At 43.8% G+C, this 69,516-nt stretch overlaps 1 protein-coding gene across 6 annotated transcripts; it reads left to right on the forward strand.

The window, feature by feature from the left end:
- Window positions 1–28,423: 28,423 nt before the first annotated feature.
- Window positions 28,424–59,853, forward strand: smim15 (small integral membrane protein 15). 6 transcript variants are annotated; one of them, XM_078218640.1, is made up of 4 exons: window positions 28,462–28,499; window positions 40,884–41,150; window positions 42,636–42,798; window positions 52,854–59,853. In XM_078218640.1, exons 2-4 carry the CDS (start codon window positions 41,037–41,039, stop codon window positions 52,907–52,909), a joined length of 333 nt encoding a protein of 110 aa, XP_078074766.1. In that variant the 5' UTR covers window positions 28,462–28,499; window positions 40,884–41,036; the 3' UTR covers window positions 52,910–59,853. The 6 variants fall into 6 exon arrangements, 5 of the variants coding, with proteins under 5 accessions (XP_078074785.1, XP_078074766.1, XP_078074775.1 ...); XM_078218649.1 differs by lacking the exon at window positions 28,462–28,499 and adding an exon at window positions 34,764–35,037; XR_013498546.1 differs by lacking the exon at window positions 42,636–42,798.
- The last annotated feature ends 9,663 nt before the right edge of the window (window positions 59,854–69,516 follow it).

Raw genomic sequence — 69,516 nt, forward strand, 5'->3', positions numbered from 1 at the left:
GGAACGGGTTAATGAACTTTGTAATACTTAAAGATTTGTGCAAAGCATTGCAAGACTTGTTTGTGCAACCTTAACCTTGTATGCCCGCAACTGTTGAGACAGGAGGAACAATATTGAGACAACAGAGGAACAACATGGCGGCCTTGAGACTCCCGCGATTACATGAGCTACGCAAGGAAGAAACCGCTGAGGCAGCAATAATCACATGATGAATGGCGAACAATGACAGACAGCTTGAAGAACTGCGGACGTGACTAAGGGCGGGAACAATCAATGTATAAATATCTGCTTTTACTTGTACTCGAGGAGAAAGTCTGGTGAACCGCTTTTAGGTGCGAGATCTCTCCCAAAAGCTTTTGTAATAAAGCCACTGTACTTTGACTCACTAACTTGTACCGAGGTATCATTTTACGTACAACACTTAAATCTTAGCTTAATGTTATGAGAAGTGGGCTGTTTGGGCTGGATTTTCATCATGGAAGCAGGAAGTGGAACTGGGAAGATCTCGGTTCATCACGATCCTGTCTCTAACCTTGCTACATTCATGATGTGGGTACAGGCTAGAGTCAGTTCTGGTAGCAGCCCAAGGTGGAGATGGAGGCAGCTCGATGCTGAGGTGGTCAGGTTAAAAGGCATGTCACCATTTGCTGAGACATTGGTCCAGTTCTGGAGATGAATTTGAGGCTCACTGACCCTCGTCCCGTATGGCCCGCACTGCCCCATATCACCCCACTATTAAGAAACTCAAGACTGGGCAACCAAGATGCACCGGGCAATCAGCAGCGGAATTGTACTCAACCACGATCTTTAATCTCGTGGCTTGGCATATCCCCCATTCTACCATTACCGGAGGATCAACCCTAGTTCAATGAAGAATGCAGGAGGGCAATGCCAGGGGCAGCACTAGGCATGCCTAAAAGTGAAGTGTCAACCTGGTGAAGCTACAACACAGGACTACTTGCGTGCCAAACAGTATATGCAGCGAGTGGAAAACATAGCTAAGCAACCAATGGATCAGATCTAAGCTCGGCAGTCCTGCCACATCCAGTCGTGAACGGCGGTAGACAGTTGGACAACTCACTGGAGGAGGAGGCTCCACAAATATTCCCATCCTCAATGATGGAGGAGTTCAGCACATCAGTGCAAAAGGTAAGGCTGAAGCAATCGCAACTACCTTCAGCCAGAAGTGCCGAGTGGATGATCCAACTCGGCCTCCTCTGGAGGTCCCCAGCACCACAGATGCCAGTCTTCAACCAATTCAATTCACTCTACATGATATGAAAAAACAGTTGAAGCCAATGAATACTGCAAAGGCTATGGACCCTGACAATATCTTGGCAATAGTACTGAAAGATTTGTGCTCCAGAACTAGTTGCATTCCTGGCCAAGCTGTTCCAGTACAGTTACAACACTGGCATCTACCTGACAATGTGGAAAATTGCCCAGGAATGTACTGTACACAAAAAATAAGACAAATTCAACACAATTACTGCCCCACCAATTTACTCTCCATCATTAGTAAAGTGATGGAAGGGGTCTTCGACACTGCGATTAAGTGTCACTTCCTTAGCAACAACCTGCTAAGTGACATTTAATTTAAATTTCATCAGGGCCACTAGGCTCCTGACCTTATTGCAGCCTTGATTCATACTTGGACTAAAAAGCTGAACTCCAGAAGTGAGGTGAGAGTGGCTGCCCTTGATATCAAGGTGACATTTGAATGAGTATGACATCAAGGAACCTGAGTAAAGCTGGAGTCAATGAGAGTCAGGGGGGGGAACTCTTCACTGGTAGGAGTCATATCTAGCATAAAGGAAGATGGTTGTTAGAGGTCGATCATCTCTGTTCCAGGACATCACTGTAAGAGTTCATCAGGGTAGTGTCCTATTTCCAATCACTTCTCATTTATCTTTCAACTACCAGTGGGGATTATTAGCCAAACAGGATGCTTAAGATGAGCAGAGATCACAAAGTTTGGACTTCTTAGAGAATACTGATCATGTATCTTCAATACTAATTGCAGTGTTATTATGTAGCACTAATATCTATATTTCAATATCTAATTGTTAAACATTTGTTAATGTAATTCTGTTTGATCCTTAATGGAGTAGAATCGTGCATCATCCATTTGCCAAATTGCGCTGAGTAAGTGAATTCAGAAGTTAATAGTGAATTTTTAATGAAGCTGATATGTAAATGAAATTAAATGAATCACCTAACACAAGTGCATGAAAATCTGATGGTGTTGTAGAATACAACAAACTGTGATCTCACATAACTACTCTTCAATGCTGATGGTGTAATAGAGATATTAAAAAAAAGGTCTCACATAACTGCTCTTCATTGCTGCAGAGTCAATGTCAAACTCAGGAACAGGTGTTACAAGAAGTCCCTCCTAAGCAATTATTGGCAATGAACTCGTAAAATGATAGACCACTTTCAATCTGTTCATTCGGGCTTATTATTGCAGCAAACTGTGTGTAATTAATGCTCCGTAACATCTTGGTTGTAGGAGTACAGAATTGAACCTCCTTGTAATATCATCATAATGGGTCCTTGTTCAGGGTGACAATTAGCCCGAATTGTTAGAACATTCTTCAGAATTCCTACTAAACTACAGCATAACATTGACTATAATGAGAAAAATAAATAACAATAAAAAGGTGAAAAAATTGTCAGTCGAGAATTATAAATTAGATTGAAATAAAATCATACAAAATCCATTTAATGACACAGTCTTGCTGAAAAAATAAACTATTTTTATGCCAGAAGAAATGTTACTTGCTGATTGGCAAGTCTAGACTAGTGGGGTATGGAAGAATTGCAACAAAGTGTCTAATTCATGAACAAAGTTAAGAAACAATGAAGGACTGAGGGTAGAGAAATCAATGTTCTTGTCATAATTATTTTGTTTGTAATAATGTTACGACTTACTGGTATGTGTCCATTGAAGGTAATGCTTTCTTTGTAATAATTTGACCAAGTCTGTATTTTCCACACAGAATATAACCAAGGTGCCCAAAGCCTTCATGCTGCCAATTATCAAGGGGCGAATCTATCAAAAATAAACCAAGCTGTCAGTTTATGCATTTTTTATTGTCTAAACATTTGTGCAATAATTTGAGTCTGAATTAAGATGTAATAACTCCTACACGGCTTAATTAATATTGTGTCTGTGATTTAAACAACAGTAAGGGTTCATTTCATTGGTCATTGCAAAAGACTCTAGGCAAGCATTGGCTCCAGTTATTTTGGCTCAGAAATCTGTACCATTCTTATGGTGCAAAACTGACCCTAATTTGATACTAAATTAGCAATTTGATATAGAGGTCATGCGATAGCTAGTATGGGAATTGTGAAATATCAAATTGGGCAACATAGTGCGATTGAAACGTGATTGAGACATAGCCACATTGTTGAGAAGAGTGGAACTGATTAATTTCTTTCCATCTAACCATGCCATACATGATCTTGTTACTTGGTCAAAATGTGATTTATCTGCACTAACATTTCTCTTTCCTACCTCAGTGAGTACAAAAATCACTAATGCTGTTTTCAAAATATATGCAGAGGTTAGTAAAGATAATCAAAGAAATACATATCTAGAAAGCAACTGGACTAGATGGGATAAGTCCTTGAAACATCAAAAAAATGAGCAGATAAATTGTCTGGACTCTGTTGAATAGTTTTTGGGCACATTTATTGACACAGGAGCTTGGCCTCTGGGATCCAGGATGATGATCGATTTTCCAGTCTTCATAAAATGGAGTGAGACCATTAGCATTCTTATGATTCAGCAGCAATTTTGTGATTATCACCAAAGTGTCATTAATGTTTAGTAACTGAGGTTACCTGCAAACTGTTTCATTGCTTTGTGTTTATTTTTGCAGGTCACCAAAGCTGGAAAGTAACAAGGCTTAGGAATAAGACTGAATGAAACTTTTCTAAGCTTGTAAGAACATATGAAATAGGCACTGCTCATCTGAACAAATAGTGACAAAGGCAAAATATTGAGATGTGTGAAATCTGAAAGAAAAACAGAAAACACTGGGAATACTCAGCAGGTCAGGCAGCATCGATGGAGAGAGAAACTAAGTTAATGTTTTAGGTCAATGACCTGTTGCCCTTGAACTCATGTCAACTGACACCATGGACAAAAACACCCAAACTCTTGAAATGTTGCACAATAAATCTCCTTTATTGTACTGTACCAAGTTACCACAAAAGTACCAAACTCTACTACAAAACTTTAGCACATCTGGCAACAACTTCGTTATACACGAAGTATTCAACCTCTGTCTTTACTTTGTTATACACAAAGTAACTAACCTCTGACCTACTTCAATGTGCACAAAGTATTCAAAAGGTATCAAAACTACACAAAATATCCAAACTCACAACTCGGACTTATGAGATACTATCCATGGCGAGGCAAACTGATCAAATTCACTCCTTATGGGCTTTGTTCCGATGTCCCTGAGTCCCAGACTCAGGGTCTTGCTGTTGATCCTACAGTGGTTGATCCCGGGTTACTGCTGCCAATGTCTCTGAACATCTCCTTCTTATAGAGATGTTGCTGGCACTGATCATGCCTCCAGTCACACAGTCACAGGACAGGCACTAATCAATCACTGTCTTTTTGGTCAGGAATGCTGAGGAATGGTGCCTCTGTTGGAGGTTGCAATTCTTTCAGGAACATGACACACAGGGATCTGTGTTCAATCACTGTCTATTCAAGGCATAGCAACAGCCACTGTCCAATCAATTCCTGTGCTTGTGCTATAGCTGAACATTTTGTTCTTTGCTGCTCCCAGAGTCCCTAGTCTGAGACAGAGTTAGCTCTTTTAACCATCAGGATTTGCTGGTGTCTTCATTTTGCTGGTGCCTTTATGAATACCCATTAGGCCACAGACCTTTTGACAGAATTAGTTCTGCTAATTGTTTCTCTCGACATAGATGCTGCCTGACCTGGTGAGTATTTCTAGCATTTTCTAGCACTGCTTATCAATTTATTTTTGTAAATGAAGCAGTATAGGATTGCAACAGTTCACAAGTAATAAAAACTGCTGCTGGCAATTCAAATTGTATCTAAATGGTTTTCTCTCTTTACAGCATTCCTTTGATACAACAGACAATTCAAGTGCTGGGCCAAGTTGAAATGTTACTGGCTGATTGTCAAATTTGCCCATCACTTGCAGTGCAACACTCTCCCAACCTTGACTTTCTGTCCCTGTGTTTACTGACGTATTGACTTTGCTGGCAAACGTTTTGTTCCTCTGATTTTTGAGGTCTCCCATGACTGATCTTTCTCTGTCACCCTCCTCCAGTTTGTTATTGAACATATTTTACACTGAACTGGCTGCACTGTTTTCTTTCTCAGGCTGCTATACAGCACTGGAGGTTTGTCTCCCATTTTACTATCTCATCAGATCTTTGAATCAGTAGTGTGCCTCCTAGCTGGTTAACAATTTCATCTCATTTATAATTTAGTTTTAATTCTTGTGCCTATCCCCTCAAGAAATGTCTCAATGTGATTTAAACTACATTTCTTGAACCAATTCAGAATCTCTACCCAGTTGTGAAAAGCTTTTTTCCTGCCCAAACTGTTACAACTCAGATGGCCAGATGGTGAAGGATAGAACTGTGGCCAAGTCTTTTATTCACAGAGATACATTTCATACACCTCAAGATGCTTTCACCAGGGTTTCAGCCTGCCCCTATATTCATGGGCACCAGTGAATCTCCAGTTAATGTCCACTGAACATAAGAAAACAACCAATTAATATACAATTAACACACAACACAGCCTCTTATTAGTGGGTGCGCAGGAAGCAAAGTTCTTGATATTAATCAGCTACAAATGCAGTTACAATGTAATGAAACATGGAAAGAAATTTTATATATTAATCAAATGTGTAATATACACCTCTGTCTCTACATAGAGCCTGAGCTACCCCATGACTTTCCATTGCCAATAGAGTAGAGAGACAATAGAACTTTACAGTGGAGAGGAAGGCCATTTAGCCCATCATTACAGTGCCAGCTCTTTCAAACATCGATCCAATTAGTTTCACTCCATAATGTAAGCCAATTCCAGGACATCTGTCTGAATCACATGGTAGGGATATACATGATAATATGTGTTGATACATTTCGCAATTATTTTTCCTCCATCTACTTCTTGTAGGGTTCTAAAAGAGATGATTGCAAAGATAGTGGATGCACTAACTATTCTAAAATTCCTTAGATTTAGGATCAGTCCCATCAGATTGAAAATTGGCAAATGTTACACACCACTTTTCAAGAAGGGTGGGAGAGAGAAAACAGTGAACTACAGGCTAGTTAGCCTTACATCAGTTATTCAGAAAATGGTAGAATTTATTATTAAACAAGGTTTAACAATGCACTTGGAAAAACAAAGTATGATTGGAACAAGTCAACATGGTTTTACCAATGGGAAATCCTGTTTGACAAATTTATTAGAGTTTTTTGAGGAACTAACTCATAGGGGAGTTAAAAGGGAACCAGTAGATGTGGTATACCTGGATTTACAAAAGACATTCAATAACGTGCCACACAAAAAGTTAATAGACAATGTACAGACTCCTAGAGTTGGGGGTAATATATTAACTTGCATAGAGGATTAGTTTACAGATAGGAAGCAGAGAGTGGACATAAACAGGGCTTTTTCCAGTTGCCAGGCAGTGAATAGTGGAATACCACAAGGATCAGTGCTGGGGCCTCAACTATTTACAATCTATATCCATGACTTAGATGAATAGTCAGTGAATAATGTATCTATTTTTACTGGTGATACCAAGATAGGTGGAGAGGTAAATTTTGTGAAGGACATAGAGGGCAGAATTTTACCGATTCACCTCGCCCATCGATGGGCAGAGCGATGGTAAAATCGTGTGAGAGCCGAGGAATCAGGATCAAGATCAGATATGGGCGAGAGGCTGAATAAATTGTTTAAATATATTTTGCTTTACACCTGATTAGCGAGCCGGGCACTGAAGCATCTGGGCTAGCTTGCCTTTATGGCCTCGCCGGGAGAGGTTCTCTCCAGCGAGGCCAACACCTGCCCCCCATGAACGGGGCTCATGGGGGTGGGGCTTATGGGATGACCTGAACGGGGAGGGACGGAGGGTGAGGGGGTGGGGGCCTCCAGAGGTCTGCCCATGCGCAATAACTCCCTCTGCAGGCTGGCTGGTGAACTAAGCCCCGTCCACTGTCTGTGGCAGCTAGAAGTGGTCTAGCCCAGATTTTCAATGTCTAAGTCCATAAGACCCGCCCAAAAAACAGATCTGCAACTCTCCCATTTTCGCACTAGCTGGACACTTAGAATCATTCTCCTAAAATTCCACCCAGAAAGACTGCAAACATATGTAGACAGGTTAAGTGAATGGGCAAGAAGATAGCAGGTGGAGTATACTATAGGGAAATGTGACATTATTCATTTTGATCATAAAAATAAAAAAGCAGAATTTTAAAAAAATGTTGATATTTATTGAGCCTTGGGAGTACTTGTAAAAGGAACATCAAAAATTAGCATGCAGCAAGCAATTAGCATGTTGGCCTTTCTTTAATTCTTCCATGGGACATAGGCGTCACTGGCTGGGCCAGCATTTATTGCCCATCCCTAATTGCCCTTGAGGGGGGCAGTTAAGAGCCAACTATATTGCTGATCTGGAGTCACATGTAGGCTAGATCAGGCAGATTTCCTTCCCTAAAGGACATTAGTGAACCATATGGGTTTTTACACCAATCAACAATGGTTTAAGGTTGCCATTAGACTTTTAATTCCAAATTTTTTTATTTAATTCAAAATTCACCACCTGCCACGGTGGGATTTGAACCCAGGTCCCTAGAGCATTATCCTTAGTTTCTGGATTACTAGTGACACGACACCATTGTCTCCCCTCCATTGCAAGGAGATTGGAGTACAAGGATGAAGAATCCTGCCACAATTCTACAGGGTTTTGGTGAGACAACATCTGGAATGCTGTCTCAGTTTTGGTCTCTCAGTTTATGAAAGGACATACTTGCATTGGAGGCGGCACAGTGAAGATTCACTAAAGTGGTGCCTGGGATGAGGGGGTTGTCCAGTGATAAGAGGCTGAGTAAATTGGGTTTAAACTCTCTGGGGTTTAGAAGAATGAGAGGCGATCTCATTGAAAAGTACAAAATTCTAAAGAGAATTGATAGAATAGAAGCTGTGAGATTATTTCCATTGTTTGGGCAATCTAAAACATGGGGGCACTGTTTCAGGATAAGGGGCCGATCATTTAGAACTGAGATGAGGAATGACCTCACTCAAAGAGCTGTGAATCTTTCAAATTCTCTACACTTGAGGGTTGTAGGTGCTCTTTTGTTGAATACGTTTAAGGCTGGGATAGTCAGATATTTGGTCGTTCAGGGAATCAAGGGGAGTGTACAAGAAAGTGGAGACCAAGCCCAAGATCAGCTGTAATTGTATTGAATGGCAGGGCAGGCTTGATGGACCATATGGTCTATTCCTGCTCCTATTTCTTCCATTCTCCAAATACCCAGACAAAATGAATCAACAAGTGAGAGATTAAATGGGTATTTCCCACAGCCTCCTCATCTGTGCTACTTTGCATCAGAGTATTTATGTATTCAGCCACTTGTACGTTGCTTTCAAAAGCAAAATATGCTGAATAAATTCACAGGAATATTTATATCCTGAAAAACGTGAAGAATTCAATCATATTTTTTGCAGGCGTCCGATGTCACTGAACAATGCTGTATTCATGCATGCGTTCAGTGACACTGTAGTAAGCCATCCCAGAAGAACCCTTTGAAGATAGTGAATCAGAAGTTGGCTCTGCAAGTGGAAGCCTGTTGTCTTACTGAAATCAGACACTTCTCCATTCCAGAAAGAATGTTTACTAGTTTGCCAGATTTGTTTAACTTTGACAGAAGGCATGCACATCTTTCTTTACCTAAATTTTAAACAGTGTAAATCGAAACATAAAAGGCTTGATTTTCAGGCCCCACTGGGACCAGTAACAGATATGGCAGGGAGCCAGTTCCCCTAGCTCCATCCCTCCCCTAAGTTATTTTCCTAGAGGCTTGAGGGAAGTGGCAGGGCTCCCCACCCACGTGTGGCAGCATGGTAGCACAGTGGTTAGCACTGCTGCTTCACAGTGCCAGGGATCCAGGTTCGATTCCCGGCTTGGGTCACTGTCTGTGTGGAATTTGCACGTTCTCCCCGTGTCGGCGTGGGTTTCCTCCGGGTGCTCCGGTTTCCTCCCATATTCTGAAAGATGTGCTGGTTAGGTGCATTGACCTGAACAGGTGCCAGACTGTTGCGACTAGGGAAATTTCACAGTAACTTCATTGCAGTGTTAATGTAAGCCTTGCTTGTGACTAATAAATAAGAAAACTTAAAAAAAACTAGCTGATCCAAGTAATTAAGGCCAATTTAAGGAGACTGAGTGGGATTTCCCCTTCAGTCTCTAGGTTCTTGCAGGCCACAGGGCCATAATAACAGCCTGGAGGCTGCCTCCCAACAGCAGACCCAGGAGTCCAATACTCCAGGCAGGCTGAGAGGCTCTTCACATCACCTGTGTACAGCTGCAGGTCGGCCAGCCAGCAGAGGGGCACCCTACAACAGTGGTTGTAAAAACCATTTTAAAATAAAAAGCTGGAGAGATGGTACCTCCATTTTAAAGTTCCCTTCCCCTCACTTACCTTTCCATTGTGTAGTAATTCAGCAACACATCAGTTTCCAATCACCAACACCCTTTATTGTGCACCAAAGGAAAAGGCCGCTTCTTTTTTAAAAAAATCATTCATAAGTTTATAAGAACAAAAGAAATAGGAGTAGGAGTAGGCCATCTAGCCCCTCGAGCCTGCCCCGCCATTCATGCGACATAGTTGTCGCTGGCTGGCCAGCATTCATTGTTTTGAAGACATCCTCCTTCAGTTTCCACATTCTCCAGGATGGCGCATGGGACTGTCCTGGCTCTGAAGTACCTAGGTGTAGCATTGGGGTCAACGTAGATCTCGGCCTTGGCTCCTTCTATTTTCCCTTAGCCCTCCTGAAAACCTCCAGGGCATAGGAACATAGGAATTTGGAGTAGAACTAGGATATACAGCCCTTGGAGCAAGCTCCGCTATTCAATCAGATCTCTCCCTGGTCTCAAATCCACCTCTCCACCTGTTCCCCATATCCCTCTTTCCCTTTTTTATTAGAAATACGTCTATCTCCTTCTTGAAACCATTCAACGATATAGATTCCACTGCTCTATGGGGCAGGGAGTTCCACAAAGTCACCACGTTCTGCGAGAAGTAGTTTCTCTTCACCTCAGTTTTAAATCTACTGCCTCTCAAACTTTACCTGTGACCTCTTGTTCGAGATTGCCCCATAAGAGGAAACATTTGGTCCACATTTATTTTATCAACCCCTTTTAAAATTTTATATACCTCAATCAGATCCCCTCTCAACCTTCTAAACTCCAGCAAATATAAACCCAAACTGCTTAATCTCTCCTCATACGTCAAACCTTTCATCCCCGGAATCAATCTGGTGAACCTCCTCTGAACTACCTCCAATGCCACCATATCCTTCCTCAAATAAGGAGACCAAAACTGGGCACAATATTCCAGATGTGGCCTCACCAACACCCGATACAATTACAACAACACTTCTCTACTTTTATACTCCAGTCACTTTGCAATAAATGCCAACGTCCCATTTGCCTTTTTTATTACGTGCTGCACTTGCATACCGACTTTTTGCGATTCATGAACATAGACACCCAGATCCCTCTGCCCGGACATTTAGATAATAATTTGCCATTCTATTTTTTCTGCCAAAGTGGATAGCACATTTATCTACATTTAACGCCATCTGCCAAATTTTGGCCCATTCTCCTAGGCTATCTATATTCATCTGCAGAATCTTTATATCCTCTTCACTGCCTGCTTTCCCACCTATTTTAGTATCATCTGCTAATTTTGCTAGGTTACATTCTGTCCCTACTTGCAGATCATTTATATAAATTGGAAGCAGTTGAGATCCTGCAGCACCCCGCTAGTTACATTTTGCTAGCCAGGGAAGTACCCATTTATCCTGACCCTCTGCTTTCTGTCAATCAGCCAATCCTCAATCCAATCTAGTACTCTACCCCCAATCCCCTGTGATCTCACCTTCTGGATCAGTCTTTTATGTGGCACCTTGTCAAATGCTTTCTGGAAGTCCAGATATACCACACCCACAGATTCCCCACCATCCACCTTGCTGGTTATGTCCTTAAAAAACTCAAGCAAGTTTGTCAAGCATGGCTTACCCTTGATAAAACCATGCTGACAATGGTGGATTGAGCTTTGTCTTTCCAAATATTCATTCATCTCCTTAATGATTGATTCCAGCAACTTCCCTACCACAGAGGTCAAGCTAAACTATAGTTTCCTATGTTTTGCCTCTTTCCATTTTTGAATAGGGGCATCACATTAGCATGTTTCCAATCCACCGGGACCTTACCAGAATCCAAGAAATTTTGAATTTTATCCACCCGACACACCCAGTCTGAAGATCTCCAACCAATTGAGCCAAATCTGCTGGAGCCAGTCTCTCCCCATATAACAATAAGTTGGAGACGAACTGATTGCTATTTATAAGCTACTTGGGCCACTGTAGTGTCTTTTATTTGTAAAGGCTCCCCTGTGTAGGTGGCCTTTTTATCTTCTAACCTCAGGAGTTGGATGCCCAATTGGATGTGCTTGTACGTCTGTTCTCTGGTAACAGAAAATGCGGCTCCCATGTTCACCTCCATCTTCGAGGGATGGCCATTCACGAGTAATTCCACCATTTTCGGGCTACTTTCATTGTTACAACACAATTCAGTTGTAGTGTCCCTACTTCTGGAAGAGAGGATACCAGCATGCTACGCTCAGGTACCAGCCTTGGCTTTCCCCCTAGGCAGCACATGTTTTGCCTATTCCTGAAACATTGCCATGGCTGTGTTTTTTGACAGTGCTTGCAGTAATTCATCAACTGGCAACTGTGCCCTCCTGGAGTATGTGCTTTAGTACTTTTGGAGTCAGCCCTGCCATTCTTTGACTGTCTAGAGGTGACATGAGGTTCCTATATCGAATGCGGCCCTTTGATACCTGATTGACACAAGCACTTTGCATTAAAGACTGGTTGCATGAGGGCCCTCCCCCTAGTTGGAAGACATTGCTACCTGATGCCTCTGTAGCTCCTGAGCCCCTTTCTCTGCATTCTTAAGCAGCAAGGCTGTCTCAACAGTTTTTCTTAAATCTAAATTGAGTTTTGCCAACAGCTTCTTTTGGATGGTTAGGTCATTTATGCCACATACCAATCTGTCCTGCAACATTTCATTAAGAGGAAGTCCAAATTCACAGTGTTCAGCTAGTTTCCTCAACCTAGCCAAGAATTCAGGGACAGGTTCCCCAGGAGCTTTCCTAGCCATGTTGAAGTGATATCACTTTGGATCAGAGTGGCTTTTTTTTAACCAGGTCTACCAGTTCATTCAAAAATTTTGAGTCAGGAGCATTCGTTCTGGTTGTATCACAGCTTGGTGTGGCTCCTGCTCTGTTGAAGACCGCAAGAAACTACAAAGGGTTGTGAACAAAGCCCAGTCCATCACTCAAACCAGCCTCCCATCCATTGACTCTATCTACAGTTCCTGCAGCTCTGGAAAAGCAGCCAGCATAATCAAGGACCCCACGCACCCCGGACATACTCTCTTCCACTTTCTTCCATCAGGAAAAAGATACAAAAGCCTGAGGTCACGTACCAACTGACTCAAGAACAATTTCTTCCCTGCTGTCATCAGACTTTTGAATGGACCTACCTCGTGTAAAGTTGATCTTTCTCTACACTCGAGCTATGACTGTAACACTACATTTTGTACCCTCTCCTTTCCTTCTCTATGAACAGTATGCTTTGGCTGTATTGCGCGTAAGAAACAATACTTTTCACTGTATACTAATGTATACGCATGTGACAATAATAAACAAAATCAAATCAAATCAAAATCAGCTCCAGTCCAGGTAAAGTTACAGGCCTCCACTCACTCAATAAGGCATCTCGTACTCCACGAAGCCCATAAGTAGATCTATTAATGATTTTCTGTGGCCTTTCTGGTTGTCGTAACACATTGCATCCTGCTGCTGCTTTCAAGCTGGAGGGCATCCAGTTGGCTTTCCAGCTTCAAGGGCCTGCCACCAATGCTCAATTGGAAGGCGAACTTGTCCTCTGGCCAGTAGCTCCTGCATGAAAAATCATGAGTGGCTGTTTCCCACAAAGTGCATGCTTCTGATTCACATTTGAGCCTGACGGCAAGGTTCAGAAGCCTGCAGGAAAATTCCTGCCCCCAGCAAGATTTCAGAAGGTTTTTTTTTAATAACAGCTGAAAGTTTTAGATAGCTGATCTTGGAATTCAAGGAAGAGGAAAGGTGGTTTCCTTATGTATTCGTTCCAGAAGTCATGTTGAGGGAGTTTGTATAAAAGAGGTTTGCCACATTTGGCTGCGTGACACACTCTGTATAAGATATCTGTCAGGCTGAGTAGAAAGTGCTGGTGGAGTAGGTTAATGTTGTGTCTATTGTTAGAAGATCTTGCTCCCAGATGTAGAAAAGAAGCAATATGTTGAAGACGTTTGGCAATAATTAAATGCTGCTGTTATCTCTTTATAGTGTGCTGTTATTTTCCTGTCATCCAGCTGCATACTTATAACATTGAATCATAGAATAATGCAGCATAGAAGAAGGCCTTTTATCCCATTGTGCCAGTACTGAGTCTTGAAAGAACTATCCAATTGGTCCCATTCTTACTCCAAATCCTTGCAATTTTTTCTCTATATTTTTCTCAGTATTTTTCTGATTCACTTTTGAAAGTTATGCTTCCTTTCAGGGAATTCATTCCAGATCATAATAATTCACTGCATGAACAATGTCTTCCTCATGTTGCCTTTGGTTCTTTTGCCAATTATATTAAATCTGAGTTCTCTGGTTACCAATCATTTGGCCATTGAAAAGTTTCTCCTATTTACCAAAGCTCTTCATGATTTTGAACACCTCTCTTTAATTTTCCCTTAACCCCCTCTGCTGTATAGAAAACAACTGCAATTTCTCTATTCTTGCCACGTAACTGAAGTCCCTCAACGCTGGCACCAAAACGGTAAATATCCCCTATACCCTCTCCAAGGCTGTGACATCCTTCTTAAGGTGTGGTACCCTGAATTAACCACAATGCTCCAGCTGGCGCTTAACCAATGTTTTATAAAGGTTCAGCACAATTTCTTTGCTTTTCTTCTCAATGCTTCTACTTGTAAAGCCAAGGATTCATTTGTCTTTTTAACAGCTTTCTCAACTTAACACCTTCCAAGACTTGTGCATGTACACCCCTACGGCCTCTCCATTCCTGCACCTACTGAAATGAATCATTTTATATTTCCGTGCATTAAATTTAATCTGCCACCATTTCACCAGTCCTCCAGATGTCTGTTACTTTCCACCTCACTGTTCACAACATTTTTGAGTTTCGTGTTCTGAAAACATTGAAATTATGCTTCAATACCCAAGTCCAGGATATTATTATATTTCAAAAAGAGCAGTGGTCCCAACACCTATACCTGGGAGAATCTACTGCAAGCTTGTCTCCTGTGGGAAAAGCAACTGTTCACCACTGTTCTCAGCTTTTTGTCCTTTAGTCAATTTTGTATCATGCTGTCACATTCCCTTTAACTGTTCTGCGAGTTGACTAGGTCCATTAGGCAGGAACGTAGTACCATTCTCAATGTTCTTATCTATGTCAGATACCACGGGCTCTGTTGCAGATACAGAGAAACTACTCTGTTGGGCTCAAGAGATACAGACATTCTGGTCTCTTGCTGGTTTTTCTCTGATCCCTTCTATTGAGTACCATCGTGCCCTGCAGGAGAGGGTGAAGAATATTAATGATTGTCATGCCCTGTGTTTGGGTGATGTACATGCCACATAGATGGGGATATGTGGAGGCAACAAGAGCTGGATTTGAGGCTGGCAGCACTGAGAAGTGTGTGAAGGTGAAATGGAATACCTGGATGTTAGGGGTGGGTTTTGAGTGTCACTGTGTGCTGCTGGGTGAGTGGTGGGTCTGTGGTGTATTGAATAGTGTGAGAGGAACAGTGGATAGGAAATATCTGGGACTTGGTTCCAGACTCTTGAAGGTGACCTCCCTGGCTACCACGCCTTGAGGTCTTCCTGGCCCCTTTCAAAATCATTGCATCTTTCTTTCTTCCCACAATGAACAGTAATGCCCTCACCCTCGTATCTTTCCCCTTGAAACTCCCTTTGCCCTGGTATTCACTTAAATAATTTGAATTGCAGTAATATTATTCAGCAAAGCTTCCCTTTAAGAGGCGGAGCCTGTCTTTATGCAGAGCAGACTGGTTGCACCAAGTGGCTTGTGAATAATGATGTTGGGCTGGCTCCCTGCTGAGCGCAAAGGCAGCTGGCAGCATTTAGAAGACAGCAAAATGGGTCCCACTTGGACATAAGCTACAATCCATTCAGATGAGGTGCAAGTACCAAATTTGGACGCTGCCCTTCTGAACCTTTGTGGGCGTGAGTACATCATGAATTGCAAACACCACTCCAAAAATTGGGATAACTCAATTTCTAGCCCTAAATCTTCAGTTATCTAGAAAATTCAAGCTTCCTTTTGGGAACATGTACATGGGAATCTGTCTCATCTATGCCCACACTAGCTCCTCTGAAAATCCTCTGTTGCTCATTTATGGTTTTACCTGCCAGTCAAAGATTCCAATGCAACTTGGCCAAATCCCCTTTCAGCTCACTGATATTAGAATATAAAGGTAAAGAAGTATTGTTGCAACTATACAAGGTATCAGTGAGGTCGCACCTGGAGTATTGTGCACAGTTTTGGTCCCCATATTTGAGGAAAGATGCAGTGGCATTGGAGGCAGTTCAGAGGAGGTTCACTAGATTGATTCCAGAGATGAGGGGTTTGTCGTATGAAGAGAGGTTGAACAGTTTAGGCCTATACTCTACGGAATTTAGAAGAATGAGGGGAGATCAAATTGAGGTATTCAAGATGATAAAGGTACAGATAAAGTAAATGTGGAGCAGATGCTTCCACTGGTGGGGCATTCTAGACGAGAGGTCATAGTCTTAGGATAAGGGGTAGCAAATTTAAAGCAGAGTTGAGGAGAAACTTTCTGCAATTTGCCTCCAAGTTTGCGTCACTATCTCCTTCTCACTTAGCTTAATATCTCCTCTAATGCTCCTTAATTCTAACCAAATAGGTACTGTACTGTCTTTGGTCTCTCAAGTATTTCAACCCTTTCTAACATTGTAACAGTACTTTTGATCATTACCGTCACCCCACTCCAGTTTTCCTTCCCTATATTTCCTGAATACATTGTAGCCGGGAATATTAAGTCCCCATGCACCATGCACATGGAATGCTTCCTCATCTTCAAGGAACCTTTTAGCCTCTCTAGCATAAACATGCAGCAACCCATATTCAACAACAACAACTTTCATCTACAAGGTATTTTTAATATAGAAAAATGCCCTCAGGCACTTTACAGAGATCTAAATGGACTTTCTTTTAAAAAGGCACTGAGATATATAACAGTAGATGGGTGGTCAGAAGCTTGATCAAATTTCTGGGTTTTAAGGAGGGTCTTTAAAGAGGCGAGGAAGGTGGAGAAGTGAAGAGATTTAGGAAAAACTTTCCACAGCACAGGGGCTTAGATGGTTGAAGTCACAGTCGTAAATGATAGGATGAAGGAAGAGGGTCTGCACAATTGGCTCGAACATAAAGGGTTGTATAACTGAAGGAGGTTAGAGAGCATGGTTGGCCGGAGGAGGTGGGGAGTTGGGAACGGCAATCGCATGGGATGGGTGAATGGGGGCAGCGATTGGCCGGGGGGGGGAGAAATTGGGGGGGGGGCACGATCGGGGGGGGGGGGGGGGGGAGCGTGAGAGGCAATATCCGGGGGAGTTCGGGGAGTGACAATCTTCCAATGTATTATGTACTCTTGTATATGGTGCACTGGGAGATCAGGTGAATGTGCAATAGTGCCCTCTAGCGGTCAGCAGCCAGCTTCCCGATGTGAATAGACTCTGTCCACTCCCCCTACTGGCAGGAATCACACTCTGCCTTTTTTTTCTAAGTGTCATAAGATTTGATTTTTTTTTCTCTTGCTGAACAAATGGGTCTGAAATTCTCCTGCTTTCACTCTCATTTGGCACTTTTTTGGTAAGATTGCCCCCAAATATCTTTGGCGTTCCTAATGTTTAACTGGAGAAAATGTTCCTGTTTGGCCTAAATTCTTGACTGACCCTATACCTTCCAGCTTTCTATAGCTCATAGTTTATAAAGATGAGCTTTGAAATTTAAGTTCTCAATAACTTTCTCACTCTTCTGAAAACATTCAGAACATTATTTTTTAGTTCACCCAACTGATTTAAATGAGCAGTGTATGATCTTAAATACCTCAGAATATCATGAGGGAAGTCTCCTTTATGGAATATGACTACAAGTACCCATTAAGATGACCAATTCAATACACAAAAACTTTCAATGGTGTCACTCATGTTAAAAATTAATTAATTATAATTACATTTTTAAAAAATTGTTTTAAATTACTTACTTTGATTCTCATTTAATCCTTGTGCTTAAATCTTGGTAAAGGGACTTTTCTGATATCAGTACCCTCCTAACATAGTGAGCAAAGCTTCACAGTTGGCTGTTCATGGTACATACTTCACAGCAAAACCTCTTCCAAGTAGAGTCTGCTTGCCAATCAATCAGCACCCTCTTGTCATGCATCGTAAATTGTTGTTCTCTTGAGATTTGGTCGTCTTGTAAATCTGTCCTGATGAGTGCAAGACAAAATACTTACTTTATTTCAGATTTCCATCATCTTCCATCTATGTTACTAATGTGCCACCTGGATTGTGCTTGCCACTGCTGCTGTGGCACCCTCCTAGTATCTGAAAAATTCTTTATTTAAAAAAAAATCCACATGAACATACCAAATTAGAGCAGAAGTAGGTAATTCAGGTTTTTGAGCCTGCTCCACAATTCAATAAGATTATGGCTGATCTCTTTGTGCTTCAGATTCCACACTCCCATCTACCCCCGATAATCGTTGATTCCCTTGCCTAACACAAATCTATCTACCTCTGCCTTAAAAGTATTCAGTGACTCTGCTTCCACCACCTTCTGAGGCAGGGAGTCCAAAGTCACACAACTCTCTCAGAGAAAGAATTTCTCCTAGGGTGATCCCTAATTTTAAAATAGTGTCCCCAAGTTCTGGACTCACCTGAGAGAGGAATCATCCTTTCCATGTCCACCTTGTCAAGACCATTCAGAATCCTAAATACTTCAATCTAGTCACCCCTCATTCTTCTGTATTCCAGTGGAAACAAGTCGAGCCTGTCCAACCTTTCCTCATAAGGCAATCCACTCATTCCAGGATTTGAGGTGCTGACTAGGCCAGCATTTATTGCCCTTTAACAGGTAGCAGCGTGTGGTGTTCATACACCTAGAGTGCTGGCAGGAAGGATGTTCCAGGGCACTGACCCAGTGGCAGTGAAGGAACAGTGATATACAATAATTCTAAATCAGGGTGGTGTGTGGCTTGGAGGAGGTGGTGGTGTTCACATGATGACCTTGATACTCCAGATTATGAAAGGCACAGGTTTGAAAGTTGCTGCCGAAGGAAGCTTGGCGAATTGCTGCAGTGCATCTTGTAGATGGTACACACTGCTGCCACTGTGCTGTCATTGTGTGTCATTGGTGGAGGGAGTGGATGTGGTGCCAATCAAGCGGGCTGCTTTATCCTGGGTGGTATTGCGCTTCTTGAGTGTTGGAACTGCACTCATCCAGGCAGCTGGAGAGTATTCCATCACACTCCTGACTTAGTGCCTTGAAGATGGTCGACAGACTTTGTGTAGTCAGGAAGTGAGATGCTCACCACATCTGACTTTTTCTTGTTGCTATATATTTTATAAGGCTGGTCCAGTTATGCTTTTGGTCAATGATAACCCCCCAAAGTGACAATGCTGTGGGATTCAGCAATGGTGATGGCACTGAATGTCAAGTGGCTAGATTCGCTCTTGTTGTGGATGATCATTATCTGGCACTTGTGTGTGGTGCAAACGATACCTTTTACTTATCAACCCAAGCCTGAATGTTGTCCAGGTCATCCTGCATGCAGGCAGTGGCTGCTTCAGTATCTATGGGGTTGTGAATGCTGAGCATTGTGTAATCATCAGTGCACATCAGCAGTTTTGACCTTATGCTGAAGCAACTGAACATGTTTGGGGTCTATGACATTACCCTGAGGAACTCCTGCAACGATGCCCTGGGGCTAAGATGTGTGGTGCCCAATAATCACAACAGGTCCACTTAGTGGAGAATTTTCCGTGATTCCCATTTATAAAATTATAGAATCCCTACAGTGCAGGAGGAGGCCATTCAGCCCATTGACTCTGTACCGACCACAGTCCCACCTACGCTCTATTCCTGTAACCCCACATATTCACTCTGCTAATCCCCCTGACACTAAAGGACAATTTAGCATAGTCAGTCAACCTAACCTGCACATCTTTGGACTGCGTGAGGAAACCGGAGCACCCGGAGGAAACCCACGCAGACACGGGGAGAATGTGCAAACTCCACACAGACAGTGGCCCGAGGCAGGAATTGAACCCGGGTCCCTGGCGCTGTGAGGCAGCAGTGCTAACCACTGTGCCACCGTGCCAGCCATAAATTAAACTCAATCATTGGTGAAACTTCGATTAGGAGTCCTTGATGGCACACCTGGTCAGATGCTGCCTTGATGTCAAGGGCAGTCACTCTTATCTCACCTCTTGAATTCAGCTCTTTTGTTCATGTTTCAACCAAAGCTTTAATGAGGTCTGGAGCAAAGAGGTCCTGGAAAAACCCAAACTAGTTAGTGAGCTGGTAATTGCTGAGTAGTTACTGCTTGATAGCATTGTCGATGACTCCGTCCATCACTTTGCCGATGATTGAGAGTGGAATAATTGGGTGCTATTTGGCTAGATTTGATTTGCTTTAATTTTGAGGACAGGATATATCTGGGAATCTTTCACTTGATTGAGCAGGTGCCAGTTTCTAACTGCACTGGAACATCTTGGTTTGAGGCACAGCTGGAGTTTTCAGCACTTGGCTAGGGTGTTATCAGGACCCATAGCCTTTTCTGTATCCAGTGGGCTCAGCCCTTTCTTGATATCATGTGGTGTGAATTGAGTTAGCTGAAGACTGGTACCTGTGTTTCTGGGATTTCAGTAGGGGGCCTTGATGGATCATTTACTCTAGAAAAGTCTTATAGACTCAAAACGTTAACTCTGCTTCTCTCTCCACAGATATTGCCAGACCTTCCGAGTGTTTCCAGCATTTTCTATTTTTAGTGCAAATGTTTCAGCCTTGTCTTTTGCATTGAAGTACTGGGCTCTCCAATCACTGAGGATGGAGGTGTTTGTGGCATCTCCTCCTCCAAACAGTTAATTGCTCACCATCATTTACAACTGGATGTGTCAGGACTGCAGAGCCTTGACATGATCTTTCGGTTGTGGGATAGTTCAGATTGTCTATAGCATGCTGTTTTCACTCTTTGGTATGCATATAGTCCTGCGTTGCAGCTTTACCAGTTTGCATCTCATTTCTAAGTATGCCTAATGTTGCTCCTGGAATGCCTTCTTACACTCGTTATTGAATCAGGGTTGATCCCCAGGCTCGATGGTAATGGTAAAGTGGGGGACACGCCGGGCCATAAGGCATCGTGATGGCATATAAATCTGCTACTGCTGATGACTCACAGTGCCTCATGGATCCCCAGTTTTAAGATGCTAGATTTGTTCTGATTCTATGCCATTTAACAACATAACACTCAGTTGACGACTGGGCTGCGCAGTGGTCACTCCTACTAATAGTGTCATGGATAGATGCATCTACAATAGGTGGGCCAAATAAGTTTTCCCCTCTTGTTGGCATTCTCACCAGCTGCCGGAGGTATGGCAGATGTGCGCCTCAGGACTTGGCCAGCTTTGTCAACAGTGGTGCTATCGAGTCTTGGTAACGAACATTGTAGTCTCCCAGCCAGAGTACATTCTGTGCTTTTGCCACTTTCGGTATTTCTTCCTTCTCGGCCTTTTGGCTAAGATCAAGTGTAGTATGGTCGGCAGCCCATGGTCGGCCGCACTTGGTTGAGGTAATTGGGTTACACTGAAGTTTCATATGTTTCATATGAAGCAGTTTTTTAAAGCGGCACCTCGGCCTTTTGGCTAAGATGCAAATGAGCTCAAGTCTTGGAGGAGGAACCTCCCCCTTCTCCAATCAGCTTGGCTCATGTAGATCAGGCCCAGGACAGGGTGGTTTGGTCGCTCACCCTGTCTTGTCAGCCTGGATCTGAAATGTCTCAACTTGTTGAGACTCTGAATTGGATTTGATTTGATTGAATTGGAAAAGTATTTTAAAAAAATTTCTTCCAAGTTCAACAGGGAGGAGTACTGATTCAGCAGCAGAGGGGTGGGGGTGGGGGTGGGTGGTTGTAAGTGGTAATCAGCAGGAGGTTTCCTAGCCCATGTGTGACCAAATTCCAGGAGACTTCATGGGGTCCACAGTCAATCTTGAAGACTCCTAGGGCCACTCCCTCCTGACAACACACATTGTGCCACCATGGCACCTCTGGGGGTTTGTTCAGCCAATAGGACAGGACATATCCAGGGATAGTGAAAAGTCTGCAACTTTGGTTGCAAGATATGATTCAGTGAATATGACTACGTCAGGCTGTTGCTTGATTAGTCTGTGGGACAGCTCCCCTAATTTTGGCACAAGTCCCCAGATGTTAGTGAGGAGACTTTGCAGGGTCATTGGGTTGGGAGTGCTGTTGAGGTCCCCAGTGCTTACACGATGCTGGGTTGTTCATTAGTTTTAATTTTATAAAGGTTTGATTTAATTGAGTGGTTTGCCAGCAAGGTCATTTTGTAAGCCATATTGCTGTGGGCCTGGTGTCACCTGGAGGTCAGACAAGGAAAGCAAATTTCCTTCTCTGAAGGATATTAGTTAACCAGATGGGGTTATACCATAATCTGGTAGTTTCATGGTCACCATTACTGATGAAAGATTTTTATTCCAGGTTCATTTAATTAATTGAATTTAAGTTCTCTGTCTACTGTGTTGCTTTGAACCCATGGGTCAGATATTCAAAACAAGTTCAGGAATCCGACACATGGATGAATTCCAGGTCCCGATCCTGCACCTCACTATGCAATTTTTAAATTCAAATACAAAATAGAAAATTGCAATTCTGAACAGTCAGAACTTTTACCAAGTTCCTTGAGGAGCTTAATGTGCCTTTAACTGGCAGTGAGCACATTTCTCATTCCCTCTCCCCATTGTCCCTCTAAAAATTCAAAACTGTTCTTGAGACTTTGGCATCCCAAGACAATGTTCAGGAATGCGATTTTGAAAAGCAACTCACAAGCCAGACCCTGAAGCCCTATGAAAATCTAGCATATGACTCCAGATCATTAGTCAGGGCCCTAGTTAATACACCAGTAATATAAGCATTATGCTACAACCACTCTCCCTATCCCCATCCTTCCAAAACTCACTTTGGGTTAAAATCAACCCTCAAATTTGGAAATAAGACAGTAAACTGAATATGGAGTTTGAAACTTGTTCTGGCTAGACAGGAAACTAAAACTTATAACTTTCTTCTCATGTTGGGAAATCAACTGATTTGCAGATAATTACCCAATATATTAACATAAAAGTAGAGTTTTTGAGACAAATATTTTAGGCCAAAAGTCGAGGGGGTCCACTTTTACAGGGTAATGTTTTTGAGAGACTGTCATGTGTGCTTGATTTGGGTTCAAAAAAGACAGTCACAATGGAATAAATTAAAAAGCAATAACATTAAGTAATTGATATTAATTCATTAACATTTATTTATTTTATAACATTACAAACTATATACATTTCAATCAACACAACATAAATATGCATCATAAATTAATTACAATGAAATCCTTTGAAATCATTCTGATCACTATCTGAGCAATCAACCAAACAATTCGTCCCAGGCTAGTTGTATAACATCAGTATATGGATCTTCCTCATTGTTATCAGTCGTACCAATGATTTGGCATCATTATTCACAAGTAATCAATCTCTGAACCAAACGATATTGCACACTTCAGAAAAAGATTTTTTTTGACAATTTTGGGATCAGGTTAATTCCATGCATAGAAATCATAGAATCCCTACAGTGCAGAAGGAGGCCGTTCGGCCCAACGAGTCTGCACCGACCACAATCCCACCCAGGCCCTCCCTCCACATATTTACCCGCTAATCCCTCTAACCTACGTATCTCAGGACTTTAAGGGGCAATTTTTTTTAACCTGGCCAATCAACCTAACCCGCACATCTTTGGACTGTGGGAGGAAACCGGAGCACCCGGAGGAAACCCACGCAGACACGAGGAGAATGTGCAAACTCCACACAGACAGTGACCCAAGCCGGGAATCGAACCCAGGTCCCTGGAGCTGTGAAGCAGCAGTGCTAACCACTGCGCTACCGTGCCGCCCCCTGTGCTACCGTGCCGCATCTATGACCCATTGGCCCAAATTTGCTAGGGAGGGTGCTTGCATATTTCTACCATTGGTGATTTTTTGTTCATCTGCCAATGTCCAATTGTTTCACATCTTTTAGATATTATCTTTGAGAAGTTTAATTATATGCACTTTCAAGGGCAGAGCAGCACACATAGAGCACTGGAAATAGCTGCCACATTGGTGTGAACAAAGAAAGAACAAAGAAAATTACAGCACAGGAACAGGCCCTTCGGCCCTCCAAGCCTGCACCGACCATGCTGCCCGACTTAACTAAAACGCCCTACCCTTCCGGGGACCATATCCCTCTATTCCCATCCTATTCATATATTTGTCAAGACGCCCCTTAAAAGTCATTACCGTATCCGCTTCCACTACCTCCTCCTCCAGGCACCCACTACTCTGTGTAAAACATCTGCCTCGTATATCTCCTTTACCTTGCCCCTCGCACCTTAAACCTGTGCCCCCGAGTAATTGACTCTTCCACCCTGGGAAAAAGCTTCTGACTATCCACTCTATCCATGCCTCCCATAATCTTGTACACTTCTATCAGGTTGTCCCTCAACCTCCGTCATTCCAGTGAGAACAAACCAAGTTTCTCCAACCTGTCCTCATAGCTAATGCCCTCCATACCAGGCAACATCCTGGTAAATCTTTTCTGTATCCTCTCCAAAGCCTCCACATCCTTCTGGTAGTGTGGCGACCAGAATTGAACACTATATTCCAAGGTTCTATAAAGCTGCAACATGACTTGCCAATTTTTAAACTCAATGCCCCGGCTGACGAAGGCAAGCATGCTGTATGCCTTCTTGACTACCTTCTCCACCTGCATTGCCACTTTCAGTGACCTGTGTATCTGTACACCCAGATCCCTTTGCCTATCAATAATCTTAAGGGTTCTGCCATTTACTGTATACTGTGGGTTGATCTTACATCACTGATTATATCATAAACAAGGCGAGATTTGGACATGTTCCTTTTCTTTTGTGTAGTCCTCCTGGTCTCAAATTCCACACTTGTTTGATCCATTTCTTGCATCTGCCTTCATCCAGAAGCCTTTCTCATGGACATTGATGACAACACTTTTCAAAAATGTATCTTTGTGCTTGGATATCACAATGGTGTTTCATCCATGTTTCCAATGCTGGTGAATCAATGTGCATTCTTCTTACGATGCCGGATGATGACAAAACTATGAAATTCAATGATACAATAATACAAGTGGAAAAGATGGCAAATGCAGTGAGATTTTTGTTTTCTGACAGTGTACTAAATCATGTCTTTTCATGAATCTTGTGCAGCACCTGGCACTAGCATCAAATTCTGAAATGCCATCTTTTTTCAGTTCTGAGGGCACAGAGTTGGATGATTCCGTGGGTGATTACATGGCTATTTTGTCTGCTCATTAACCTTGCGGATATAAAAAATGTGTTGAGTGTTTTAAAAAGCATTAAGGTAGACAAGTCCCCTGGGAACTGATGGGATCTATCCCAAAATACTGAGGGAGGCGAGGGAGAGGTCAATGAGGACCAGAGAATAGCCAATGTTGCTCCTTTGTTTAAGAAAGGCAATGGGGATAATCCAATAAATTACAGACCGGTGAGCCTTACATCAGTGATACGGGAATTATTGGAGAGGATTCTTAGGGACAGGATTTACTCACATTTGGAAAAATACGGACTTATTAGCGATAGGCAGCATGGCTTTGTGCGGCGGGAGGTCGTGTGTCACAAACTTGATTGAGATTTTTGAGGAAGCGACAAAGATGATTGGTGAGGGACAACATGGACTTTAACGAGGCCTTTGACAAGGTCCCTCATGGCAAGCTAATACAGAAGGTGCAGTTACATAGGATTACAGTGAGCTGGTAAGATGGATACAGAACTGGCTTGGTCATAGAACAGTAAGAAGTCTCACAACACCAGGTTAAAGTCCAACAGGTTTATTTGGTAGTAAATACCATAAGCTTTCGGAGCACTGCTCCTTCGTCAGATGGAGTGGATATCTGTTCTCAAACAGTGCACAGACACGGAAATCAAGTTACAGAATACTAATTAGAATGCGAATCTCTAAAGCCAGCCAGTCATAGAAGTCAGAGAGTAGCGGTGGAAGGGTATTTTTCTGACTAGAGATCTGTGACCAGTGGTGTTCCGCAGGGATCCTGCTGGGACACCTGTTGTTCGTAATGTATATAAATGATTTGGAGGAGAATATAGGTGATCAGATTAATAAGTTTGTGGACGACACAAAAATTGGGGGAGCTGTGGATAGTGAGGTGGATTGCCAGAGGATACAACAGGATATAGATAGACTGGAGACTTGGGCGGAGAAATGGTAGATGGAATATAATCTGGACAAATGTGAAGTGATGCATTTTCAAAGGTCTTATACAGGAGAGAAGTATACAGTAAATGGCAGAACCCTTAGAAGCATTAACACACAGAGGGATCTCGACATACAGATCCACAGTTCCTTGAAAGTGACAATACAAGTGGGTAAGGTGGTTAAGAAGGCATATAGCAGGCTTGCCCTCATCAATCAGGGCACAGAGTGTAAAAATTGGCAAGTTATGTTGCAGATCTACAGGACTTTAGTTAGGCCATATTTGGAATATTGCATACAGTTCTGGTCATTACACTACCAGAAGGATGTGGAGGCTTTGGAGAGGGTACAAAAAAAGTTTGCAGGATCTTGCCTGGTTTGGAGGATATGAGGAAAGATTGGACAAACTTAGTTTGTTTTCACTTGAATGAGGGAAGCTGAGGGGTGACTTGATAGAAGTTTACAAAATTATGAGAGGTATGGATAGAATGGAGTCGGAGTCTTTCTCCCAGGGTAAAAAAGTCAATTACTGGGGGGACATAGTTTTAAGGTAAAAGGGGAAAAGTTTAAATGAGATGTGAGAGACAAGTTTTTTTTTACACAGAGGGTGGTAAGTGCCTGGAATGTGTTGCCATGGGAGGTGGTAGAAGCAGATACAATAGCAATGTTTAAGAGGCATCTTGACAGATACATGAATAGACAGTGAATAGAGGATTACGGACTGCGTAGAGGCAAAAGGTTTTTAGTTTAGAAAGGCGTCATGTATCGGAGCAGGCTTGATCGGCCGAAGGACCTGTTCCTGTGTTGTACTGTTCTTTTTTCTTTTTATTAACCTATTCTGTCCCTTTTTTCTCCAGGTTAAATTGTGCTGCATACATGTTATTCTTTCTTGAAGGCATCATGATAGATCATGTAATACATTAGTCATGTTGATTGGCTGGAAGAATGCCGCATGAATTGGCGGAGGGAAAATCTAAATGTTCCTGCATGGACCTTTACACTAATGAATCGTATTAATTGACAGTAAGTGATCATCACAATGTGGTGTGATCCCTGAAAAACTAGGGTTGATTTTTACATGAGACATATGAAAAATTACACTTTTACCAGCCAAAAGTCAGTTTTATATGAGACTGACTTCTACACAAATACATTCTATATATTTCTTTCTACTAATAAAAAAGTTTGTGCAGTGATAGAACTGTTTTATTTTGGATGGGTGACATTGTCTTTGCCAATTTAGGACAATCTATGTCTGCCAATATTTGCAGGGACACCCAACATTGAAAAGTTTGAAAAATACAGAAATAAATCGGCACTTTTTTCACCTTAGTATTGTAAAGCTCAAAGTACTTTTTCTACATCACAACCGTAATTTGGAAGGGCAGTGGCTATGATTAAAATGGCGGATTTTGAAATGCATGTCAGCTGTTCAAAAATCCCACATAGCCAGTATTGTACTTTACTGAAACCACAGTAAACACAAGTTGCATAAAATGATACACTGAACTATTGCTATTTCATCTGTATTGTGCCATACTCTTGATTCCCATTTTAGCATTGTACTTTCATTATTGTATGCTCATTTGTTGCAAATCTGTACTCTAGACTATATTGTTTGTATCTCTAGACTATATCGCTAGACTACTCTAGACGATATCGCTCATGCTGTTTTATGCCAGAATAATGCTGAACTTCCTTAACTTCTGCATCATTCTACATACTATTTTTTGCACTACTGTAGGGCGACACGGTGGCACAGTGGTTAGCACTGTTGCTTCATAGCAGCAGAGACCTGGGTTCAATTCCTGGTTTGGGCCACTGTCTGTGTGGAGTCTGCACGTTCTCCCCGTGTCTGCATGGGTTTCCTCCGGGTGTTCCAGTTTCCTCCCACAGTCCGAAAGACGTGCTGTTTAGATGCATTTTTTATACTTTTCCAATTCAATCAAATCAAATCCAATTCAGAGTCTCAACAAGTTGAGACATTTCCGATCCAGGCTGACAAGACAGGGCAAGCGACCAAACCACCCTGTCCTGGGCCCGATCTACATGAGCCAAGCTGATTGGAGAAGGGGGAGGTTCCTCCTCCAAGACTTGGGCTCATTTGCATCTTAGCCAAAAGGCCGAGATGCCGCTTTTAAAATTGGCCATGGTAAGTTCTCCCTCAGTGTACCCGAACAGGTGCCGGAGTGTGGCGAGTAGGGGATTTTCACAGTAACTTCATTACAGAGTTAATGTGAGCCTTCCTGTGACACTAATAAATAAAAACTTTGTATTGTGCATAATGCACTGATCTTCCTATTGTGATAAATGTTAGTACTTACTGTGCTGCACCATCACTGGCTGTTCTCTATCATTGCTGTGCATTGTCCTCCTGTCCCTGACCACAATCACTCTCTCTCTCCTGTCAGCCAGCTGGGCCACTGACCTCTGACCGGGTCACGCGTGCCGCTTCTACTTCCGGGGCGGACCGCCTTTTGCGCATGCGCGGAGGGCAGAGTCGGCGTTTGTTCCGGTTGGTGCAGGTGAGTGGGAGAGAGAGGGAGTGGTGAGGGGGGAGTGGTGGGGGGGATACGGAGGGGGGAGTGGTGGGGGGGATACGGAGGGGGGAGTGGTGGGGGGGATACGGAGGGGGGAGTGGTGGGGGGATACGGAGGGGGGAGTGGTGGGGGGGATACGGAGGGGGGAGTGGTGGGGGGGATACGGAGGGGTGGTGGAGGAGGAGGGGGGATCAGGAGAGGAGGAGGAGGGGGGATCAGGAGAGGAGGTGGAGGAGGAGGGGGGATCAGGAGAGGAGGAGGAGGGGGGATCAGGAGAGGAGGTGGAGGAGGAGGGGGGATCAGGAGAGGAGGTGGAGGAGGAGGGGGGATCAGGAGAGGAGGTGGAGGAGGAGGTGGAGGGATCAGGAGAGGAGGTGGAGGAGGAGGGGGGATCAGGAGAGGAGGTGGAGGAGGAGGGGGGATCAGGAGAGGAGGTGGAGGAGGAGGGGGGATCAGGAGAGGAGGTGGAGGAGGAGGTGGAGGGATCAGGAGAGGAGGTGGAGGAGGAGGTGGAGGGATCAGGAGAGGAGGTGGAGGAGGAGGTGGAGGGATCAGGAGTGGAGGAGGAGGTGGAGGGATCAGGAGAGGAGGTGGAGGGATCAGGAGAGGAGGTGGAGGGATCAGGAGAGGAGGAGGAGGGATCAGGAGAGGAGGTGGAAGAGGGATCAGGAGAGGAGGTGGAGGAGGAGGGATCAGGAGAGGAGGTGGAGGAGGAGGGATCAGGAGAGGAGGTGGAGGAGGAGGGATCAGGAGAGGAGGTGGAGGAGGAGGGATCAGGAGAGGAGGTGGAGGAGGAGGGATCAGGAAGTGGAGGAGGGGGGATCAGGAGGTGGAGGAGGGGGGATCAGGAGGTGGAGGAGGGGGGATCAGGAGGTGGAGGAGGGGGGATCAGGAGGTGGAGGAGGGGGGATCAGGAGGTGGAGGAGGGGGGATCAGGAGGTGGAGGAGGGGGGATCAGGAGGTGGAGGAGGGGGGATCAGGAGGTGGAGGAGGGGGGATCAGGAGGTGGAGGAGGGGGGATCAGGAGGTGGAGGAGGGGGGATCAGGAGGTGGAGGAGGGGGGATCAGGAGGTGGAGGAGGGGGGATCAGGAGGTGGAGGAGGGGGGATCAGGAGGTGGAGGAGGGGGGATCAGGAGGTGGAAGAGGGGGGATCAGGAGGTGGAGGAGGGGGGGGATCAGGAGGTGGAGGAGGGGGGATCAGGAGGTGGAGGAGGGGGGATCAGGAGGTGGAGGAAGGGGGGATCAGGAGGTGGAGGTGGAGGAGGGGGGGATCAGGAGGTGGAGGTGGAGGAGGGGGGATCAGGAGGTGGAGGAGGGGGGGATCAGGAGGTGGAGGAGGGGGGGATCAGGAGGTGGAGGAGGGGGGATCAGGAGGTGGAGGAGGAGGGGGGATCAGGAGGTGGAGGAGGAGGGGGGATCAGGAGAGGAGGTGGAGGAGGAGGGGGGATCAGGAGAGGAGGTGGAGGAGGAGGGGGGAATCAGGAGGTGGAGGAGGAGGGGGGGATCAGGAGGTGGAGGAGGGGGGGATCAGGAGGTGGAGGAGGAGGGGGGATCAGGAGGTGGAGGAGGAGGGGGGATCAGGAGAGGAGGTGGAGGAGGAGCGGGGATCAGGAGAGGAGATGGAGGAGGAGGAGGGAATCAGGAGGTGGAGGAGGAGGGGGGATCAGGAGGTGGAGGAGGAGGGGGGATCAAGAGGTGGAGGAGGGGGGATCAGGAGGTGGAGGAGGGGGGGATCAGGAGAGGAGGTGGAGGAGGAGGGATCAGGAGAGGAGGTGGAGGAGGAGGGGGGATCAGGAGGAGGAGGGATCAGGAGAGGAGGTGGAGGAGGAGGGGGGATCAGGAGGTGGAGGAGGAGGGATCAGGAGAGGAGGGGGGATCAGGAGGTGGAGGAGGAGGAGGAGGCGGGTTCAGGAGAGGTGGAGGGGGGATCAGGAGGGGAGCAGCTGAAGGGGGGATCAGGAGAGGAGGTGGGGGGGATCAGGAGAGGAGGTGGGGGGGATCAGGAGAGGAGGTATATATGGATTTTAGTAAGGCGTTTGATAAGGTTCACCATGGTAGGCTTCTGCAGAAAATGCAGATGTATGGGATTGGGGGTGATCTAGGAAATTGGATCAGGAATTGGCTAGCGGATAGGAAACAGAGGGTGGTGGTTGATAGTAAATATTCATCATGGAGTGCGGTTACAAGTGGTGTACCTCAGGGATCTGTTTTGGGGCCACTGCTGTTTGTAATATTTATTAATGATCTGGATGAGGGTATAGTTGGGTGGATTAGCAAATTTGCTGATGACACCAAAGTCGGTGGTGTGGTAGACAGTGAGGAAGGGTGTCGTAGTTTGCAGGAAGACTTAGACAGGTTGCAAAGTTGGGCCGAGAGGTGGCGGATGGAGTTTAATGCGGAGAAGTGTGAGGTAATTCACTTTGGTAGGAATAACAGATGTGTTGAGTATAGGGCTAACGGGAGGACTTTGAATAGTGTGGAGGAGCAGAGGGATCTAGGTGTATGTGTGCATAGATCCCTGAAAGTTGGGAATCAAGTAGATAAGGTTGTTAAGAAGGCATATGGTGTCTTGGCGTTTATTGGTAGGGGGATTGAATTTAGGAGTCGTAGCGTTATGTTGCAACTGTACACAACTCTGGTGCGGCCGCACTTGGAGTACTGTGTGCAGTTCTGGTCCCCACATTACAGGAAGGATGTGGAGGCTTTGGAGAGGGTGCAGAGGAGGTTTACCAGGATGTTGCCTGGTATGGAGGGGAGATCCTATGAGGAGAGGCTGAGGGATTTGGGATTGTTTTCGCTGGAAAGGCGGCGGCTAAGAGGGGATCTTATTGAAACATATAAGATGATTAGAGGTTTAGATAGGGTGGATAGTGATAGCCTTTTTCCTCTGATGGAGAAATCCAGCACGAGGGGGCATGGCTTTAAATTGAGGGGGGGTAGTTATAGAACCGATGTCAGGGGTAGGTTCTTTACCCAGAGGGTGGTGAGGGATTGGAATGCCCTGCCAGCATCAGTAGTAAATGCGCCTAGTTTGGGGGCGTTTAAGAGATCCGTAGATAGGTTCATGGACGAAAAGAAATTGGTTTAGGTTGGAGGGTCACAGTTTTTTTTTTTAACTGGTCGGTGCAACATCGTGGGCCCAAGGGCCTGTTCTGCGCTGTAATGTTCTATGTTCTATGTTCTATGAGGTGGGGGGGATCAGGAGAGGAGGTGGGGGGGATCAGGAGAGGAGGTGGGGGGGATCAGGAGAGGAGGTGGGGGGGATCAGGAGAGGAGGTGGGGGGATCAGGAGGTGGGGGGGTGATAGGGAGAGGAGGTGGGGGGGTGATAGGGAGAGGAGGTGGGGGGGTGGATAGGGAGAGGAGGTGGGGGGGGTGGATAGGGAGAGGAGGTGGGGGGGTGGATAGGGAGAGGAGGTGGGGGGGTGGATAGGGAGAGGAGGTGGGGGGGTGGATAGGGAGAGGAGGTGGGGGGGTGGATAGGGAGAGGAGGTGGGGGGGTGGATAGGGAGAGGAGGTGGGGGGGTGGATAGGGAGAGGAGGTGGGGGGGTGGATAGGGAGAGGAGGTGGGGGGGTGGATAGGGAGAGGAGGTGGGGGGGTGGATAGGGAGAGGAGGTGGGGGGGTGGATAGGGAGAGGAGGTGGGGGGGTGGATAGGGAGAGGAGGTGGGGGGGGTGGATAGGGAGAGGAGGTGGGGGGGTGGATAGGGAGAGGAGGTGGGGGGGTGGATAGGGAGAGGAGGTGGGGGGGTGGATAGGGAGAGGAGGTGGGGGGGTGGATAGGGAGAGGAGGTGGGGGGGTGGATAGGGAGAGGAGGTGGGGGGGTGGATAGGGAGAGGAGGTGGGGGGGTGGATAGGGAGAGGAGGTGGGGAGGTGGATGGCCGAGGTGGGGGGGTGGATAGGGAGAGGAGGTGGGGGGGTGGATAGGGAGAGGAGGTGGGGGGGTAGGGAGAGGAGGTGGGGAGGTGGATGGCGGAGGTGGGGGGGTGGATAGGGAGAGGAGGTGGCGGGGGGGGTAGGGAGAGGAGGTGGGGGGGTGATAGGGAGAGGAGGTTGGGGGGTTAGGGAGAGGAGGTTGGGGGGTAGGGAGAGGAGGTGGGGGGTTAGGGAGAGGAGGTTGGGGGGTAGGGAGAGGAGGTTGGGGGGTAGGGAGAGGAGGTTGGGGGGGTAGGGAGAGGAGGTTGGGGGGGTAGGGAGAGGAGGTTGGGGGGTAGGGAGAGGAGGTTGGGGGGGTAGGGAGAGGAGGTTGGGGGGGTAGGGAGAGGAGGTTGGGGGGGTAGGGAGAGGAGGTTGGGGGGGTAGGGAGGAGGTTGGGGGGGTAGGAGGAGGTTGGGGGGGTAGGGAGAGGAGGTTGGGGGGGTAGGGAGAGGAGGTTGGGGGGTAGGGAGAGGAGGTGGGGGGGTAGGGAGAGGAGGTGGGGTGGGGGGGTAGGGAGAGGAGGTGGGGGGGTAGGGAGAGGAGGTTGGGGGTGGGTAGGGAGAGGAGGTGGAGGAGAATGGAGGATAGGGAGAGGAGGATGGTAGGGAGAGGAGGTTGGGGGGGTAGGGAGAGGAAGTTGGGGGGGGTAGGGAGAGGAGGTTGGGGGGTAGGGAGAGGAGGTTGGGGGGTAGGGAGAGGAGGTGGGGGGTAGGGAGAGGAGGTGGGGTGGGGGGGTAGGGAGAGGAGGTTGGGGGAGGTAGGGAGAGGAGGTTGGGGGAGGGTAGGGAGAGGAGGTGGAGGAGAATGGGGGATAGGGAGAGGAGGATGGGGGTAGGGAGAGGAGGGGGAATAGGGAGGGGAGGGGGGATGGGGGTAGGGAGAGGAGGGGGAATAGGGAGGGGGAGGAGGAGGGGAGTTATGGGGAGGAGGGGGAATAGGGAGAGGAGGTGGAGGAGGGGGGATAGGGGGAGGAGGGGGGATAGGGAGAGGAGGAGGAGGGATAGGTGGGGGAGGGGGAGGAGGAGGGGGGATCAGGAGTGGAGATGGAGGAGGAGGGGGGGAGGAGGAGAGGGGGGGGGAGGAGGAGAGGGGGGAGGAGGAGAGAGGGGAGGGGGGAGGAGGAGGAGAGAGGGAGGAGGAGGGGAGGAGGAGAGGTATGGTGGAGGGAGAGGGGGAGGAGGAGAGGCGGGGATTTGGGGGGGTGGAGAGGGGGGGATTTGGGGGGGTGGAGGGGGAGGAGGGATGGCGGGGTTTGGAGGAGGGAGGGGAGAAGCGGATAGGGAGGGGCGAGGTTGTGGGGGAGGGGATAGGGAGGAGGTGCAAGGGTTAGGGAGGGGAGAAGAGGGCATAGGGAGGATGGGGATGGAGGAGGATAGGGAGGGGGGAGAGGACGTTCGGGGGTGGGAGGTGAGAGGAGGAGGAGGATAGGGAAGGGAGTGGAGGTGGGGGGATAGGGAACTGAGGGGGGGGAGATAGGGAGCGGAGAGGAGGAGGGAAAAGGGAGCGTGGGGGTGGGAACAGAGAGCAGGGAGAGAGGGAGCAATTAGGGGTGGACTGAGAGGGAAGTTAGGAAATGGGAGGGGGTTTTCAGCAATAATCGGTGGCCCAGCCGGAGTCCGCGGGCCAAAGCGAGCACTCCTGGCCACTTGAAGTTCAGGCTGGTTCCAGAGCAGGTGTTTTACCCCCCCCATCTCTTCTCTGAACCAGAAAGTGCTGGACATACTCAGCAGATCTGACAGCAGCTGTGGAAAGAAACAGTGTTAACGTTTCAGGGGCCCTTTCCTCCGTTGTTCTTCTGTCAAATTCCTTCAGATTGAATCTCCTTGGTGTTCAAACACCAAGATGTCAGCTCAGCTTCAACAAATGCTGAGAAAGTGGCACCTAACACACTCCAATTAACAGAACTCAAACTGGATTCAAACTTCACAGTGGAAAAAGCCTAAAAGATTAATGTTTGGGCAACAACCCTCCAAAATGCTAGTTTTAAGTATAATACCTGGTAATTTAACTATAATCCATTTAGGAGTGAAATCAGAAGCACGTTTTGAAAGGGTAGTAGAATCCCTCTTGAGGAGGCTGGCTGCTGAGTCGGTTGAAATTTTCGAGATGTTATGTGCTTGAGATTTTGTCAACTAAGGGCTTTGAGAATGTGGAACAAAGGCAGGTAAATGGAGTTAAGTATAGAGCAGCTCTGAGCTAATTGCATGGTGAAATCAGTTTGGGGAGGTTCAGTGGTGGATTGGATTTGGTATTGTCTGTGATCTATTCCATGCAGATACTACAGAAGATAATTGTTTGCAGTTATGAAAGAGTTAGTGTCTGGAACACTATAGGGTTATACTGTCATTAAAACTGCAACATTTGAGGGCCTGAGATGCACAAGAATCTGAAGAGATATCTTTCAACTTTGAATATTCAAGGATATATAGTTTCTCACTCAAAGATTCATTTTGCAATAGAAAGAATGGTGAATCCATCAATGCTCATCGTTATTACGGAGCAAATTGGTAGCAACATCCAGTGTCTACATTTGCAGTTAATCATGGAAATCGGAAAGTTGCCATCCAATTTCTTTTGTTCTTCTGCAAGCTTTGCTACAATGGTACCTCATTTTCAAATTTGGGATCATACTAGGATTAATGATGTGATACATTTTAATTGCTACCAGTTAACCCCTCTGGCTGTGAAAGTGTAATTTTGAGAGATTTTATTCATTCAGAATTTAATTGTTGGAGATGTAATTATTTGACTTTTTCTTTGTCTATTTCACTATCTCATTTTTCTTTCCCCTTCAATTTGCTTTCTGTACATGATTTTACATTGAGTTAAGTATACTGATTTATACGGTGTACCTTGGCAATGATTCTTCAAAGCAATTCATTAAAGAAACTGGGCATTGTTCTTCCCGCTCAGGCATGTCCCAGGTGTGGAGGGCACTGCACTGAAAAGGATTAGAACATAGAAACATAGAAAAACTACAGCGCAATACAGGCCCTTCAGCCCACAAAGTTGTGCCGAACATATCCCTATCTTAGCGATTACTAGGCTTACCTATAACCCTCTATCTTATTAAGTTCCATGTACTTATCTAAAAGACCCTATCGAATCCGCCTCCACCACTGTTGCCGGCAGCCCATTCCACGCACCCACCACCCTCTGAGTGAAAAACTTACTCCTGACATCTCCTCTGTACCTACTCCCCGGCACCTTAAACCTCTTGTGGCAACCATTTCAGCTCTGGAAAAAAGCCTCTGACTATCCACTCAATCAATACCTCTCAACATCTTATGCACCTCTATCAGGTCACCCATTCGTCTCTCCAAAGAGAAAAGGCCGAGCTCACTCAACCTATCCTCATAAGGCATGCCCCTCATCCCAGGCAACATCCTTGTAAATATCCTCTGCACCCTTTCTATGGCTTCCACATCTTTCCTGTAATGAGGCGACCAGAACTGAGCACAGTACTCCAAGTGTGGTCTGACCAGGGTCTTATATAGTTGCAACATTATCTCACGACTCCTAAACTCAATTCCTCGATTGATGAAGGCCAGTGCACCATACGCCGCCTTAACCACAGCCTCAACCTGCACAGCTGCTTTTGAGTGTCCTATGAACTCAGACCCCAAGATCCTTCTGCTCTTCCACTCTGCCAAGAGTCTTACCATTAATATTATATTCCGCCATCCTATTTGACCTGCCAAAATGAACCACCTCACACTTATGAACATAGAACAGTACAGCACAGAACAGGCTCTTCGGCCCACGATGTTGTGCCGAGCTTTATCTGAAACCAAGGTCAAGCTATCCCACTCCCTATCATCCTGGTGTGCTCCATGTGCCTATCCAATAACCGCTTAAATGTTCCTAAAGTGTCTGACTCCACTATCACTGCAGGCAGTCCATTCCACACCCCAACCACTCTCTGCGTAAAGAACCTACCTCTGATATCCTTCCTATATCTCCCACCATGAACCCTATAGCTATGTCCCCTTGTAATAGCTCCATCCACCCGAGGAAATAGTCTTTGAACGTTCACTCTATCTATCCCCTTCATCATTTTATAAACCTCTATTAAGTCTTCCCTCAGCCTCCTCCGCTCCAGAGAGAACAGCCCTAGCTCCCTCAATCTTTCCTCATAAGACCTACCCTCCAAACCAGGCAGCATCCTGGTAAATCTCCTCTGCACTCTTTCCAGCGCTTCCACATCCTTCTTATAGTGAGGTGACCAGAACTGCACACAATATTCCAAATGTGGTCTCACCAAGGTCCTGTACAGTTGCAGCATAACCCCACGGCTCTTAAACTCCAAGCCCCTGTTAATAAAAGCTAACACACTATAGGCCTTCTTCACAGCTCTATCCACTTGAGTGGCAACCTTTAGAGATCTGTGAATATGGACCCCAAGATCTCTCTGTTCCTCCACAGTCTTCAGAACCCTACCTTTGACCCTGTAATCCATATTTAAATTAGTCCTACCAAAATGAATCACCTCACATTTATCAGGGTTAAACTCCATTTGCCATTTTTCAGCCCAGCTTTGCATCCTATCTATGTCTCTTTGCAGCCTACAACAGCCCTCCACCTCATCCACTGCTCCACCAATCTTGGTGTCATCAGCAAATTTACTGATCCACCCTTCAGCCCCCTCCTCTAAGTCATTAATAAAAATCACAAAGAGCAGAGGACCAAGCACTGATCCCTGTGGCACTCCGCTAGCAACCTGCCCCCAGTCTGAAAATTTTCCATCCACCACCACCCTCTGTCTTCGATCAGATCGCCAGTTACCTATCCAATCTGCCAACTTCCCCCTCTATCCCACACCTCCTTACTTTCTTCATGAGCCGACCATGGGGGACCTTATCAAACGCCTTACTAAAATCCATGTATATGACATCAACTGCCCTACCTTCATCAACACACTTAGTTACCTCCTCAAAAAGTTCAATCAAATTTGTGATGCACGACTTGCCCTTCACGAATCCGTGCTGACTATCCCGGATTAATCCGCATCTTTCTAAATGGTCGTAAATCCCATCCCTTAGGACCTTTTCCATCAATTTACCAACCACCAAAGTAAGACTAACCGGTCTATAATTACCAGGGTCATTTCTATTCCCTTTCTTAAACAGAGGAACAACATTCGCCACTCTCCGGTCCTCTGGCACCATCCCCATGGACAGTGAGGACCCAAAGATCAAAGCCAAAGGCTCTGCAATCTCATCCCTTGCCTCCCAAAGAATCCTAGGATACATTTCATCAGGCCCAGGGGACTTATCGACCTTCAGTTTATTCAAAACTGCCAGTACATCCTCCCTCCGAACAACTATTTTCTCCAGCCTATTAGCCTGTAACACCTTCTCTTCCTCAAAAACATGGCCCCTCTCCTTGGTGAACACTGAAGAAAAGTATTCATTCATCACCTCGCCTATCTCTACTGACTCCATACACAAGTTCCCACTACTGTCCTTGACTGGCCCTAACCTCACCCTGGTCATTCTTTTATTCCTCACATAAGAGTAAAAAGCCTTGGGGTTTTCCTTGATCCGACCGCCAAGGACTTCTCATGTCCCCTCCTAGCTCTCCTAAGCCCCTTTTTCAGCTCATTCCTTGCTAACTTGTAACCCTCAATCGAGCCATCTGAACCGTGTTTCCTCATCCCTACATAAGCTTCCCTCTTCCTTTTCACAAGACATTCCACCTCTTTCGTGAACCATGGTTCCCTCACTCGGCCATTTCCTCCCTGCCTGACAGGGACATACCTATCCAGGATACACAGTACTTGTTCCTTGAAAAAGTTCCACTTTTCATGAGTGCCTTTCCCTGACAGTTTCTGTTCCCATCTTATGCCCCCTAATTCTTGCCTAATTGCATCATAATTACCTCTTCCCCCAATTGTAAACCTTGCCCTGCCGTACGGCCCTATCCCTCTCCATTGCAATAACAAAAGACACCGAATTGTGGTCACTATCTCCAAAGTGCTCTCCCACAACCAAATCTAACACTTGGCCCGGTTCATTTCCCAGTACCAAATCCAATGTGGCCTCACCTCTTGTCGGCCTATCCACATATTGTGTCAGGAAACCCTCCTGCACACACTGCACAAAAACTGCCCCATCCGAACTATTTGACCTACGAAGGTTCCAATCAATATTTGGAAAGTTAAAGTCCCCCATGACAACTACCCTGTGACCCCCACACATATCCATAATCTGCTTAGCAATTTCTTCCTCCACATCTCTATTACTATTTGGGGGCCTATAGTAAACTCCTAACAACGTGACCGCTCCTTCCCTATTTCTAACTTCAGCCCATATTACCTCAGTGTGCAGATCCCCCTCGAAGTGCCTTTCCGCAGCCGTTAGACTATCCTTGATTAACAATGCCACTCCTCCACCTCTTTTACCAGCTTCCCTACACTTAGTGAAACATCTATACCCCGGAACGTCCAACAACCATTCCTGTCCTTGTTCTACCCATGTCTCCGTAATGGCCACAACATCGTAGTCCCAAGTACCAATCCTAATGTAACCTAATGACTTCAACCAAGTGCAGCATCTGATCCATACTACACTTGATCTTAGCCAAAAGGCCGACATGATTGTATTGACTGGTGGACCAGGCTGAAGGAGTCATATGGTCTACTCTTGTTCCAATTTCGTGTGTTCTTAATGTTCATGCTCATATTTAATTCAGTCTGCCCATAACTTTAAACCAAGTACTTGATTTAGTTTTTTAAAACCTAAAAGCAAAAGGCTGAGTTGATTAAGTACATTAACCTGGTGTTGTGAGACTTCTTACTATAGGTAGAACAAGGAAGGAGGTTCTGTTTAAAGAGTTTTAGAAGCTAGGATCCAAATTAAAGAACAGAATCCCAAAGATGTTAATCTCTGAATTACTACCTGACTAACGTGCAAATTGGCATAGGATCTCACAGATCAGGGATTTGAATGGGTGGCTGAAATGATATGGAGGACTAATTTTGATTTGTAGATCATTACCGGGCAAGAGGAGCTGTTCCATTGGGACAGGCTTCACTTAAATTGGGCTGGGACCAGTACCCTGGTGAGATTATATAACTAGGGCTACAGATAGGGCATTAAACTAAAAAGATTGTGGGAGGGATGGTAAGTGAGAGAAAATTTATAAATCTAAATAGAACAGTCAAAGTTGTATAATAGTGGAGCATTTTGGAAAAGATAAGCAGAGTGGGACAGGAAGGGACAAAACGTTCAATGGGAATAGTGCATAAGTGAATAAAGGCACATCAGGAAAATGGAAATTAATTAAAATTAAAGATGTTTTATTTGCTAGAAGCTTTCATAAGATAGAGGAGGTAATGGCACAGATAAATTGATTTGACCTAATAGCTGTTACTGAGATTTGGCATAGTAGTGATCAACCATGATCAAAATGAATGGCAGAGTGGGCTCGAAGGGCCGAATGGCCTACGCCAGCTTCTATTTTCTATGTGACCCTGGTTGAGAACTAAATATTCCAGGGTGCTTGATATTTTAAAAAGACAAACAAAATGAAACTGGTGGAGGGTGGTCTTGGATGACTTGGAAGTTGAATCTATATTAGTGGAGAAGAGTAACAAATGTGGTGCGAGTAGTTTATAGATCTTCCGAAAAGTAGCTGTACTGTTGAACAGAGTATTAAGCAAGAAGAAAGAGGAGCCTGTAACAAAGGCAATGCAATAATCCTGGGGGGCTTTAATCATCAAATAGCCTGAATAAATCAAATTGGTAAAAGTAATTTGGAGGGCAAGTTCATGGAATGCATTCAAGCCAGTTTTCCTCCTAGAAAAATACTTAAGTGGGAGCAACCAGGGAAGAGGGTAAGATATTGTTTTGTGTAATGAAACAGGGTTAACTAATAATCTCACGATAAGCAATCCTCTGGGAAAGAGTGGTTATAACGGACATTCAAAGTGAGTTTGAGAGTGACGTGCATAAGTACGAGCGTATTGAACTTAAAGCCAATTCCATAGGTACTGTATGAGGGTGAATTGGCTGATGTAGATTAGGCAATTAGCTTAAAAGGTATAACGGTAAATGAGCAATAGTGAACTTTCATATAATCGTTACATAATTCTCATAGGTTCTACTGAGAAATGAAAATTCCACGTGAAAAACATTCATCCCTGACTAACTGAAGAGATTAAGAATAATATTCAGTTAAAAGTAAAAATTGTATACGATTGCCAAGAGTAGTAGTATCTGGAGAGTTTTAGATACCAGCAAAGACTGACCAAAAATTCATCAGGGTGAACATCAAGTAAGAATAAACTAGCCATAAAGCAAAAACAGATAGTAAGACCTTTTACAAGTATGTAAAAAGCAAAAGGGTAGCAAATGGGTCAAGATCTTAGAGGCTGAGACAGGAGAAATTATATCGCAGAAGAAGAAAATGGCAGACATTAAACAAATATGTTGTCTGTCTTTACAGTAGAAGACGCAAACACACCAGAAATGGTGAGAAATGAAGGATCCAATGAGAGTAAGGAACTTATCATATTAGTAAACAAAACTGGAGAAATTAATGGGACTTAAAACCAACAAATTCCCTGGATCTGATGGCCTACATCTTAGGTTTTAAAAGATGGCTGTCGAGGTAATGGTTACACTGGTGGTGATCTTCCAAAGTTCGCTCCTCTGGAACCATCGCACTGGATTGGAAATTGGCAAATGTAACACTGCTGTTCAAGAAGTACGGGTAAGAGAAAATGGGGAACCAAAGGCTAAGTTAGTCTGATGTCATTTGTCAGGAAAACACTGAAATAATGTTATGGAATTATATGATTAGACAAGACAGAGTCCTCATTTTGTTATGAAAGGGGAACACTGACTCTCATTTAGCAGAATGAGTGGCGATCTTGTTGAAAGTTGGAGGATTCTGAGGGCTTGACAGGGTAGCTGTTGAGGGGCTGCACCACCCCCCGCCCTTGTTGAGAATATAGAACTGAGGAGGGGGGAGGGTAGTCACAGTTTGAGTAGTTGGTCATTTTGATCTGAGATGTGAATTTTTTTCACGAGGGTTTTGAATCTTTGGAATTCTCTTTGGGATGGCATAGTGGTTAGCACTGCTGCCTCACAGTGCCAAGGACCAAGATTCAATTCCTGGCTTGGGTCACTGTGCGGAGTTTGCACATTTTCCCCATGTCTGCATGGGTTTCCTCCAGGTGCTCCAGTTTCCACAGTCCGAAAGACGTGCTGGTTAGGTGCATTGGCTATGATAAATTCTCCCTTAGTGTACCCGAACAAGTGCCAGAGTGTGGCAACTAGGGGATTTTCACAGTAACTTCATTGCAGCGTTAATGTAAGCCTACTTGTGACACTAATAAATAAAACTTAAACGTAGCATATTCAAGGCTGAGATTGATGGATACAAGGACCAGGTGGAAAAGTGAAGTTGAGGTCAAGAACCAGCTATGATCCTATTAAATGCTCTATGGCTTACTCTTGCTCCAATGTTTTATTTTCTTAAAAGTTCATTGCTTTTATCAGCAAACTAAATCTTGGTCAGGCTCCTGAAAATCTTTAATGAGATGAATATTGGAATTTTAAAAAATACAAATATTCAAGTATAAATGGCCTCTGCCATAAATTCTTTTCCCAGCTACCACACTGCATTAGATTCAAATTGAAAAAAATAATTAGCTGTATAGTAGATGCGGTGTTGCCTTTGAAATCATGTGGGGGCGAATCCCTCTGCTGCCTGCAATTTGAATCTAACCACGTGTGATATGTTTTGTCAGTTCTCAAATGGATGCCAGCTGGGTTAGCTCCTGATTTTTAAACATCTTGCCTCAAGGGAGGGAAAAACTGACATGGGCTGTCATGACCTCCACTCGAGGTACACTTCAGGGATGCCTCATGGTAGCGAAACATCTCACCTCATGGGAGGAGAAACTGATGCATGATCTGGCCTCTACTAAGCACACCTCAAAGTAACTAAGCAGCTTATCTCCAGAGAGGTCAGGGGTGATAGGAGGAGAAACTGTTAAAAGGCTGCTTCACCTAAACAGCGAATGGTTTTTGTTGGCTTAGTGCAAAGTAAAATTGAAAGGAAAGTTGGGCCAGGGAAGGAAACAGCCTCACCTGTAGCTTGCTTGCAGTGTATCTTTTAAACTAAAATTTGCATTTCATTTATTTTGTTAATGAAGTCTTATGAAGTCAATTCTTATTTTATTTAAACTAGTTTGGCGGAGGAGGTGGGAACCAAAGCAAAGGTGAACAAACTGAAGGAGAACCAGAGAGTAGGGCAATTAAGACTCGGGGAAAGAGCAGGCACGGTGTGGTTGCTAATCAAAGATGGTCTGGTGAACTGAAGTGCATTTGTTTCAATGCGAGAAGTGTAACAGGTAAGGTAGATGAACTTAGAGCTTGGATTAGTACTTGGAACCATGATGTTGTTGCTATTACAGAGACTTGGTTAAGGGAAGGATAGGATTGGCAGCTTAACATTCCAGGATACAGGTGTTTCAGGGGGATGTAAAAGAGGTGGAGGAGTTGCACGACTGGTTAAGGAGAATATCACAGCTGTACTGCGGGAGGACACCTCGGAGGGCTCATACAGCAAGGCAATATGGGTAGAGCTCACGAATAGGAAGGGTGTAGTCACAATGTTGGGGGTTTACTATAGGCCGCCCAACAGCCAGTGGGAGATAGAGGAACAGATTTTGGCAAGGTGTAAAAGTAACAGGGTTGTTGCGGTGGGAGATTTTAACTTCATCTATATTGACTGGGACTCACTTAGTGCTAGAGTTTGTAAGGAGCATCCAGGAGGGCTTCTTGAAACAGTGCGTAGATAGTCCAACTATGGAAGGGGCCATACTGGACCTGGTATCGGGGAATGAGCCAGGCCAGGTGGTTGATGTTTCAGTAGGGGAGCAGTTCGGGTACAGAAAAGATTTACCAGGATGTTGTCTGGTATGGAGCGCTATGAGGAGAGGTTGGAGAAACTTGGTTTGTTCTCACTGGAGCGACGGAGGTTGAGGGGAGACCTGATAGAAGTCTACAAGATTATGAGGGGCTTGGACAGAGTGGATAGTCAGAAGCTTTTTCCCAGGGTGGAAGAGTCAATTACCAGGGGGCATAGGTTTAAGGTGCGGGGGGGGGGGGGGGGGAGGGGGGGAGGTTTAAAGGAGATGTACGAGGCAGGTTTTTTTACACAGAGGATGAAGGGTGCCTGGAACTCGCTGCCAGGGGAGGTAGTGGAAGCGGATACGGTAGTAACTTTTAAGGGGCGTCTTGACAAATTATGTGAATAGGATGGGAACAGAGGGATATGGTCCCCGGAAGGGTAGGGGGTTTTAGTTAAGTCGGGCAGCATGGTCGGTGCAGGCTTGGAGGGCCAAAGGGCCTGTTCCTGTGCTGTAATTTTCTTTGTTCTTTATATATAGGTATGTGAACATGTAAGAGTTTTTAGCAAAAGGAGGGGCAGTTGAAGTAGATATTCTCCATTTTGAAGAAAAGCAAAAAGTTTGTAAGACTGTAGGGAAAAACATTATGGGTAGTGGGACTAAGATGATAGCTTTTTCAAACAGACACAGTCATATGGCTGCCTTCAATGCTGTATGATTCTATAATTTTCTTAATAATTGAACAAAAGTTGAATAAATACTGTTTTCATTTGTTCAATGTTAATTTTATTTATTTGGTTATATGTCTGGATTATTAGTGCCACTAAATCCATCCTCATTAGGTCTATGAAACATTAACTCTAGTTTTCATCTAACAAAACACCTTTTAAAAAAAAAAATTCATATGTAGAATATGGGCATCGTTGGTTCGGTCAGTATTTATTGCCAATCCCTAATTGCCGTAGGGAAGGTAATAGTGAGTGGCTGCCTTGAAGCACTGCAGTCCATGTAGTCTATGTGCACCATGGTGCTGTTAGGAAGGGAGTTCCGGGTTGACCCAATAACAGTGAAAAAAGATTGGTATAGTTCCAAGTCTGGTTGTGTGGCTTGGAGGGCAGCTTGCAGGTAATGGTATTCACTTGCATCTGCTAGCCTTGTCCTTCTCGGTGGTAGAGTTTGTGGGTTTGGAAGGTGCTGCGAGTTGCTACAGCATATCTTGGATATGTTACACTGCTGCTACTGTGCATTAGTGATGGAGGGAATGAATGTTTAAAGTGATGCATGGGGTGCCAATCAAGCGGTCACCTTTGGCCTGAATGGTGTTGAGTTTCTTGAGGATTGTAGGAGCTGCACAAATCCAGGCAAGTGAAGAGCATTCTTTCCTGATTTGTTCCTTGTAGATGGTGAACAGGTTTTGGGGAGTCAGGAGATGAGTTACTTGCCACAAAATGTACATCTTTTGATCTGTTCTTGTAGTCACAGTACTTATAAGGCTGGTACAGTTCATTTTCTGATCAAAGGTAACCTTCAGGACGTTGATAGTGGTGGATTCAGTGATTGTAATGCCATTGAATGTCATGGGGAGATGGTTAGATTCTCTCTTGTTGGAGATGGTCATTGCCTGGCAGTTGTGTGATGTAAATGTCACTTGCCACTTATCAATCCAAGCCTGAATGTTGTCCAGGTCTTGCTGCAAATGGGCGCAGACTGCTTCAGTCTCTGAATCGTGAATGGTGCTGAACGTTATACCATCATTAGTGGAGATTAACCTTAGGAAGCAAGGAAGGTCATTGATGAAGCAGCTGAAGATGGCTGACCTTAGGACACTATCCTGCAGTGATGTCCTGGAACTGAGGATTTGCCTCCCAAAAACACAACCATCTTCCTTTGTGCTCGGTATGACTGCTCCCAATGGAGAGTTTTCCCCTGATTCCCATTGACTTCAATTTTGCTGGAGCTCTTTGATGCTATACCGAGTCAAATGCTGCCTTGATTTCAAGGGTTGTCATTCTCACCTCGCCTCTAGAGTTCGGCACTTTTGTCCATGTTTGGAGCTTGTTAGAAAGATATGGTGATAATCATGGGAGATTTTAACTCGCATATAAACTGGAAAAGTCAGATGGGCAAAGGTAGCCTTGATGTGGAGTTTGTTGGATAGTTTCTTAGAACAATGAAAGAAATGGCTGAGGTAATAGCAGATGCGTTAGTAGTTATTTATCAAAATTCGCTGGACTCTGGGGTAGTGCCGGCTGATTGGAAAACAGCTACTGTTACGCTGCTGTTTAAAAAAGGAAGTAGACAAAAGGTGGGTAACTACAGGCCGGTTAGCTTAACGTCTATAGTTGGGAAGATGCTGGAGTCCATCATTAAAGAGGAAATAGCAGAGCACCTGGATAAGAATGGTTCGATCAAGCAGACGCAGCATGGATTCATGAAGGGAAAGTCGTGTTTGACAAACTTACTGGATTTTTATGAAGATGTGACTAGTGCGGTTGACAGAGGGAAACCGGTGGATGTGGTGTTTTTAGATTTCCAGAAAGCATTCGATAAGGTGCCTCACAAAAGGTTGCTGCAGAAGATTGGGGTACACGGAGTTGGGAGTAAGGTGTTGGCGTGAATTGGGGATTGGCTATCTAACAGGAAGCAGAGAGTTGGAATAAATGGGTGCTTTTCTGGTTGGCAGTTGGTGACTAGTGGCGTGCCGCGGGGATTGGTGCTGGGGCCTCAACTGTTTACCATTTACATAGATGATCTGGAGGAGGGGACTGAGTGTAGGGTATCAAAGTTTGCCGATGACACGAAGATGAGTGGGAAAGCGAATTGCGTGGAGGATGCGGAAAGTCTGCAGAGAGATTTGGATAAGCTGAGCGAGTGGGCGAGGATCTGGCAGATGGAATATAACGTTGGTAAATGTGAGATTATCCACTTCGGAAGAAATAATAGTAAATTGGAATATTATTTAAATGGAGAAAAATTACATCATGCTACTGTGCAGAGGGACCTGGGGGTCCTTGTGCACGATTCGCAAAAACTCAGTCTGCAGGTACAGCAGGTGATCAAGAAGGCGAATGGAATGTTGGCCTTTATCGCGAGGGGGATAGAATATAAAAGCAGGGAGGTCTTGCTGCAATTATACAAGGCACTGGTGATGCCGCAACTGGAGTACTGTGTGCAATTTTGGTCCCCTTATTTGCAAAAGGATATATTGGCTTTGGAGGGAGTGCAGAGAAGGTTCACCAGGTTGATACCGGAGATGAGGGGTGTAACTTATGAGGAGAGATTGAACAGATTGGGTCTGTACTCGTTGGAGTTTAGAAGGCTGAGGGGTGATCTTATAGAGACATATAAGATAATGAAGGGGCTGGATAGGGTAGAGGCAGAGAGATTCTTTCCACTTAGAAGGGAAACCAGAACTAGAGGGCACAGCCTCAAAATAAGTGGGGGCCGGTTCAGAACAGAGTTGAGGGGGAACTTCTTCTCTCAGAGGGTAGTGAATCTCTGGAATTCTCTGCCTGTTGAAGTGGTGGAGGCTACCTCGTTGAATATGTTTAAATCACGGGTAGATAGTTTTCTGATCGATAAGGGAATTAGGGGTTATGGGGAGCAGGCGGGTAAGTGGAACTGATTCGCCTCAGATCAGCCATGATCTTGTTGAATGGCGGGGTAGGCCCGAGGGGCTAGATGGCCTACTCCTGCTCCTATTTCTTATGTTCTTAACAGCATGTTCTGGAGCCAACCAGAGAGCAGGCAATACTAGACCTGGTAATTGTGTAATGAGATGGGAGTAATCAATGATCTCATAGTTAAGGCACCCTGAGATAAGAGACTGTAATTTGATTGAATTTTACATTCTGAGGGAAAGAAGAGTGCTCCCGAGACTGTTTCTAAACCTAAATAAGGGCAATTACAAGGGCATGAAAGTTGAGCCGACTAAAGTGAATTGGCAAATTAGGTTAAGGGATAGGTCAATAGAGATGTAATGGCAAACGTTGAAGCGGATATTTCAGAATGCACAGGATTGATACATTCCAATGAGTAAAAAATGTCCAAGGGGCTGACTCACTATTCATGATTAACTGGAAAGGCAGCTAGTATCAAACTTAAAGAAAGAACATGTAATCGTGCAAATACGGGTGGCAGATCAGAAGATTGGACAGAAGATAAGGAACTGCAAAGAAAGATTATAGAACATAGAACAGTACAGCACAGAACAGGCTCTTCGGCCCACGATGTTGTGCCGAGCTTTATCTGAAACCAAGATCAAGCTATCCCACTCCCTATCACCCTGGTGTGCTCCATGTGCCTATCCAATAACCGCTTAAATGTTCCTAAAGTGTCTGACTCCACTATCACTGCAGGCAGTCCATTCCACACCCCAACCACTCTCTGTGTAAAGAACCTACCTCTGATATCCTTCCTATATCTCTCACCATGAACCCCATAGTTATGCCCCCTTAGATTAAAAGATCAATAAGGATGGAAAGATTAGAAAGAGAGAAAACTAGCCAGAAATACAAAGTGCTTTTTTATAAATACCTGAAAAGGAAAATGAGAAATGCATATAGAAAGTGAGTCTGGAGAATTGATAATGGAAAACAAGGAGATGGCAGATGAGTTAGGGGAGGCAGTAGTGTAGTAGTATTGTTGCTGGACTAGTGTAATGGTCTGGGGACCCGGGTTCGAATCATACTTTGGCAGATGGTGAAATTTGAAATCAATTAAAATCTGGAATTAAAAGTCTAATGATGACCATTGTCATCTACCGGATGCTACCGGGACTTGATGGATTGAGTTATAAGAAGAGGCTGGATCGACTGGGACTTTTTTCTCTGGAGCATAGGAGGCTGAGGGGTGATCTTATAGAGGTCTATAAAATAATGAGGAGCACAGATCTGCTAGATAGTCAATATCTTTTCCCAAAGGTAAGGGAGTCTAAAACTAGAGGGCATAGGTTTAAGGTGAGAGGGGAGAGATACAAAAGTGTCCAGAGGGGCATTTTTTTCACACAGAGGGTGGTGAGTGTCTGGAACAAGCTGCCAGAGGTAGTAGTAGAGGCGGGTACAATTTTGTCTTTTAAACAGCATTTAGATAGTTACATGGGTACAGAGGGATATGGGCCAAATGCGGGCAATTGGGATTAATTTAGGGATTTTTTAAAAAAAGGGCGGCATGGACAAGTTGGGCCAAAGTGCCTGTTTCCATGCTGTCAACCTCTATGACTCTTTGTCGATTGTCGTAAAAACTCATCAGGTTCACTAATGTCCTTTAGGGAAGGAAATCTGCTGTCATTAACTGGTCTGGTTTACTTGTGATTCCAGATCCACAGCAATGTGGTTGACTTTTAAATGCCCTCAGGACGGACAATAAATGCTGGCCTAGCCAGCAGCGTCCACATCCTATGAATGAATAAAGGAATAAATCAAGGAACACATTAATTGCAGAGGATTCTGGGGCTGGAGGAGATTACATTGATGGGGAGGGGCAAGCATGGGGGGGCTATGAAAATAAGGATAAGTATTTTAAAATCAAGATGTTGCTTGACCAGGAGACATTCTAGGTCAGCGAGCAAAGAGGTGGGAAGGGGGTAAGGAAATGGGACTTGCTGCAAGTTAAGTTACGGATAGTAATGTTGGTGTTTACAAAGGGTAAAATATGGGACACTAGCCAGGAGTGCATTGGAATAGATTGTCTGAAAGGGGTTTTCAAATATTTTCACAGTTGAAGTGAAGGTGAAGCTTTTCTATTTACTTTGAATGTCTGATTACTGCATTTGAATTAGGATTGCTCCGTCGTATTTGACTGAGTGCAAACGTTGGTAACAGTGTGGATAGTATTAACAGAGCTGCCCAGTCAAAACATTGTCTGTTATCCGGATATTATCAGATGATTTGCCAATTAGGTTTCAGGTTACGGTCAACTACAGAAAATAATTATGAAGTTGCTGAATATTGTAGATTTGGCTGATAAAATCCAACAAAATGAAAGATACCAAATTAGTGGTTTGGTGGTTATTGAAATATTTGTGGTATGGATTTACTGACTTTTAAATATGTTTGATTAACATTTAACAGATGAGGTTTCCGAAAAACTGATCGGCAGAATGCTAGGCAGATAGCCTTTCCGTGAAATTCTCGGAATAGAATTGTATTTGGAAGGATTAGTTTACAGCCCATGGCAATAAGTCCTTTTGAATCCAATAAATATTAATGAATTTTTAGTTTCCTCTGGTAACATCATCTTCACAGCATAAGGAAAAGTCATTATCCTAATATTCCACAAATAATATCATTAAAGTGCGAAAGACATTATTCTTTTCATTTGTCAATATGAGGCCCTATTAAGAACTGGGGTGGAGAATGAAATAGAATGGTGAATGAACTGAATCATTTTTCAACCTGAGCCACTGCAGACTAGAATGAGTAGAAGGAAGCCTAGTTCATATTGTTTGCTAATTGCAGAACCATATTTTACTTTTCGCACATTTTTTGCAATATTCACACTGTCATTGAAGAAGTGTATTTATGTAGACCCTTTTAAATCTTTGGAATATCTCAAAGCACTTTGCACCAATGAAATACTTTTGTAGTGTGATCACTGTTACAATATCAGGAAACACTTCAACAAATTTTCGGTCATCAAGAAATGGGAGAATGGCACTAAGTCATAATGCTCATTTAGAGAGCCAGTGTAGACATGATGAACCAAATGGCTGCTTCCTGTGCCACAGTGATTCTGTGACATCTTGAGACTTACTGTAGTTTGCAGAAATTATATGCTTCGATATTTCAAACCCTTGTCTATCAGCAGAATTGGAGACCAGATTTTTTTTTTTGGGTCTACAAATTGTCTACCTTCTGATTCTTTTACCCATTACCTGAACTTTGTCCTCTGGTTAATGACTGATTTCTCCTTATTTACCTCATCAAAACTCTTCAAAAACACCTCAATTAAATCTACCCTTAACCATCATGCTATCAGGAGAGCAACCTCCGCTTTTCTCATTTCCCCACTTAACTGTTCCACTATCTGGTACCATTGTAAATGTCACTATAAGAAGTTGACAGGACATACAGATGTAAAATTTTAAAATAGATTATAGATATATAACCATTCTAGTGAGTGAAGGCATTTTTCAGCGTATTACTATACCAGTGCAGACCTGAAGGCCCCAGATTCACTTCCTGCACTGCCAGCAGCCATGACACAAGGAGGCAGAAATGATCTAGTGGTATTACTGCTAGATTATTAATCCAGAAACTCGGCTAATGTTCTTTGATTTGATTTATTAATGTCACATGTATTAGCATACAGTGAAAAGTATTGTTTCTTGTGCACTATACAGACCGTTTATAGAGAAGGAAATGAGAATGCAGAATGTAGTGTTACAGTCATAGCTAGGGTGTAAAGAAAGATCAACTTAATGCAAGGTAGGTCCATTCAAAAGTCTGATGGCAGCAGGGAAGAAGCTGTTCTTGAGTCGGTTGGTATGTGATCGCAGACTTTTGTATCTTTTTCCCAGAGGAAGAAGGTGGAAGAGAGAATCTCTGGGGTGCGTGGGGTCCTTGATTATGCTGTCTGCTTTTCCAAGGCAGCTGGAAGTGTAGATGGAATCAGTGGATGGGAGGCTGGTTTGTGTGATGGACTGAGCTATGTTCACAACCCTTTGTAGCTTCTTGCGGTCCTGGACAAAGCAGGAGCAATACCAAGCTGTGATACAACCAGAAAGAATGCTTTCTATGGTGCATCTGTAAAAGTTGGTGAGAGTCGTAGCTGACATGCCAAATTTCCTTAGTCTCCTGAGAAAGTAGAGACGTTGGTGGGCTTTCTTAACTATAGGGTTGACATGGGGGGGACCAGGACAGATTGTTGGTGATCTGGACACCTAAAAACTTGAAACTCTCGACCCTTTCTACTTCGTCCCTGTTGATGTAGATGGGCATGTTCTCCTTTACGCTTCCTGAAGTCAATGACAATCTCCTTCGTTTTGTTGACATTGAGGAAGTGATTATAGAACCATAAAAACCCTACAGTGCAGAAAGAGGCCATTCGACCCATCAAGTCTGCACCAACAACAATCCCACCCGGGCCCTATCCCCACATCCCTACATATTTACCTGCTAATCCCTCTAACCCTCATATTTACCCAAAAATTCCTCTAATCTACGCATCCCGGGACACTAAGGGGCAATTTAGCTTGGCCAATCAACCTAATCTTTGGACTGTGGGAGGAAACCCGAGCACACAGAGGAAACCCACGCAGACACGGGGAGAATGTGCAAACTCCGCACAGACAGTGACCCGAGCCGGAAATCGAACCCAGGTCCCTGGAGCTGTGAAGCAGCAGTGCTAACCACTATGCTACCGTGCCGTCCCCAGTTCATCAGTATTGTTGCCGCACCAGTTCGCCAGATTCTCTATCTCATTCCTGTACTCTGTCTCGTCATTGTTTGTTCTGGGGACCCGGGTTTGTATCGTGCCATGATGGAATTTGAATTCGATTTTTAAAAAATCTGGATTTAAGAATCTACTGATGACCATGGAATCATTTTCGGAAAAACCCATCTGGTTCACTAAGTCCTTTAGGGAAGGAAATCTGCCGACCATACCTGTCTGGCCTATATGTAACTCCAGACCACAGCAATGTGGTTGAATCTCAACTGCCTTCTAAGGGCAACTAGGGATGGACAATAAATGCTGGCCAGCCAGCAACGCCCATGTCCCACGAATGAATAAAAAACAAGAATCAACATCTTCAGTGAGGGATGACACAAATGGGGAAACAAGCTACGTAAGAGTTGTCTTTTTAAAGAATATTAAAAGTTATGTGTGGAATGAATTGAAGTTTTGAAATGTGTATATACTTGCGAAACCAGAAAGCAAATCACGGCTGCAGTAATCTTGATTTAGTGTTGCTCTTACTGCTGTTGCACATGCATACCTAACGTGGCATCTGCATTCCCCAAGAAAAGCCAACCTCTGATCAATGGTCAACTCCAACTTACTTCGATAAACTTATTGGCCTTGCAATGGTTTTCCTGAAGCTTTCTATAGCATCTGCATTTTGTTTTTGCAACTTTTGATGCTGATCGGCTAGGCAGCTCGAACAGTTGCACTGTGCATTCGACTTGCACTGCAGTTGCCAGTGCATGTGTGATCCTTCACACAGCTGGTAAGTGTGTGACTGTGGTGAACCTTGCATGCTTTTTCTGGTGCCACTGTGCATGGTTTAGAAGCTCCTGTGGGCTAAAATTTAACAAGTGTAATGTTGGACTCAATAATGATCCCTATTTTGGGTTGATATTTGCATTTGACTTTTGCCCAACATTGGTGGTGGGTGAAGGCAGCAAATAGTGGTCAGCACACTGCTCTGTAATGCAACTTTGCAGGAGTAGCATTCATAAAAATATCCATGGGGTAGATCTTTGCAGCATCTTGCCTGAGGATAGTGTGAATGAACAATATATTTCGCAAAGAAAATTGGAGGGGTGATGGATAGAGTGCTATCCGAAAGTGAGTAATTGTATTGATGCTAATCTGTTGTTTTACTTTTACAGGTCTTGGTGTGAGCAAGAATGTTGGACATCAGAGGTTGGGCAGAGTACATTGTTGAATGGGCTGCAAAAGACCCCTATGGTTTCCTTTCAACAGTTATCTTGGCACTAACCCCACTGTTCTTAGCAAGCGCAGTGTTGTCGTGGAAACTGGCAAAAATGATTGAGGCCAGAGATCGAGAGCAGAAGAAGAAACAAAAGCGTCAAGAAAATATTAATAAAGCAAAAAGACCAAAGAAGGATTGAACATGTAACCAGGAAACATTCCCTATCTTGAACAAAAATGCAGCTTGTTTTTCAGATTTAACAATTGCAGTTATATTTGGCAATAACGTCCGTGAATGGCACCATAATTCAGTGACTGCTTCATTAGATATGTGCTTTTATCTTCTAATATTTCAAATTTTGGGTTTATATAATTGAGATGAATACTCCAACTAATGCTTCACAGCTAATTTTCTACTGTACTGTTTCCTATTTGAAATAAGTGTACATTCTCATTCCTTGTGTACCTATTTCATAAAATCTGTAATCTTGTGATTATGAAAGTGTACTGAACCATTGCACTGAAGTCAATATATTGATACATTCATAAAAATAATGTTTGGAAGTCAATGTAAGGTTACTGTTTCTGATTTTAAAAACAACCTCTAATTTATATCGAAATCTATTTTGCTTAAAAGCCTGAACTGTTATTGACTGAATTTAATTCACAGTTGCAAAATAATAAGAGGGAAGGGAAAAACCTGAAACAGTTTTATTTTGTAACGTGGTGCATTGTAAAGCCATTGGAGGACAAGGCTCCATTTCAAAGTGAAAGTCTTTGGCAAGATATTTCTCTTAGTTAATAGCCAACATGAATTAAATTGTGATGCAATGTAACGTTGCACCACTTGTATGTAATGTTATAAACATTTGTGCAAGATGGTCTATTGTTTCTGAACAAAATTTTTGCCAAATACTTTTATAGTAGGTGGTGCTCTTTAGTTTCTCCATGCTCCTCATGGTAACTATATTAAATGGTACATTTTGTACTGTGAAAATTGTCCTTTGCTCTATTGAATGGTATGAGATGAATGCTGCTGTGTTGACTGTTAATGGCATTACTCATATATTGCTCTGTCATTGGGTATTGTACACTGCAAAAGGGGCTATCTGCACAGACGATTTTATAAAAATCTCAATCTTTATGAAATTATTGATAGTAGTGCTGGCTGTTACTAATGAGTTTGACTAAGTTACGTCTGGAAGTATATCTGTCAGTGGCTCATTGTTATATATCAATCTAATTTGTAGTTCTGTACTTTTTTTCTTAAGTTTAAAAATGATTAGAAGCTATTTACTGATCGGTGCACTAAATCTGCTTCGTACAAAATGTGCTAATATTGTGAATGTTGGGAATTTAAAAATGCAGGAAATAACTAAGCTGGTCTGGCAGCAGCTGTTGAGAAAGAAATGTTTCAGGAAAGGTTATTGAAATGTGAACTTCAAAACAAATCTTATTGGTTTTCAAAAATAGAGAAGGCGCAGACAAAGTACAATAAAATGACATAGCTCCCCTCCCCTTCGGTAAACAAGTGAAATTGAGGCAAGTCAAATTTGGTTGCAAGCTTGCCGAAGCAAGCAGAAGTCCCATCAGCAAACGGATCAGTAAACCATTTGAGCTCCCTCTCCATCAAGACAGGCCGAGTCAATCTTGGAAGGCAACAATAACTGTTATTACAAATAGGGCCTAAAAGCAAAGGAGAGGTAAGTTTAAAATGTTGACCATTGTAGAGAAAGATCAATTTAATGTAAGGTAGGTCCATTCAAAAGTCTAGTGGCAGCAGGAAAGAAGCAGTTCTCAAGTCGGTTGGTATGTGATCTTAGGCTTTTGTATCTTTTTCCCGAAGGAAGAAGATGGAAGGGAGAATGGGGTGCGTGGAGTCCTTAATTATGCTGGCTGCTTTGCTGAGGCAGCGGGAAGTGTAGACAGAGTCAATGGATGGGAGGCTGGTTTGAATGAAGACTTGGGCTACATTCACAACCTTTTGTTTCTTGCGGTCTTGGGCAGAGCAGAAGCCTCACCAAGGTGTGATACAATCAGAAAGAATGCTTTCTATGGTGCATCTGTAAAAGTTGGTGCGAGTCGTAGCTGACATACCAAATTTCCTTAGTCTTCCAAGAAATTAGAGGCGTGACATGACATGAGAGAAACCCAAATTTAGCAGGGTCATTTGAATTCAATTTGGCTGTTGTAGGGGCTTTATACCCTAAAATGTGGAAATCACAAATTTATGGAATAGAAATGACACTAATGTTCAATAAGGTTTTTTGAGTGTCATGATCTGAAGTTATTTAAACCTCAGTTCTTTAAAAATTAGTAACAGTTGCAGATGTCTGTGACAGTCAAAAAAGTACTCTGTTGTCGACATATTCCTAAGGGTTCTATGTATGTTTGACTGATTTCCAAATGCTACAAATATCTTAGCAGGGGCTTCGAAGTTCATAGTTTAATTGACAGGCTCAAGCATCTATTAAAGGATTAGTTATCTTTAATATGGGGTGTAGATAACAGTTTGTTTTTATAAGAGATTAAGTGCTTTAAGTTTTAAAACAAGATTTGATTGGGCATTCAAGAATGATTTGTACTATCAAGCCTGTTTAGTAAAATCTGTATCAGATTTTTAGAGCTGTCTTTTCTTGCATCTCCACATTGCTCCTGAGGTTTGACTTGGGTGGATACTGGGTGATTCGGAATAAGAACATAAGAAATAGGAGCAGGAGTAGGCCATCGAGCCCCTCGAGCCTGCCCTGCCATTCAATAAGATCATGGCTGATCTGAAGTGAATCAGTTCCACTTACCCGCCTGCTCCCCATAACCCTTAATTCCCCTACTGATCAGAAATCCATCTATCCGTGACTTAAACATATTCAACGAGGTAGCCTCCACCACTTCAGTGGGCAGAGATTCACCACCCTCTGAGAGAAGAAGTTCCTCCTCAACTCTGTCCTAAACTGACCCCCCTTTATTTTGAGGCTGTGCCCTCTAGTTCTGGTTTCCTTTCTAAGTGGAAAGAATCTCTTCACTTCTACCCTATCCAGCCCCTTCATTATCTTATATGCCTCTATAAGATCACCCCTCAGCCTTCTAAACTCCAACGAGTACAAACCTAATCTGCTCAATCTCTCCTCATAATCTACACCCCTCATCTCCGGTATCAACCTGGTGAACCTTCTCTGCACTCCCTCCAAGGCCAATATATCCTTTCACAAATAAGGGGACCAAAACTGCACACAGTACTCCAGCTGCGGCCTCACCAGTGCCTTGTACAGTTGCAGCAAGACTTCTCTGCTTTTATATTCTATCCCCCTCGTGATAAATGCCAACATCCCATTTGCCTTCTTGATCACCTGTTGTACCTGCAGACTGAGTTTTTGCGACTCCTGCACAAGGACTCCCAGGTCCCTTTGCACAGTAGCATGTTGTAATTTTTTTCCATTTAAATAATCCAATTTGCTATTATTTCTTCCAAAGTGAATAACCTCATATTTGCCAACGTTATACTCCATCTGCCAGATCCTTGCCCACTCAGCCTATCCAAATCTCTCTGCAGACCTTCCGCTTCCTCCACGCAATTCACTTTCCCACTTATCTTCGTGTTGTCAGCAAACTTTGTTACCCTACACTCAGTCCCCTCCTCCAGATCATCTATGTAAATAGTAAACCGTTGAGGCCTCAGTACCAATCTCTGCAGCACGCCACTAGTCACCACCTGCCAACCAGAAAAGCACCCATTTATTCCAACTCTCTGCTTCCTGTTGGATAGCCAATCCACGCTAATACTCTACCCCCAACTCCGTGTGCCCCAATCTTCCGCAGCAACCTTTTGTGAGGCACCTTATCGAACGCCTTTTGGAAATCCAAAAACATCACATCCACCGGTTCCCGTCCGTCAACCGCACTAGTCACATCTTCAAAAAAATCCAGTAAGTTCGTCAAACATGACTTTCCTCTCATGAATCCTCAGGAATGGGGGTATAGTCTAGAGGGTGGGTGGAGTTATGAATTGGCATGAGGGGATGATTAGAGGACATGAGCTGGCATAAGGGCTATAAAGGGCCAATAAGGATGGTGGAGGGACATGCCAGGCACTCGTCCACGTCAGTAGCTACCAAGCCCTGTTTCTGGTGTTGATGGGGCCCATTCCATCCTCCACCTCCCCTCCATGCCGCCCCCCCCCCCCCTTCAGTAAAGAATGCAACACTTGGAGACCTTTTTCTGAGATTGGTCTGGCAAATTGGGAAATTATCTGACCCACCTTGGAATGAAAATCCGCACCATTGTCTTTTGTCCCACCACTAACTCTATCCCTCTCCCTGACAACTGTCTGATATTGACCTGGACTGTTTGTAACCAGCTATGTATTCCAGCCATCACTGAGACCACTTATCTCCACCTCCATAACATCACAGTCTCTGCCTCTGCTGTTCTGCTGCTAAAACTCTCATCCATGCACTTGTTACTTCAGGATTTGACTATTTTAATGTGCTCCTGATCAGTCTCGCACATTTTACATTCTGTAAATTTGGGGCCATTCAAAACGCTGTTGCCTGTTTTAACATAGGTAAATGTCATTGACCTATCACCCTGAGCATGCTGACCTACACTGGTTTCTGGTTGAACTTCACCTGGATTTTAAAATTCTCATCCGGTTTTAAAATTCTTTTATGACTTTGCATTTCCCTTTCTCCACAATCCCATCCATCCCTACAAACCTCCAGGATAACTCTCTAATTCCAGTCTCTTAGATGTCTCTTTAATCACTCCACCATTGGCAGCTATGCCTTCAGTTGCTTTGGCCCCAAGCTCTGCAATTTCTTCCCTACACCTCTCCACCTCTCTATCTCACTTTCATCCTTTACGACACTCCTTAAAACCTAATTCTTTGACCAAACTTTTATCATTAGACTTAATACCCCTTTATGTGGCTTGATACCATATTTTGTTTTATAATACCTCGGTGAAGTTCCTTGAAATTGTTTTTAGACGAAAAGCACTATATAAATATCAGTTTTGCTGTGCAAACTCCATGGGATGCAATCCTAACCTCCCCTCTTAATTAAACCTTTGGAATCAAGGCAGCAAGCCCAACCAAACAAGGGATATTTCTAAACTGAGTTTGAAGGAATGAAGGTGGGGCGGTGGAGGGGATATTAGTTGGAGCACATTCTGTTGGTAGTGATCATAATTCAATTAGATTTAGTGTAATTATAGAAAAGGAAGTGACATTTTTAGATTGGGAAAAGTCAAGTTTAGAAAGCTGAGATGTGACTTGGCAAAGGTTGACTGGAAGCAGCGACTTGAAAGTATAGAGCCAATAGTTTCTGAAGTCTTACAAGAGAAACCGTGTCCAACTGCAGTCCCTCAGTCTTCAATGATTCCACGATAGTTGCCTAGTAAAATGGCCACTTGCTCCATAGTCCACTGCAGGTATGAAAATCCTTCATAAGTTATTGAAGGGAAATTGGAGCTGCACTCTTTTACATACACCAAAAGCATCTGCAGGGTATTCAAAGGATGTTAGGAGGCTTTTGTCCTCTTCGAAATGTAGCCTATACAGCCGAAGAACAGCTAAAGGATTTAAAACATGGGTGTTTGCTATCTGTTCTCCAGCTGCTCTGTCCAATTGCTCCTCTTCTGATCTATCCTTCACCTAACTCTCCTCCTTTAAGCTATTGAAATACCCTGTGGTGTTGGGTTGGTGATAGCATAGGCAGCAGATGGAGTGTCTCGGCAACCCACTGTGATGTGCCATGTTTTTGGCTGCTACCAGCTGGTTGTACCTCGATCATCATGGGAAAAGCCAAAAGGAGAAAATACAGAAATGTTATCAGGGTCTCAGGGTGGGATGTTTTATAACAGAAATACACAGCCAATGTGTACATTTTGCTCGTGTATTGTGTGGTTCCATATTACTCAGTAGGAGAGTGAGCAACAGTAATAATGAGTGCCCGTGTGAGTGTTCCCCAATATAGTAAGGTAAGAATTTAGGGAAAACCTCTCAACATTCAGGTATCATATTATGAAAACATTGTGTGCTGTGGAAACATTTTCTGCAATTGTAAGGTAAAGGAAACAATTTGTTTAGATGCTCCCTGAAGTTGCTGCAATTCAATTATTATTCCTGCAATATGTATATTTAGGTATCAATATTAATAAAGTATGCACAAGGTATTGATAAAATATAGAAAAGTTATGTAGTTTTTACTTTGCCCTATGTTACCCCTTGTCTACATCGTAGATTTCACCATTATGTGTTCCCGAACTTCACAAAACTAATTTTAAGGGCAGCAGCTGCTTAAGAACATCTGTCTCACTGAAAATGCACCCCCAACTTCCCAGTCTCACTCCCAGCATCTATTTTCCAGGCACTGGGGGTTTATCGCAATTACAGGGAAGGCTAGTAATACAGTCAGGCCTCCTTCACCAGTATGCCCAGAGTGAAAACTGCCAATGTTGCATTTGCAGGCCTATTAATTTTAGTGCAACGTGAAGCAGCAATTCTAGATAATTCAAGGGTGACAAATGATGAAGCCTACTGATAAGTGAAATGCAAAAATGTAAAAGAGGAAACACATAAATGCTTAATCTTTGGAGTAGTGATCTAAATGTAACATTGGACAAACACTTTGTTCTCATCTCCATTATTTAGATATAAAATTATAATATACCACTTGTACGGTTTTATTACTGCAGACATGGTTGGCTTTATGATGTGCTTTCCTCTATGCCACAGCTGAATGAGACTACATTTAATGAAAGCCCTGAGATACATAATGTAACTGACATCTTAGCATCTATGAAAGATCTCACTGAATATATCACTTGGGTAATTTTAAAAAGATCTAAACCCTTCTAAATATGGAAGCACAGTGATCACTGAGGTACAGCTGTACTGTCAGCAACAAACTACTCCAATGTATAGTCAGGGGACATGACCAGTGTGTGAAATTAATACAGTTTTGAAACGTTCTCAATTGTGCTTCATTAGTTTTAAGAAATTGAAGATTGACTGACAATAAATTTTCTCCAGATTCATCATTTTACCTTTGTTTTAAAATAAAACTTAACAAATAATATCCACAAACGATTTTTTGAAACAGATCTAAAAAGAACAAAATATTTTCTATATTCTCTTTCAAGCATTACATTACAAGGCACAACTCTTCTAGGAACCCCAGTAGTCTTTTGGTACAAGCACGCCTTTTCTTGAAAGAGATAATTGATAACATGCATCTATCCAGTTGATGTTGGAGATTTTCTTTCTTCTAATAGTTGTTTCTATGTTTCTAATATTTGTTTCACACTAGCAAGGTCAATCCTCAATCTCTATTCACTTACACTTCTTGGAGGGGACACACTATCCAATAGGTGATGATTATTTATGTAACATTCAATGGGCAATGGTTATACCTATTCTATAGAAGTTCCCCTAAAATATTTGAACAGTGAGAAGTCTCACAATACCAGATTAAAGTCCAACAGTTTTATTTGGAATCACAAACTTTCGGAGCGCTGCTCCTTCCTCAAGTGAGTCACTCAACTTTTACAGATGCACCATAGAAAGCATTCTTTCTGGTTGTATCACAACTTGGTATGGCTCCTGCTCTGCCCAAGACCGCAAGAAACTACAAAAGATCGTGAATGTAGCCCAATCCATCATGCAAACCAGCCTCCCATCAATTGACTCTGTCTACACTTCCCGCTGCCTCGGCAAAGCAGCCAGCATAACTAAGGACTCCACGCACCCTGGACATTCTCTCTTCCACCTTCTTCCGTCGGGAAAAAGATACAAAAGTCTGAGGTCACGTACCAACTGACTCAAGAACAGCTTCTTCCCTCACATTAAGTTGATCTTTCTCTACACCCTAGCTATGACTGTAACACTACATTCTGCACTCTCTCGTTTCCTTCTCTGTGATTGGTATGCTTTGTATAGCGCGCAAGAAATAATACTTTTCACTGTATGTTAATACATGTGACAATAATAAATCAAATCAAATCAAAAGGTTTTGGAAACATAATTTCTCTTTCAGAAATTCATGTTGACTCTGCCCAATCTCATCCCATTTGCTATCTTCAATCTGCAGGATTCATTCCAGAAATTAAACAATTTTGAAAGATGACCACCAATACATCCATTATCTCTATAAAGGCCTCCTTCATCACTTTGGGATGTGGATTATCAGCTCCAGGGGATTTACCAGCTGTCTGTCCCATTAATTTCTCCAGTACTTCTATACAAATTTCTTTCAGTTCCTTATTCCCACTCGGTTCTCTGGTATCCTCCTCTGTGAAGTCAGACACAAAACATTTGTTTAGTTTCTCTGCTGCCTCCTCATTCCCCATTATAAATTCTCCGGTCTCTGTAATGGACCCACATTTGTCTTTGCTAATCTTTTCCTTTTTATATGCCTACATAATCTTTTGCAGTCACTTTTTACATATCTGGCTAGTTTACTCTCATATTCTATTTTCTCTTTCTTTGGCATTTTTCTGGTCCTCCTTTGCTGAATTCTAAAATGCTCCCAGATCCCAGGCTTACTACTTTTTGGCATCTTTATAAGCCTCTTCCTTTGATCTGCAGCATGGTGGCACAGTGATGGGGCAGCACAGTGGCATAGTGGTTAGCACTTCTGCCTCACAGCTTCAGGGTCCTGGGTTCGAATCCTGGCTTGGGACACTGTCTGTGTGGAGTTTGCACATCCTCCCCAAGTCTGTATGGGTTTCCTCTGGGTGCTGCGGTTTTCTCCCACACCCTAAAGACGTGCGGGTTAAGTGCATTGGCTATACTGAATTTCCCCTTAGTGTCCCGGGATGCATTAGCTAATTGTTAGCGGGGTAAATATGTGGGGTGATGGGGATAGGGCCTGGGTGGGATTGTTGTTGGTGCAGGCTTGATGGGCTGAATGACCTCCTTCTGCACTGTAGGGATTTTATGATTATGATCTATGATTCTCTTGTTAGCCATGGTTGAATCACTTTTCTTTTTGGGTTTATGTGCCTCAAAGGAATGTGTATTTGTTGTAAACCATGTATTAATTCTTCAAATGCTAGCCATTGTCTGCTGACCATACTACCTTTTACCGTAGTTTCCCAATTTACCACAGCTAAATTGCCCCTCATACCTTTGTTGTTTCCTTTGTTTAGATGTTAAGACCCTGGTTCCAGATTGAAGTACATCACTTGCAAACTTAATGTGAAATTCTAACATTATTGTCACTCTTCCCTAAAGGATCCTTTACAATGAGGTTGTTAATTTGCCCTTTTTTGTTGCACAATAATAGATCTAAAATAGTTTGTTCTCTAGTTGGTTCCTCAAATACTGATATAGAAGATTGTATACATTCCAGGAATTCATCCTCCAGTTTTAGGTCTACTGAGTATATAGAGATTTAACTCCCCATGATTGTTATATTACACTTGTGACATGCACTTCTAACTTCCTGATTCATAATGTACCTATAAACAACTCCCACCAATATTTTACGTCCCATACTGTTTCGTAGCTCCACCCAAACTGATCTTCTGATCTAAGATCTTCTCTAATGGATGTACTGGAGTCATCTTTTATTAACAGTACTTCCCCACTTTTCTTTTCCTTTCTGCCTCCTCTTATCCTTAATTATGCAGGTATCTTCATGTGCAGATTTATTCAAGAACAAAGAGTGAAGTACAGCATAGGAACAGGCCCTTTGGCCCTCCAAGCCCGTGCCGATCATGATGCCCTATCTGATCTAAAAAAGAACTTCTGCCCTTAATCGGTCTGCGTACCTCTATTCCCTCCCTATTCATGTACCCATCCATATACCTCTTAAATGTTGCTAATATGCCTGCTTCCACCACTTCCTCTGGCAGCGTGTTCCAGGCACCCACCACTCTCTGCGTGAAAAACTTCCCCCACACATCTCCCTTAAACCTTCCCCCTCTCACCTTGAACCTGTGCCCCATTGTAATTGACACTTCCATCCTGGGAAAAGGCCTCTGACTATCCATCTTGTCTATGCTTTTCATAATGTTGTAGACCTCTATTAGGTCTCCCGTCTTTCCATCTTTTCAATGAAAACAATCCAGCGTATTCAACCTCTTCTCATAGGCAACACCCTCGAGACCAGGCAACATCCTTGCGAACCTTCTTTGCACTATCCCCAATGCTTCTATGTCCTTCTGGCAGTGTGGCGACCAGGATTGCACGCAATGCTCCAAATGCGGCCTAACCAAGGTTTTATATACCAGTTGTACTAAAGAGAAAAAAGTCACATCTGCTTCGGTTGAACTAATTGCAAGAAGGGCAAGTGCAAATTTGAAAATGTTCTTGGTTTTTCTAGTATATTTCCGTACACTTACTGAATAAAGTTGTACTTCCTCATTTACTCATCCAATGAGGGAATTTTAAAAATCCTGTGTGTGACATTACTTTTGGCCTCTCCAGGTTGAAGAGAGTCAGTGTGGATTTAGCATGGGGGGGGGGGGGGGGAGAAGGTGGAGTGAGAATTGTGCCAAGTCACGAGGTTAAATGTTATAGTGGCATATAATTCTGCTATGGGCCCACAGCACCTTTTGGATGCCTAGATTCATGCTGTTGTTCTAATTCTAGCATGGTGGAAGTGCAATGGGGGGTATCCTCAGTTAAAGATGAGACTCCATCTTGATAGGAACTGTGTGATGGTCAAACCTCTCACTAGAGTCCTGACAGGTGGTCTGCAACACGTAGATTGCTGGTCAAATAGGTTTTTCCTCCTCATTTGTTCTTGCACCATTGGCTGCAGGTCCAGTTTAGCAGCAATATCCTTCAGGACTCTGTCAGCTTGGTCATTGCCATGACTAGTAAGCCATTCTCAGTGATGAATATTGAAGTTCCCACTCCCAGAATACAATCGTTGTCCCTTCTACTCTTAGTGCTTTCTCCAACTGATGTTCAACATGGACTGCTATGAATGTCATGATGTGGAGATGCCAGCGTTGGACTGGGGTAAACACAGTAAGAAGTTTAACAACACCAGGTTAAAGTCCAACAGGTTTATTGGTAGCAAAAGCCACACAAGCTTTCGGAGCTCCAAGCTCCTTCTTCAGGTGAGTGGGAATTCTGTTCACAAAAAGGGCATATAAAGACACAGACTCAATTTACATGAATAATGGTTGGAATGTGAATACTTACAGCTAATCAAGTCTTTAAGATACAAAGAACGTGAGTGGAGAGAGCATTGTCCGCAGCAAACTACCCAGCCTTCAGGAGAACAGTGACCACGACACCACACAACCCTGCCACAGCAACCTCTGCAAGACGTGCCGGATCATCGACACAGATGCCATCATCTCACGTGAGAACACCATCCACCAGGTACACGGTACATACTCTTGCAACTCGGCCAACGTTGTCTACCTGATACGCTGCAGGAAAGGATGTCCCGAGGCATGGTACATTGGGGAAACTATGCAGACGCTGCGACAACGGATGAATGAACACTGCTTGACAATCACCAGGCAAGACTGCTCTCTCCCTGTTGGGGAGCACTTCAGCAGTCACGGGCATTCAGCCTCTGATATTCGGGTAAGCGTTCTCCGAGGCGGCCTTCATGATACACGACAGCGCAGAGTCGCTGAGCAGAAACTGATAGCCAAGTTCCGCACACAAGGGGACGGCCTCAACCGGGATATTGGGTTCATGTCACACTATTTGTAACCCCCACAACTTGCCTGGACCTGCAAAGTTTCACTGGCTGTCTTGTCTGGAGACAATACACATCTTTTTAGCCTGTCCTGATGCTCTCTCCACTCACGTTCTTTGTATCTTAAAGACTTGATTAGCTGTAAGTATACGCATTCCAACCATTATTCATGTAAATTGAGTCTGTGTCTTGATATGCCCTGTTTGTGAACAGAATTCCCACTCACCTGAAGAAGGGCTTGGAGCTCCGAAAGCTTGTGTGACTTTTGTTACCAAATAAACCTGTTGGACTTTAACCTGGTGTTGTTAAACTTCTTACTGCTATGAATGCCCATGGTTATTAAAAGGGGCACTAATACAGAAAACTAAATCATCAAAACGATGGAAGCATAAACAATTATTCTAGTATCTATTCAGAATATACAATCCATGCAGTACTCAGATTGTGAAAGGCCTGAACAGCAGCAGCGGACACGCTGTGCTCCATGTCCAAGGCCACCTTGGGTGTGTTAAAGATATGGAACAGAGACAGGCAAACCAGAGTGGAAATCACTTTCTGAGGAGTCTTTTGACTCCGTCACTATCATTTCCAATATGCAAAATACTAATTACTGTCAAGCCATAATGTGTGGGTGTTGCTGGCTAGGTCAACATTTGTTGCCCATTTCCAATTTGCCTTAAGAAGGTGGTGCTGAGCCGCCTTCTTGAACCGCTGCAGTACATGTGATTTTGTTAGGGAGTTCCAGGATTTTGATCCAGCAGCAGTGGAAGAATAGCAATACGCTTTTAAATCAGGGTGGCATGTGGCATGGACAGATGATTTATTCACATGCATTTCCAGCCTTAACCTTCTAGGTGGTAGACATCATGGGTTTGGAAGGTGCTGTTGAAGGAGCTTTGATAAACTGATATGGTGTATCTATGGTACACACTTAGGTCACCTGTGCATTGGTGGTGGAGGGAGTGAATGATGAAGGTGGTGTGGATGGAGTGCTGATCAAGCAAACTCCTTTGTCCTGGATGGTGTCGAGCTTATTGAGTATTGTTGGAGCTCCACTTATCCAAGCAAGTGGGGACTGTTCCATCATACTCTTGACCTAAGCCTTATAAAAGATGGATAGCCACAGGGAGACAGGAGATGAGTTACTTTTCACAGAACACCCAGCCTCTGTCCTGCACTGGTAGCCCTAGTATTTATTGTGCTGGTGAAGTTGTTTCTGGTCGATGGTAACCCCGCATGCCAGGGATGTTGTTAGTGAGGGAATTTAGCAATGGTAATGCCATTGAATATCAAGGGGAGATAGTTAAAATCTGGCAAATGTTACTTGCCACTGATAAGCCCAGGCCTAAATGAAGTCCTGGTCTTGTTGCATATGGACACAGACTGCTTCAGTATCTGAGGAATTGCAAATGATGCTGAACATTGTGCAATTATTAGTGAACATCCCCACTTCTGACCTTATGATGGAAGGAAAGTCATTGATGAAGCAGCTGAAGATGGTTGAGCCTCAGACACTACCCTGAGGAACTCCTACAGTGATGTCCTGGGAATGAGAAGATTGGCCTCCAATAGTCATCCTCCTTTGTGACAGTTATGACTCCAACCAGTAGAGAACTTTCCCTCCGATCCCTGGCTCCTTAATGCCGCACTCAAAGGTTGCCTTGATGTCAAGGGCAGTCACTCACCTTCTCTCTTCCATTCAGCTCTTTCGATCATGTTTGGAACCAAGCTCAGCGACTGGTCAAAGTTTCCCCAGAAACCAGTGCGATGTCTTTTTCCCAAATTCATGAGTAGCTCAAGAGTAACATTTACAAAAGCCTGGCATCACAGTCTGAGAAAGATGCACAGAATATGTCAGGATACTAGGTGAAAATCAATGGCAGCTTGTGAAAGATTGCAGAGGTAGGGATTTGGTGACATTTTCAAGATGTTAGGTACATGCAAGTCCTAACATGTGGGGTTTGTACTTCATTAAATATGTGTAAGGTAATTTTGAAATAAATTCACAATTTCAGCAACAATTGTTTAATATAGTCTAATTAAAAATCAATTTGATGTGACATTTGCTGCTTCCAACATCCGACCAAGAGTCTGTGTTGGGCATTGTCTAACATATTAAACAGTCACAGTACAAGTGTCTGCTGAGTTTACTTTGCAATATTACAAATATTGTCACAGATATTGCCAGGTTCCATTAACCCAGCTAGCTGCTACAGTTCAAAACTGTTAGTCTGCAAGTTCTTCAGATGCATAGCCACTTCTGTAGCCCGAACTGCAGTGATCTGATAGCATTTCCACATGGTTTAAAGTTGGAGAAACAAATAAAATTGGGTTTAAATATACAATTAAAGCAGTTTATGCAGTTAGCTCTGGATTCCTTTGGATTCTGGGTTCTCTTTTTCTCATGGTTACTCGCTGAAAATGAGGAAAGTCAGTAGTGAGAAGAGGGAATGTTCCACAACTTTCACAGTGTTAAGATAAATAATTCCCATCTTAAATATAGAACTCACTGAAAAGAGTGAAACTCTTTGCATTATCTTCGCAATGTGCCTTCACTGCAATCCTTCACAGTTTTGTGTGAAGAGCTTGTGACCAGGGCCAATGCGCGGGGGATGCATTTAGCCTGGACCTTGAGCTCAAAGGATGCCTCAAATTTAGACACTTGATAACTTTTTGGCATTTGATAAGTTTCACAACATGTTTTCGTGGGCATAAGGAAAGTCAGTTTTGCTGTTTCATATTGTACATCAGGTAGTGTCCGCACACCCATTCTACTGGCATGGGATGGGCTGAATGGCCCCCTTCCAACCTGCAACAATTCTGTGATTCAGTGAATACTCCAAATCAAACAATTTACAAGTTGCTTCTTGAGTTGTTTATTCACTTTAATGTTAGCAACCGCCTTTTCTTACTATTGTGAACAATGGCTGGAATATTCCGGCCGTTCAAGCTGGCAGGATCTTCCTGTCCCGCCGATGGCACACCTCCACCACGGGTTGCCTAGCAGCAAGGATGCATTCAACGGGACATCCCATTGAAAATGGCGGGATCAGAGGATCCTGCTGCCAATCAGTGGAGGGCCACATCCATAAAACAAGTGGTGGGTTGTTTGTAAAATTCTGCTCAATGTATAATTTTTAAGTTGAATATATATTTGTGTGTTAAGAAAGGTACAATGGATTCAGTTTCATTTAGGTTGATTATAAGTCTGGGTGCCTGGGAGTCTGGCTAGATCAGAGTAAAGGTCAGTTTTTTTGTGCTCGTTTGTGTGCGTGTAATATGTGAGGTTTTACAACCCCTGAAGGTAAACAGATGGGTTAAAAGATGTGGAGAAGAAAGTACAAAATTAAAAAAAGCTTAACCATTGCCTAGTGAAAGTGGTCCAGGGACACGAGAAAAGACAGAATTCAGTGTGTGTTATAGAGTGAAGACAGGAATTTTCAGCTCTCTGAGAAGAAAACATTACCAGGCTATTGATTGAATAGTCAGCTATAGAACTCAGTAAAGTGGTCAGTTTAACATAGGTGCTCCTTGAAGATGGAGTTTAGAGTGAGGATTTGGGTGTCTCAGGGAGAGAGAGAGAGGAGTTGGTTGAAAGGCATTGAGTAAATTGTCAGGAATTCACCGGAAGAAAACCATTTACGTTCTTATGTTCATTTGCAATTGTGCCAATCTCAAGCGAGAAGTCTTTGTGTGTTAAGCTAGTGGTAACTTTTCACTGGTTTGTGTGTCGGTAAAGATATTACTGGGGTAAAGGAATAGTGTGAATTTGAAGTGCTTTTTTTGTAGTTGTATTGAAATCTTTCCAAATTCTGTCTGCTGAAATATGGTTAATTTTTCTGAATAAATATTTTAATCTTTGTGTTGAAAAGACTCCTGTAAATTTGTTCAGTAACTGTTCGGTAACGGTTTCTAATAAAAAGTTAAGATCTATCAAGGCAGGTTTTACTCTGGGATCTGACTTGTCCAGTATTATCAGCTGGGATTATAACATTAACCAAATATGGACTTTCCCATTGCTATACTGTTTTTATTTCATTGTTGCATTGTCCATCTGCAGAGATTATGCTTCTGAAATATTTGAATTCCTGCACCTGTTCTGGTTCTCCAGGGATTTTAACACATAATTCAGACTGACACTAGAGTGAGTTCGAGCCTCATGATTCACCAGGCCATGGTCTTTAAGAAAATAGGGCAGCGGCAGCCAATTTGGAAACAGCAGTATGGTAACAATCATATGCGTTTGGTATTCATGGGTAAATAATTGCCAGGAAAGAACTCCCTATTCATCTTCAAAATAGCACCATGGGATCTTTAACTTCCACCCAAGAAGCAGACAGTGTCTCAGTTTAATGTCTCAACCAAAAGACAGCATCTCACATAGAACAGCATTCCCTCAGTACCGTACTGAGGTGTCAGTCTGAATTATGTGCTCAAATCCCTGGAGTTGAGTGCTGACTCTATGGCAAGGGTGCGACCATTTAGCCACAGCTGATGCTACATTTCCACCATTCCTTTTCTCTCCCCCATACTGCCCACTCCATCACTCAGACCTCACAAAAGCAGCACATTCACTGCAACAAAGTGGTCATTACAATTCTTTGAGAAAACATATTCAATCTCTCCAATGTTATCTGTAGGTCTCAAAGGCTGCTTTCACAGTTCCCATGGGCACTGGTACGTTGTAGATTAGTGCTACTCGGAGATTCCTAACCTACATCATTTTATGGACCAAAAGCTATGAACCATGAGTATCCCTGTGGGGAGACAGACACTGATGTTGGGATTAAGAGTTTTTAATTTATTTCACTTTAATTGGTTGAATTGCTGAATGCATATCAGGTGCAATGGAGGAGAATCAGCCGTGGTCAAATACACGCTTGGTGACACATACAGAGGGAGTCAATTACCCCATAAGTGGGTCAGTCAACATAGAGTTTTGAATAATTATCTT

The sequence above is a fragment of the Mustelus asterias genome, chromosome 1 (genome assembly GCF_964213995.1).
Source record: "Mustelus asterias chromosome 1, sMusAst1.hap1.1, whole genome shotgun sequence".
In the NCBI taxonomy this organism is placed as follows: domain Eukaryota; kingdom Metazoa; phylum Chordata; class Chondrichthyes; order Carcharhiniformes; family Triakidae; genus Mustelus; species Mustelus asterias.

Coding starts and splice junctions, on each gene's coding strand:
- smim15 (XM_078218640.1), top strand. CDS start 41,037: ATGGCTGTCGAGGTAATGGTTACACTGGTGGTGATCTTCCAAAGTTCG. Junction 41,151..42,635: donor CTGCTGTTCAAGAAGTACGG/GTAAGAGAAAAT, acceptor TATTTAAACTAG/TTTGGCGGAGGAGGTGGGAA. Junction 42,799..52,853: donor CAATGCGAGAAGTGTAACAG/GTAAGGTAGATG, acceptor TTACTTTTACAG/GTCTTGGTGTGAGCAAGAAT.